This window comes from Telmatherina bonti, assembly GCF_933228915.1.
Source record: "Telmatherina bonti genome assembly, chromosome: 7".
Lineage (NCBI taxonomy): Eukaryota > Metazoa > Chordata > Actinopteri > Atheriniformes > Telmatherinidae > Telmatherina > Telmatherina bonti.
Genome location: NC_136625.1, coordinates 16,561,442 through 16,631,511, shown reverse-complemented (window position 1 = coordinate 16,631,511; position 70,070 = coordinate 16,561,442). Strand labels below are relative to the sequence as shown.

At 38.2% G+C, this 70,070-nt stretch overlaps 4 protein-coding genes across 8 annotated transcripts; 2 read left to right on the top strand and 2 right to left on the bottom strand.

The window, feature by feature from the left end:
- Nucleotides 1–9,566: 9,566 nt before the first annotated feature.
- On the top strand, nt 9,567–12,923 carry LOC306758437 (serine/threonine-protein kinase NIM1-like; the record flags this gene model as incomplete). The annotated part of the gene is made up of 4 exons (XM_079243765.1): nt 9,567–9,636; nt 10,054–10,329; nt 11,431–11,699; nt 12,168–12,923. The coding sequence occupies 4 exons, from the start codon at nt 9,567–9,569 to the stop codon at nt 12,921–12,923; spliced, it is 1,371 nt and encodes a 456-aa protein (XP_079099891.1).
- Nucleotides 12,924–20,097: 7,174 nt separating this feature from the next.
- On the bottom strand, nt 20,098–21,015 carry ccl25a (chemokine (C-C motif) ligand 25a). The gene is made up of 4 exons (XM_079243601.1): nt 20,934–21,015; nt 20,585–20,702; nt 20,330–20,426; nt 20,098–20,231 (listed from the first exon to the last, which is right to left on the bottom strand). The coding sequence occupies exons 1-4, from the start codon at nt 20,995–20,997 to the stop codon at nt 20,202–20,204; spliced, it is 309 nt and encodes a 102-aa protein (XP_079099727.1). The 5' UTR covers nt 20,998–21,015; the 3' UTR covers nt 20,098–20,201.
- An 11,900-nt stretch (nt 21,016–32,915) lies between these two features.
- ranbp3b (RAN binding protein 3b) lies at nt 32,916–48,478 on the top strand (the record flags this gene model as incomplete). 5 transcript variants are annotated; one of them, XM_079243481.1, is made up of 17 exons in its annotated part: nt 32,928–32,991; nt 34,893–34,948; nt 35,225–35,261; nt 35,408–35,485; nt 35,607–35,678; nt 38,754–38,819; nt 39,023–39,115; nt 40,491–40,600; nt 41,937–42,056; nt 43,273–43,373; nt 43,464–43,539; nt 43,620–43,716; nt 44,151–44,275; nt 44,368–44,488; nt 44,899–45,041; nt 45,462–45,657; nt 47,352–48,478. In XM_079243481.1, the coding sequence occupies 17 exons, from the start codon at nt 32,970–32,972 to the stop codon at nt 47,393–47,395; spliced, it is 1,557 nt and encodes a 518-aa protein (XP_079099607.1). In that variant the 3' UTR covers nt 47,396–48,478. The 5 variants fall into 5 exon arrangements, with proteins under 5 accessions (XP_079099608.1, XP_079099607.1, XP_079099609.1 ...); XM_079243483.1 differs by having other exon boundaries at nt 32,938–32,991; nt 44,148–44,275; XM_079243482.1 differs by lacking the exon at nt 41,937–42,056 and having other exon boundaries at nt 32,916–32,991; nt 44,148–44,275.
- Nucleotides 48,479–68,349: 19,871 nt separating this feature from the next.
- Nucleotides 68,350–69,620, bottom strand: LOC306758436 (uncharacterized protein; the record flags this gene model as incomplete). The annotated part of the gene is made up of 2 exons (XM_079243764.1): nt 69,320–69,620; nt 68,350–68,783 (listed from the first exon to the last, which is right to left on the bottom strand). The coding sequence occupies exons 1-2, from the start codon at nt 69,591–69,593 to the stop codon at nt 68,350–68,352; spliced, it is 708 nt and encodes a 235-aa protein (XP_079099890.1). The 5' UTR covers nt 69,594–69,620.
- Nucleotides 69,621–70,070: the final 450 nt, after the last annotated feature.

Below are 70,070 nucleotides of genomic sequence, written 5' to 3'. Positions count from 1 at the left end.
CTTCGACAAAGTCTCTGGTGTCACTGTCTGCACCTGGAGAGATTTACATAGCAGCTTATCCAGTTGCAGCTGGATAATCGTCAGAAAAAACAGCTAGATTGGCCACTTGCAAGATATTTTTTTTTCAGTTAAAGTTACAGTCATATTCACCAGAATTATTTTTTTAAGCTTAGTGTCGTTTTGCTGAAGAATTTTAATTTAAAGTTTGCCCACGACCACTTCTCAGCCAAATTATTCGTGATTACTTCTTCCAAATCCTCCTCTTGCATGGACTTTATGTCTTAAATTCGCTTATTTTTATGCACACCTCAAAGTCAGTTATGCTGCTTTTAAGGGAAACGGTGCCATTTGTTTTGCGGTGTCTTTGATCTTTACGCACAATTACGCACAAATAAAAGGAAAACACAAGAGTGGAAAAGGTTCCTTCAGAGTATTTAACATTTAAGAGATCAAAGTTTCTTTTTTGCACATGACACCTTACAGGCAAACCATAAAACGTTTCCTTTTAGACGACACAGACAAGTGACAGAAAAGTGTTGTTTCACATGTCGACATGAAAATAAGTTTGTTTTCTCAAAGCAGCCATTATCTCGTGTAATCTGCTCCCAGGTTTTTCTAAAAGTTCCATTTGACTTTTTCCAAGTGTTGTGTTTTGGTTTTTGTATATGGTGTATACAAAATATACGGTGGTCAAAAATGTTTTAATGATGCTGCATGCAGAACTTGTGGATTTAGGATTGCTTTGGCATTGTTTGAGGCTGTTATTTATGTTTTAAACCCATACTCTCTCACACACACACACACACACACACACACAGAAACACACAAAGCAAAACAAAATGTAAATGTAATATGCAAATATTAACAGAGAAAGTAAAAAGACACACTTTCCATCGGCTGTCAAAAACATCATAAATCTTCAATTTGTTGCATTAAATTTATTTACAAACGTATCATTTCTACATATATTACATATTATACAATAATACTTTAAGTTAGCAAATTGTTTACAGCATTTTCTTCATCTGCTGGGGGGTGGGGGGTGTCATAGTCTGAACTGTGTGCCAGCATTCGGGACCCGCTGGGGATTTTTGGGTCAGTTGTTCTCCAGTAAAGCAGCTGTGTTTAATTTTGGCAGAGGCAGGAGGTGATGGAGAGGACGGTGCGAATCTGTCCATGCTGGTTGAGGAAGCTGTGGCTCTCATAGCCTTGAGGAACGCAGGAGCTGGACTGCCTTTCAGACCACAGGTGGCAGTTTTCAGGATCAGTAGGACTCCTAAAAGACATGATTATAATAACTTTTTCCTCAATAAAAAAAAACAAAAAAAACTTCCCTTGACATTTACAACGTAAGTTTCCCCAACAGGGAGATTTTGGGAACAGATGGTGCCAAAATGACCCTTTTAGAGACCGTGCCTGAACTGTCTTAACTAAAACTTCAGCACTGCTTTATTTTTATCAGTTTGCCTGTACAAAGATAATGATCATCTATTTTAATATTTGATAGAAGTTTAGAGCTACGATACATTCATATTCATATTCATCTTGATCCTGAAAGTGTTTTTGAATAAACATTTTTCATTGGTGCTATTTTATTTTAGTTTATTCTTGACCAGCAACACACATACTGATATTTACAGATCTTTTTACTGTGACTCCTTCAACTCGTTTGAAGTATCGAGCCAGACTTCTGTAAAACCTCTTTCTTCTCCTCCCAGGATTGTCCAAAATTAGACCCACATTTATATAAAATGAGGGTAAAGTGAGCTTTAAATTAAGTAATTCAAAATCAATACACATATATGTGGAAATTCTGATGTGTCCAACTTCAGCTGTGGATTTCCTGCCCATCATATGAAGGGACTTTGTTTTCATCATGGAGACACAAAGCAGTGTATAAAATGTGTTGCATCTTGTTTAGATGAAATATTTTTTGCAGTGTTTAAAAGGACTTTGTTGTGCCCGTCATTAAAAACATATAATTATGGGGTAAATACAAAACACATATCAAAAAGTGATTTGATTAATTATAGGTTTTGATCGCAGATATAAACTATTTTTGAGCAGAAGCTTAAAAGGTAGGTATTATACAATCCCCCCTAAAACTCAAATTTATGCTCAAAACCAGTAGTGTATACAGAGTATACCCACTTCTTTTTCAGTCAGCATCGAGTATACCCACTTCTAAAGCATCTATGATGCTGCTTTTACAATTACAAACATTACCATGAATGTACGTCTACCAGCATCTCAGCTAATGACACCAAATCCACAATGGTGCAGTTAGCCAGCAGCTGCATTCATTTTAGCCTGAACATAGACATAATAAAGACGTTTATATGTCTCACAGCCAGATGCCCACTGCCACTCTTTTTTTAAGGCCAAAAAATTGAGAGTATACCCACTTCTTGAAGGACCACTACACCACTGCTCAAAACTATTAAAAAACATTAAATTTACTATGTTTGATGAAGTTTATTATACTGCCAATACTGAAGTTATTATACTATGCTATACTATGCTATGCTATACTATGCTATGCTATACTATACTATACTGAAGTTTATTACACTGGACATCCAATGTGAAAATTATTTTTGTTCTGTATTATGGGGAATACGAACGTTTATCTTCATGTCTCTGTAATAACATTATTATTCTAAAGATAAGCAAACCAATAAATTGACCAAGTTCATTCAATACAGCATAAATGATCTGATTTATTTAACAAAAGTAAAGGAAATTGCAGAGAAACAACCAAAAAATGGAATTTAGGAATTTTTCATTTCTTTGTGCATCATTTTTCGTTGTTGGATTTAATGTCCTCATATATTAAATCTGATACACCAATGATGACAAATAAAGGTAATTTTAAAAATTCAAATCTCTTCCTCTTTTCATGCTCTTAAACTGATAACTCTTGTTTCTTGGCTGCAATCAGACTGAAGGTATGAAAAGGACATTTGGTGCAGGAATTCAAACGAAGCCAGCATTCTGAGTGCAGAAGGTGTCAGAGCTCACAGGTACTTGTTATGAGAGGAGGCAGAGGAGGTGTGTACGAGGGTGTGTGTCGCAGCTGTGTTCATACTTACCTGAGAAGGCATCGGTTTCCTGTAGTGCAACCTCCCAAACATCTGCCCACATCTATTTCCTGGAGAAAATTAGCAACACAGAGGGAAGGAAATCAGCTCACAGCTGCTCACAAATATTGACCCAGTTGAGTCGGAAGTGGGAGGGATGGTCTGAGTGGGGGGGAGCTGCTGTTTAGCATGTTAACTGCTTTGATTTAACACCTGCAGTGACCATTTGTGTTTGTGTTCCAGTCACACTTTTAGTGCTAAAACACAGAAGGCAACCCTGACAAAAGCACACGACTTTAACTTAAATTCATTCCATCAGTGTAATGGTTTTTAATATAGTCTTGTACTAACAATCGAAGGCTGGATAAAAGCTGGTTTTGCAGCTCTGAATATTATTTAAAAGGAAAGTTTTGTTAGATTGAACCCCCTTTATGCCTTAGATATGGCCAACAAGCTGTTTAGGTCTGTGTTTGATGTTTTCTGGATAAAAGTGAGACAGCTGGGAATCAGACGATAAAAAGGAAAAGTGATCTCGTTGTGATCAAATTCTATGTTGTACCACAAGTGTTGCAGAAGTATGAACCTGCCAGTCTGTGCTTCTGTTTGAACAAGAACGCAATGCTTCCTGAAGTCTTTCACATCCAGGATGTGCGGTGCCAGCTGAAGGATTAATACGATTAAGGGCTGTCTTCCACATGTGTGTCTGATGAATAAAAACACTTCATTATGGTCTGGCACTCAGCTAAAGCCCCATTTCCTCCGTGCTTGATTACAAAAGAGAGTGTGAAGTCAAGATCACAAGTGAATCACTTTGACTGGTTGGTATGTCGTGCTAATCAAAGAAAAAAAAAAGTAATATAAAAAAAGCTGGAATCAGTCACACTTACTCTGAGTCTTTCCTCTTTGACTCCATCTGCGTGATGGACTATTTCATAGTAATACTCCACGTATGGGACCCTATAACAACTTTCCTTCAGCTCACAGGCCACCACTGTCTGAATCAGTTCCACTTTGTTGGGGGTTTCCACCAAAGCTGAGTCAAAATGAGTGGGGACGCATGAGAATCCCTCTGTGAAGCATCAAACAGCAGCTTAGTTCAAATACAGGATCCAGTTTTAAACATTTCAACCAGCACCACATAAAAGTTTCAGTCTCTCTGAACAAGTTGAACAAGTCTTAATTTAAGTTTTCCTTAAACTGGTCAAATCTGAAAATGAGTGCAAGCACATTGTTGCTGATATGAAGGTGAATTTGATCAAATTATTATTATTATTATTATTTTTAAAAAGATCTTCTCCTGTTTGACTACTTTCTTGCTGTCAAACAGCAAAATGTGCATAATTTGATGTATAACAAAACCAATAATGTGCATTAACACATTTATGGAAGCTTAAAAAGACATTTTCCTTTAAATCAAAATTTTCCACACATACTGCAGTCTAACTTCCCACTTTGTTCTACATGTGCTGGATTGCCTCTATCACTTATCAGAATATGTTTTAGGCATGTAGCTGCTTCTCTCACACACCACACACACCTGGGGATCCTTTGGACCGTGAACATCCTCCCACGTCTATGACAGTCTCATAGGGAGTTTCAGAATAGTAAGTCCTCAACGCGGGCACGCGGATGCACTGGCTCAGCGTTATCTCGCAGTGACACTCCTCTATGATCTCCACCTCTCGGGGTCCTTCGAACAGAAGAACACGGTCCACGCGCATCCCAGTGGGCTCACACACCTGGTTCATCCCGCAAGACGGCAGCTGGTTGAGGGGCTCCGGGCTCCCAGAGGCAGGGGCCACGCGCGTCTTCATCTGTTGTAGTCCGAGAGAAATTGGTTGTTGTTGTACAGAAAACAACGGTAATGTTTTATTCTTTTATAATTTGGACAATGATTCAAATTATTTCCGGTGCATCAATGGTTGAAACGCTTTTATTTACACTTTTATATATATATTTATTTAAGTTGATTTAAAATGAAAACAAACGTTGTTAATTTTTTCCACAAATTTTCATGTTTTGTTTGTATGTTTTCATAATTATAATTGAAACCAAACTTAAATCTCGAGCAAAATGTTGTCAATGACAACTCCTGATATCACACCGGAAAAGCCTTGGGGTGTCATTGCCGACTTTCAGCGCCATCTGGTGGCAATTGATGAAACTGCAACAGCTTTTTTTCTCTACCTTTTTGCTCCTGAGAAATTCCAGCATCGAGGAATATTTAGAATATTCATGCTGGGCTGCTTCATGTGCTGATCTTGTCACTCCACAGTGTGACCTGCAAAGGCCCACATCTACACTGACAGGACTCCCAGAAATATCTGAGGTGGGAGAGACAGAGTAAAGTAAGTAAAACAAATATTTTATTTAATTCATATGAGTTAGAAATGAGTAAGGGAATTCTTCAAAACAAATGACCTTACCTTGGCCAATGTACACAAAGTGGCTTTGTCTTCTGCAGCACACTCGTTGTGTGAACAGCTTTCTGTGATCAATGTTTTTGCTCAGCACTCCTCTCACTAGAAAACACAACACACAGACTATCAGCTCATTTACGTCTGAAGAACTTTAACTAGGAAGCATACCACATCAGATAGCAATAGTTTTCCATGAAAAATTAAAATTTGCCTGAATTATTTCATAAATTGTCATGCTCACCTTAATACATTTTTTTCTGGGTTTGCAAAAGAATGTTTGGAAGTGAAAAAAAAGTTCAATTGAAGATTAACAGAACTGTTAACATCACCTTTTGCTAAGCAAATACGAGTTATGTCCAAAGTATTTTTAGATTAGTGACAGTCCACAACATTCATTTGCAGCTACAGTGAATTTGAGTAAGTAAAATACATACTTACAGGTCAGATGGAGTAGACAGAGCAAGACAAGGATATGTTGGGATACACCCATGGCCTTTGCAGAATCTATTCTTCAGCCGTCAGCTCCTGAGTGACCCTCTCCCTGCTCCTCAGATATTTATATAGGATCAAGCTTTCGCCACAAATATCACCCAAAAGCTATTTTTCAGACTGGTGTGGTATCAAAAAAGGGAGAGCTAATCAAATCTCCATGCTGACTTCCTTCCAAGCAGGGACTACTTGTCTAATGTCCCCAGCGTCTCTGTGTTTCTGCAGCAAAGGGACCCAGTGGCTCAAATGCACTGAGCGGGCCTGAGCTCATACTAATGAAGAGCTTAAGTAGCCCTGGGCCATTAAAGTGTCGCTCACTCAAAGGCATTAATCATCTTTTATCTCAGGGGGAAGGTGTTTAGCACCTCCAACTTAAAACAAAACCTGGCCCAAACACATAAACAGGATCAGCATGGGGGCCTGGAGCCTTCCCTTCACAAAACTCCAGCACCTTTGTGTTTATTCAACATGACACCAAATGGTCAGACCCCCTCGGACATGCCTTTCAAATCTCTTCTCCTTCTTTTCTTTGCAGGAAAATAAAAGAAAACACAGTATATTACACAAGTTCCCATGGTTTCCAAGATTATTGAGGCTATCAGAAGTAAACTGACAAAAACATCAAAGCCCCAGCTTTCTGAGAAGGTAATGCGTCATGGTTAGTATCTCTTTTCAGCCCCGAGGTCTAAAAAAATTTACTACACAGAAGGAAAGACAGGCGTTTTTCATGTCAAGCTGCTCTACTTTGATATGCCGACGCAATCGCCTCATTTTCCCAGGGACTAAAGGATCATCGTTCGGACAGCCATCAGACACTTTGATTAAAGTGACGCTCTTAACCCTAAATTTAATTGTTGATTCCTTAAGTAACAACAGATTACTCTGAAATCTAGAGTGATCCTAAAACCCACTGTCAGCCACAGTAATTTAATTAAAAGTCTTAGTCTTAAACTTTTTTTGGACTTTACTTTATTGTAGTTGATAAAAACGGAAGATGTTTTACTTTTTTGTCTCATTTTTGCATTGGAAGTCATCATCACTTTCTATATTGGTTATGCATTGTTTGTTAAGAAATCCATGAATCTCTGTGTTATTTTTCTGCTTGCAGGAGTATGAATGAGTTTAGTCAAGAGCACTGATACAACCACATACCAATGCAGAAGAGGCATTTTTACTGGGAACAGTTTGGACGGTCCATTTCTTCTTTCATCTGGAGTACACACTGTGCATTTCTTAAAAAAAAACAAACAAAAAAAAACAAAACATCATCAGTGCTGACTGGTCAGTCACAGTATTCACCTCTGCTGTGTGATGCCTCCATCCCAGATGGCCCCAAGCCCAGACAACGGAATGCCACCTCTGCATAAGGTTAACATAGCTACTCTTTTTCACAGGGACGTTTTATGTACCATTTATCAATGTAACTGTATTTTAGAGTTAAACAAAGCTTTCCTGCAATAATCACTTGTTCATGCGTTGTCTATTGATAGATATTATATAATGAGCTGATGTTAGAGGGGTCAGAGATAAAAGTTGTCCAGATAGGCTTGTGTCCTTGCCCTTTGGAACTGGAATTTCTTCATATTGCTTAATTGGTTTAATACTAAAATGCGGCATGGAGGAAGAAACGTGTAAATCTCATTGGGATTTTTATTTAGTAACAATGTTTGTAAACAATGTAACAATAAAAAAGAAATTTCTTTTTTTTAATTTTTTATAACCATTATTTATTTATTTTGAATGAACTGGAGAGCCTGTTTGCCCATAATAGGATTAATTTTAATTTTAATTTTAATTTTAATTTTAATTTTAATTTTAATTTTAATTTTAATTTTAATTTTAATTTTATCACATATTAATATTTAAATCTTCCTTAGATCTGAAGTTTAGTTATTTATTTATTTATTTACTTAATTATTTGTTTATTTATTTATTTAGTTTCTTATGGAATACAGTCTCATTGAAAGGTCTTACATATAATGAGCAAGTTTTTTCTAATCTTTACCAGTTTGCTTCAGTTTTTCCAGTTGCTATTTCCAAGTCCAAGAATCTCTCTCATTGTTGCATATTTTATGTATTCAAGCACCTTCCATGTTTACATGGCCTGTATTTATACAGTACTTTTCTTGTCACATGTTGACCACTCAAAATACTAAGTCACAATCATATAAGACTTTTATTGTTATTCACTAAGTGCTTTTAAATAACACACACATTTATTCCCCCAAAAGACACATCAGGAGGCAACATAGGGTTTGGTGTCTTGCACATGTCAGTGTATAGTCTGGGGAAGCTGGGAAATTAACCCACTTACTTTCCAGTTAGTGGACAACTGCTTTTCCCCTTGAGCTACAACCACTCTTTTTATAGACATAAATACACAGCAGTATTCCTTTTCCCTTTATTAGTGGACTTGCTGAGTGTTAAATGACTTGCTCATAGAGTGTTATGCTCATTATACTGTCATAACTCTCTGATAAGACCATTATGGTAATTGTTCATCTTTGATAAGAAATGCTTGTGCATGAACCAATAATGCACCGAGTTTTCAAGAAGTGACTCTTTAAGATCTGTAAAATGGCAAGTCTAATGTCACATTTACAGCTACTTGTTGTCAGCGGTGCACGTGTTGATGTGTACATTAAGGAATACATAATGAGTCACTTGTGACAGAAACAAGCAGCTTATGCCTGGTGACTGCTAGACAATCCCTTTGTCCAGTCTGAGTAAATCAGGGTGGCGAGACTGATGGGAAACAGACGTCAGTGTATTTGTGCTGCCTGTCTGGTGTCATGGTCAGAGTCTGGGTCACTGTGCTGCTGTGTCATCCAGTCACAACAAGGCACTTTGTAACCTCCTCATCCCTCCTCAGCGTTTACTTCCTATAGCTTGTAAAACTACAGTAAGGTGACTATAAAGTAACATTTTTAAATACGACAATTTAATTGCCACTTTTTATCAGCACAGATCCTGGCAACATTTTAAATCTGAAATGTAAAAAAAATAATTAGCTGTGATTAGTAAAATAGTATAAAAATCTTTTTGCGTCAATCACATATAACTTTCCTTCTGCTTGCTGAACACAAACAAAAATGGTCGCTGTGTCCATGGCATTGAATAGGTAATCTCATCAATGTCTTGTTCAAGGACCTGAATCAGGTGCTATGTTCATGTCTAGGGGTTAAACAAGCCTCTAATGCCCGTCTATTGTCTGTCTGCATGGGAGGAGTCCAGCACTTAGGGATTACATGGTATTATGTAGTAGTTCTGGATTACACACCATGAGACATCTCTGCTGCACAGGAAGAGAGCTGATGAGAAGGAGCAGCTGCACACCAGCAGCATCTGGACAGGCAGTTTATTTAGTATTTAAAAAAAGTCTTTTGAGGATCTTTCCTGATGCATGCAGACAGTTTTGGATTTTTATCATGCTGCTCACAGTTTTTTAGACAGCCTTTTTCCTTGAGCTTTTTCTTTGTGAAAATTAAACTTGTCGGTAACTTGGTACCCTTGTATCTTCCGAAATCTGCAAGAGGACATAAAAACAAAGTGACTTTTTGTGTGCTGGATAGAAATCATGTATTTGAACAGCAGAAAAACTACAATCAACACAGAGAGAAACAAGAAGAACATAAGGGGAAAATCAAGTAAGTATGGACACAGTTTATTTTAAGTAGCTCTATTATAATGTAGGACTGCATGGTGGAGTAGTGGTTAGCACTGTGGCCTCACAACAAGAAGGTTACTGGATCAAGCCTAGGGGGTGTTTGCATGTTCTCCCTGTGTATGCATGGCTACTTCCTTCCACCATCCAAAGACAAGCATGTGAGGTTAATTGGTTACTCTAAGTTGTGCCTAAGAGTAAGTGTGAGTGTGAATGGGTGTTTGTCTCTCTGTGTGTGATATCCAGGGTGTACCCTGCTTCTTGCCCAATGATTGTTGGGATAGGCTCCAGCTTCCTGTGACCCTTAATTGGACTAAGTGGTTCAGAAAATGAATGAAATGATATAATGTAGAAACATCATTCCAAATTTCCTAACTGGATTTTCTTTTGTCCTTTTCAGGTTCTCACTTAAAGACAAATTCCCACCAGGAAGAAACTGCTGTCCAGGCATACCTACAGGAGAACATAAAGGTGGACACAAAAGAGAAGATGACAGAGGATGAGGAGGCGATGCAGCGCACAGCATTCGGGAAGGCCCTGTATGATCTGAGTCATTCAGAGAGGGTGATGAATGATCTGATATTTGGGCGGCGAGTTGGGTTTTATGAGCTGAGGGGGGAGATCGGCTCTGGCAACTTCTCCCAGGTTAGATTGGGAATACATGACCTGACCAAAGGTGAGATTTTGGATGCTTTGCCTTTTTTTATCCTCTTCATATTTACGTCATCAAAGATCAGGTAGGACGCACGAATGCAGATTTTACATCATGGCCTTTTGGTTTCTGTGTTTTTTTGATATTCTAAAGTTAAAATCGAAAAATATAGATCATTTCTGTAAATGTTTTATATCACCTTAGGTAGTTAAAGGGGAAGGTGAAATGAATCATTAGATTTACTGATGTAAATATATAATGATAAATTGCTATGATAAAATTGTAAACATTTCCTGTTAAAGCAAGTTGCTAAACCAAAATTTATTAAACATCTTTCATATAACGTAGTTTTCATTTTTTGTCACATTTTATTGTCGACACTGAAGAATATGAAGAAAAAGTTGTAGTTGCCTGGAATACAGCAGACCTGTAATGCTGTGTATTAGTATGGCATCTTAATTCATTTTTATCATCTTCAAATGAAAAAAAGAGATTTTGTTTGAAAACTTATGTTATATAGAAAAATATTTCACATAATCATCTTCAGCAACCTGCTATAATTGAACGTATTTGCAATAATAATTATACATTTTTGGTCAATAATTCTAAAATTCCCCTTTAAGCGCCCCTTTAATCATCTGATCATCATATTGATAAAAATATAAAACATTTTTGCGACATAGAATTAAAAGGACATTTGGAAGGTTTAATTCTATGGTATATGCAGACATGGCTGAAATATTCCTGTGAGGCTTGTGCTGCGGAGGATATGTCTGATTGTCTGCTGAATGACCTGAGTCTCGTGTTCAGAGGGAACTCTCAGCTTTAAGATGAATGTGCAGACATCAGATTCAGCTCACAGGACATACCCTAGTCGGTCTGGGTCATTCCAGATGTCAGGAGACATGTCTAATCTCATCAGCCGGCCGTCCACTAATCCAAATTTTCAGCCTCTGTGTAACATGGCAACGATGCTGATAAGCAAGGAAATAATGCAGGCCTAGATCAACACACAGAGGAAGGCCAAGACATAGTATTCGTGATAACAAAATTAAGCTTTAGTGAAAGTAAATGCTTAGTTATTTGTTGCCTCACTGCCTTTCTTCATCTGTTTTCACCTGACAGAAAGAGTGGCAGTAAAAGTCCTGGATAAGGAGCGCCTGGGCAAACACTCAAATTTGCTTTTTGCCTCTGAAATCACATGCATGGAGAGGCTTGCCCACCCCAACATAGTGCGCCTGTATGAAGTGGTGGAAACGTTCAAGCGGCTCTACCTGGTGATGGAGTATGCCAGTGGAGGGGAACTGTTCTCCCATATCAGCACCAGGGGACGCCTGTCTGATCTGGAGAGCAAACTTGTGTTTTCACAGGTCCTGTCTGCAGTCAAGCATATGGTGAGTCAGAAGCAGCTTTTGTATGGATATCTTTAAAATGGTTAAGGAATGTTATTTGGTTGTTCAAAAGGTTATATTGGGCGAGCCTTGAACCTGTGTTGTTTCTTGTCCCTGGATCAGCATTTATAGCTTTTCTTGTGGCCAGGTCAAAACTAGCAGGATGTAGAAACTGAATATTATCATGTAGGAATGTGTAAGGAGATGAGATAAGATCTTGACATGGGGATGAGCTGAAACTTATGCTTTATCTGCATTGGGAAAAGAGTAAGAAAAATATATTTTTACAGTTTTAGAGTTTGTTAATGTGCAATATGGCACAGTGGAGCAATTATTTCATTATCTGTTATGATACTGAGTTAATTGAACTTTTATTAGATTATATTTTCATTCAAAACTGTTGAATAAGAGACAAATCTGTGTGACCTACATACACAATTCTAATACCTTCTTTGTTTCCTCCTTTTCCAGCATGATAATAATATTGTCCACAGGGACCTGAAGGCTGAGAATGTGTTTTATACTAACACATACTGCATTAAAGTGGGTGATTTTGGTTTTAGCACACTTTGCTGCTCCAGTGACATACTTCACACATTCTGTGGCTCTCCACCTTATGCAGCCCCTGAACTCTTCAAAGATAAAGGCTACATCGGACAATATGCTGATATCTGGGCACTGGGTATTTTACTTTACTTCATGGTAACTGCCACAATGCCATTCAAAGCTATGACCACAAGCAGGCTGAAGTGTTGTATCCTCCAAGGCTCTTTTGCCATTCCTTCTTACGTACCCCAGTCCTGCCAGGAGATTATTAAGGGCCTCCTGAGGCCAGTTCCTGTAGACCGCCTCTCCATGGCACAGATCATGACAAGTGACTGGATGAGAGGCATTGAATATCCCCAGGCCTACCCATCTCATAGGGCGACACCCTCCCACCTGGTCGATCCCAGCCTCATCCTTACCGCAGATGAGCTAAATGTGAAGGCCATCCTAGAAGATCTTGGTGTCACCGAGGGCCATATTCTCAACAACAGCCTAGACCTGAGAAGCCCTATCACTGGGGCGTATCGGATCTCACTCCATCGAATCCAGAGGAGGAGGTCTGTGGAAGGTGTGGGTTTCAGTCAAACATACACCAGAGACTTCCAGAACAGACCCAGACGTAGAATAGCATCAGACGGCTTGCTGCAGAAGCGTCACTCTGTGGTTTGTATCATAATGTAGCTTCATATCTCACAAGTATGATTCAACAGTTTAAAAAGTGTTGGTACCTTCTTACTGATAGTTTGGACAAGAAGATTCTTTCATGCAAGCTTGACTCCTTATGGCACAGTTGCTAGTATCATACCATTATTCACTTTATACACAGAGTTTTAAAAACAAAAGTTATGGCTTCAGTGGGAAGCGTCCTGTCATAACTGACCTAGTTTCATTGTTTGACAAGGTTTCTAAAAAAGCACAACATGGTTTCATTTTTCATGAAGGTTTCTTTGAATGCAAATGCACAGAGTGGCAAACTCCGTGAACATATTTGGCTCTTTTTTTGGCAACTATAATACCATTCAAAGTCTCTGCAATGTAAGTTGTATTTAAATCCACTGAGCATGACAGAAACATATCAAAGGCTCTCAGTGACAAATGGATTCCTCCTTCAGTAAAGCAGTGGGAATGTGGGAATATTAAAACCACTCTGTTGAGCTTTTTTTTTTAAGTCCATAAATCACTGTTGGAACAGTTGTGGAAAGTGTAAACCTGACTTTTAAGTTTCCTCATGACTGAGTCATGTGGTAAATGATACTTTCGCTGCATAAGAAGTCACTGACTGTTTCTAGTTTCTTTTTCACAATGGACAAGCTTGGACTTATCTGGAGTGGTGGTGGTGTAATCTATAACCTATACCATGCACTTCGACCAAGCAGGTAGTAATAGTAATAAGTGAAAGCCAAGAAGTATACAATACTGAAAGAGGAGCACAAAAAAGGCACAAGTCGGAAAACTAAGGAGAGGCTTCGGATCAGGAAGACAACCTGAGAACACATCCAACTGTACAAAGAAAGATCTGAAAAAACTCCAAGCTGTCAAGTGGCTGATAAACTTTATTTCTATTAAAAATCTGCAGAAAAAGATGATATATAAAGAAAATGAAAGCATATTAATGGAAGTGTGGGAGAAACTATGAACTGAGCGATGAAATAAAACCTTTAGATAGCTACAATAAGTACTTTTACTGTTGTTAACTGCATTTTCATTCACTTGTCAAAGAAATCTCAAAGTACTTTTTGAATTTCTTTTTGTAAATGTTCTTTTCTTTTAAACCATTTTCTGGTTTAGGGACAATAAACGGAGCTTTTTAGTGTTGTAACAAGGTGGTGTTACTGGCTACACTTTGAATAGCTGTAATAAAGGTTCTAATAAAACCAGACTTCAAGGACAACAAGTATAGTTGCTTTGCTGCACAGAAGAGGAGGCATCTGTCGGTAAATTTTTTCATGCTAATATTCATTTTTATTCAAACCAAAAAAAAAAAAGCTGATTAGTAATGTGAGTAACTTGTTTGATTTGTCAGGATGGATTCACCTCTATTTGAATATTGTAATTCTTCAAAAAGCACTTTAAAAGATGACTGCATTTGGCAAAATGAAAAATATGCCAAATGCTCCGCAAAAAAACAGGAAGCATAAGCAAGTTTTATTTTGCATAAACCTATAGGTGTGATAAGAGTGTATGAGGATCATACGCGGTTTAAAACAAAAGGTGACAGAGCCTTTGCAGCAGTGGCCCCTGCTTTATGGAGCTCCCATCCTCTCAGTATGAGATCGACTGAGACGGTGATCTATTTTAAAAAGCAGCTCAAGACATATATTTTTAATCCTGTTTTACCTTGGTTTTATTTGTTTTTTCTTGATGTTTTTAAGTTGTTTTAATGTTTTGCATTTTGTTGCAAAGTGATTTGTGATTTTTATCTTGAAAGGCGCTATGTAAATAAATGTACTTTACAAAACTGGTTTAATTTAATTCATCCATCCATCTTCTGCCGCTTATCCGGGGTCGGGTCGCGGGGGCAGCAGCCTAAGCAGGGAAGCCCAGACTTCCCTCTCCCCAGCTACATTTGCCAACTCTGCGGGGGGGATCCCGAGGCGTTCCCAGGCCAGCCGAGAGATATAATCCCTCCAGCGTGTCCTGGGTCTTCCCTGGGGTTTCCTCCCAGAGGGACGTGCCTGGAACACCTCACCAGGGAGGCGTCCAGGAGGCATCCTGATCAGATGCCCGAGCCACCTCAACTGGTTCCTCTCGATGCGAAGGAGCAGCGGCTCTACTCTGAGCCCCTCCCGGATGACCGAGCTCCTCACCCCATCTCTAAGGGTGAGCCCGGCCACCCTGCGGAGGAAACCCATTTCAGCCGCCTGTATACGAGATCTTGTTCTTTCGGTCACAACCCACAGCTCATGACCATAGGTGAGGGTAGGAACGTAGATCGACTGATAAATCGAGAGCTTCGCCTTCTGGCTCAGCTCCTTCTTCACCACGACAGACCGGCGCAGAGTCCGCATTACTGCAGACGCCGCACCGATCCGTCTGTAGATCTCGCGCTCCATCCTTCCCTCACTCGTGAACAAGATATTTAAACTCCTCCACTTGAGGCAGGACCTGACTCCCGACCCGGAGAGGGCAATCCACCCTATTCCGGCTGAGGACCATGGTCTCAGATTTGGAGGTGCTGATTCTCATCCCAGCCGCTTCACACTCGGCCGCGAATCGCTCAAGCGAGAGCTGGAGATCACGACCAGATGAAGCCAACAGGACCACGTCATCCGCAAAAAGCAGGGACCCAATCCTGAGGCCACCAAGTCGGATCCCCTCAACACCTCGGCTGCGCCTAGAAATTCTGTTCATATAAGTTATGAACAGAATCGGTGATAAAGGGCAGCGTTGGCGGAGTCCAACCCTCACCGGAAACGAATCCGACTTACTACCGGCAATGCGGACCAAGCTCTGACACCTGTCATACAGGGACCGGACAGCCCTTACAAGGGGGTCCGGTACCCCATACTCCCGGAGTACCCCCCACAGGAGCCCCCGGGGGACACGGTCGAATGCCTTCTCCAGGTCCACAAAACACATGTAGACTGGTTGGGCAAACTCCCATGCCCCCTCCAGGACCCCAAAGAGGGTATAGAGCTGGTCCACTGTTCCGCGACCAGGACGAAAACCATACTGCTCCTCCTCAATCCGGGATTCGACTATCCGGCGGACCCTTCTCTCCAGGACCCCTGAATAGACCTTACCAGGGAGGCTGAGGAGTGTGATTCCCCTGTAATTGGAACACACCCTCCGGTCCCCCTTCTTAAAAAGGGGGACCACCACCCCAGTCTGCCAATCCAGCGGTACTGCCCCTGATGTCCACGCAATGCTGCAGAGGCGTGTCAGCCAGGACAGCCCCACAGCATCCAGAGCCTTAAGGAACTCCGGGCGGATCTCATCCACCCCCGGGGCCTTGCCGCCAAAGAGCTTTTTGACCACCTCAGCGACTTCAGCCCCAGAGATAGGAGAGTCCACCCCTGAGTCCGCCAGCTCTGCTTCCTCATCGGAAGACGTGTTGGTGGGATTGAGGAAGTCTTCGAAGTATTCCCTCCACCGACCCACTACATCCTGAGTTGAGGTCAGCAGCTCCCCACCTCCACTGTACACAGTATTGATGAAGCACTGCTTCCCCCTCCTGAGCCGCCAGCTCTGCTGAAGGTGGAAGTTGAAGCTCGCTCTGACGGGGGACTCAGCCAGACGTTCCCAGCAGACCCTCACAACACGTTTGGGTCTGCCAGATCTGACCGGCCTCCTCCCCCACCACCTGAGCCAACTCACCACCAGGTGGTGATCAGTTGACAGCTCCGCCCCCCTCTTCACCCGAGTGTCCAAGGCATGTGGCCGCAGGTCTGACGATACGACTACAAAATCGATCATCGAACTGCGGCCCAGGGAATCCTGATGCCAGGTGTACATATGGACACTCTTATGTTGGAACATGGTGTTCGTTATAGACAATCCATGACGAGCACAGAAGTCCAATAACAAAACACCATTTGGGTTCAGAGGGGGGGGACCATGCCTCCCAATCACTCCCCTCCAGGTCTCACTGTCATTGCCCATGTGAGCATTGAAGTCCCCCAGCAGAACAATGGAGTCCCCAGAAGGAGCACCCTCCAGCACTCCACCCAAGGACTCCAGAAAGGGTGGGTACTCTGAACTGCTGTTCGGTGCATAAGCACAGACAACAGTCAGGACCCGTCCCCCCACCCGGAGGCGGAGGGAAACTACCCTTTCATCCACCGGGGTAAACTCAAAGGATGGAGGAAAGAATGAATGATGTTTTATTTTGAAACACAGATTTGGCTTGGTCATGGGCCAGAAAAACTTTCTAGGATTACCAAGTAATCCAATGGTGAAGAGGGGTCGCTGAGGAGAGATCTCCAACTGAGGTAACAAAATTCTGGTAGGAGGCAGGATGAACAGGCAGGCATACACAGCAGGTGTAGTGGGTAGAGGAAAAGGTTCCTGATTCAGAATGATTCCACAAATTGTCCAGAAGCACTGAGGTGGTAAGGAAAAAGCAAGGTGAGATCACTGGAAAGGAGTCACAAAAAGTCACTAGAACTAGCCTGATTACCACGCAGCAAAGTGAGACAATTTGGAAAGGACTGGAGCTCCTGCTTGTCCTTAAATAGCAGGATGTAGCACAGGATCATCAAGCAGGATAATGAGCTGCAGGTGGTGGCAATTGAAGCTCAAGACTCTGCCCTGAGTTCCCACGGCAACCTGCTCATCCCTACCCAAAACTCGGACACACACACACACACACACACACACACACACACACCATGACAGAGACCACCTTTCAGCACAATATATTTGATTTACTGTAACTATGGCTCAGGATGAAAGAATGTTCGTGTTTTGACAGTTTAGCATTCACACAAAATATTATTCAAGTGGATATAATGTCACATTCAAATAAGTTTGTGTAATGTTTATAGCTGTTTTCATCTTTCTTTTTATTCATTTCCCTTTCTCAACCTTTATGAATCAGAGGTGTTGATGCTTGGCACCGAGCTAACACATCGTTTTGTATAATAAAGGTGTGAAAGTGACTTCATTGTTTTTGTTTTTTGAGCCTCTTGTAACACGTCGTGTCGTAATTTTAAAAGCCTTCCGTGTTTTCAGTATGTGTTCAAACATCTTAATTCATGTAAGTCGTCACATCTTTTTCTGAGTAAAATGATATTTCCAGCTTTTTGTTTGCATACCTTGGTTTTTTCCACTTCATAAAAAAAAAAGGGAAATTTCTGCTCACGCTGCCAAACAGGCAAGTCTTTGTGCCCCAGCATGCAAAAACAAAGAATGGAAGATTTTTTTTTTTTCAGCTTTCTTGTGATATAAACATGAAGAAACAAAGCCTCTGCATCCATCATCTTCAAGTTGCAGCACAATTTTTTGACCTGTGAGGGTATTTATTTGTCTTAATCAAGACAAATAAATGCAATTTTAGGTGTCCATCAGTATTTTATAAGCAATTAATGTGTTGGTAATTATCTTGTATTTATCAGGTTATCCATCACCTTTCCCCACTTAGCTAAGTTGGCAGTGTATTCAAAGAAACATCTCAACAGCTTGAAGAGGATTCATTGCCTTCAAGTCTTGATTGCAGGCCTTTAAATCTGTTATAGCAGCTCCTCACGTGTTTGACACAGGAATTTAAGTACAGAAAATCTGTAAGAGGCTGGAAAGTCTTTATATCTTTATTTTATTCAACAAACACGACACACTGAATGCATTAGAGCAGAGGCCTTCAGGGTCTTACAGCGTTTCTTTTGAGACACACTTTATCTTTGCTTCATCTTGCAAGCTGCCTCTGCAGGGCACATGTGTGTGGAAGTCATCAATCTCCACAGACAGCATAGTCAAACAATGCATCACACAGTGAGATCTTTATCATTTGCAAGCCCCAGCAATTCCTATAAATGCCCATGGAGAAGAAAGAGAAGCATATGAATCAATGAGTAAATCCAGTTCCATGGCAGATCAGATAGTGATGTTAATTATCAGGTGATTTTCCTCACTGTAGCTGCCTGTGCCTGCTCTGTTTCTGCACACCTTCTGTACTGCTCTGAAATATGGGCTGCATTGGTTGTGCAAGCATCCTGCACAACATGAAGAAAAAAAATTCACTTTGCAATTTTTTTTTTCAACGAAAAACAAAAAGAAAATGAAGCAAAAATCGCATTTGTAACTTTGAACTATTTAAGGTTGAAACAGGGGGTAGGACTGATGCTTTGGTACAGATGCATAAAAACGAATCATAACAAGCTGCCATTGCATTCTTGAAACCATCAGCAAACATAACTATTATTACCGTAAAGCAATGGGCATGTTACCTCAACAAATACTTTAAGAAAACCGAGAAAAAAAACATGCTGGCCCCTTTCATTGCAGTTATCTGCACTGTAGTTTCATTTCAGAAGTCATTTAAGGTGAGATTAGTGATAATCAGTATTTGCTGTGTACTCTGTGTTATGTTGTATTGTGTGCTTTGTTAAAGCCTATTTAGCCTAGTTATGGTATATGTTTGGTTTGATAAGGAAGTTTTTTAAATCAAGAATTGTATTAGTGTTAGGTAACAAAGGATACCAAACCTTTTGCAAATGTAAATATTTGATCTGTTGCTGTGTGCTGCTTGTTACGCTTTTCATCATGTCAAATTTTAACTAGAAGATTATTTTCTCAATTAAGTCTAAGGTCAAACTCATTAAATAATAGAACAAAAGACTTTTATGCTCATGTCTTTTTCACACTTTGTCCTTTTTATGGTCTTATAACCAACAGTAAGTGAGACTTAACAGGAAAGTTTATGTTGTAATGATTTTATTGGAACACATTTACTCTCATAAAACATAGAAAAAAATGTATGACAAGACACATACATAAAACTTGGAAAAAAAAAAAGTGGAAATGAAGAAAAGGCATAAAGTTTTCAATGACACAAATTTCAAAAAACGTTATTTACAACTTGACAGTTTACTTATACAACTGACTTGAAAGATCAGTGTAAACATTATAGATGCAATAGAAACAGTAATATCACAAGATTAATTTATTCTCCATCACCATATATATCATCACACAGCTTATTTCATATCTGGTATCTGAAAAGACACAATAAGTATATCCTCTGAAGCAGCCATGCATTTAAAAGGCGTTGATATATTGTGTGGGTATCAGTCAGCTTCAAGAGTCCCAACCTCAAGAACAAAGTGGTGCTGCAACTCTAGACCAGCCTTTGACCTTTATCTTAGTGCTGAGTGAAAGCAAAAGTAGTACTACAGTATTTCCTTGGCCAGCTTTTTAAGTGCCTTCCATGCTATAAAACCACCATAAAACCACTTGTTGCTCAATAACAAGACTGCAGAAGGCGGAAAGATGAGCGGAGTCAATTGTTGCAAACAGCTACCCTCAGCCTCTGTATGAAGGTTGTGCATGGATCTACGAAGAACAAAAATATACATTACATTATCACTTCATTCTTTAGACTTCTTTTTGCTTTATGCAAAATAACAGCCCAAAATTACTTTTGTATTTACCTTTCGGCTTCGCTTTCTATCAATCCTGTCCATTAGGTCCTGGACCCACTTCTCACTGGGGTTTGCACAAAGCTTGCGCCCTTTCCTCATGGTGAAGCTAAAGGAAAAATTATGCAAACAATTATTCCATTTTAGAAACAATAATAATGATAATAATAAAAACTTTCTGCTACAACAAGAAAGGTTCAAAATTCAAAATGTCAATCAATCCACTTTAAAATGGGTATTGTTTTTTATTTTTATCTGGGTGCTTACATTACAGCAGGGATGTTGCAGCCTCCATCTGTCCTCTGATAGTTGTAGTTCACTGCATGTTTTTGATTGTTTGGTTTGATTTCCTTCACATACTTCAGACAGCAGTCATCATAGAACCCTAAAAGTTCAGAAACACAGTCAAATTTATGAATCTATGAACACCAATACATGTGTAATGGGGCAGAAATTTGATACAGACTAATACATCCACCGGTGCAGGTCCTAACGCAATAAGTCAAACTCATTGACCCTCCTTTTATCTTTATTGTTTGCTCTTTCTTTTTTCATTATTTGTATGCTGAGTGTGATACTATATAGAGATAGCCCCTGATTTTCCATAAAGCCTTACCTTGTGTCAGTGCAAGACAGAGACAAGAAAGGACGACCACAAAGAACAGCGTGTTGAACCGCATTGTGAAGTCTGTGATGGCAGATCTGGAAAAAAAAAAGCCAGAAAATTTTTTTACCTTCAGTCAGCATTATCACTGTGTCAGTCGTACCTCAGCTCATCACACTGTGACAATTTACACATTAAGCCTTGAAGCCTAAATAAATATTCCACGTCGGCAATGTTTGTGTCACCATACAATATTTTCCCTCATTGCTAATATGGGGAAAAACAAAATACTCAACACTTACAAGATTTTGCTTTTTCAATGAAATAATCTAGGTATAAAATAGTACACATTGTGCACACACACACACACTCACACACACACACACACACACACACACACACACACACATATATATATATAAATATATATATATATATATATATATATATATATATATATATATATATATATATATATATATATATAATATATATATGTGTGTGTGTGTGTGTGTGTGTGTGTGTGTGTGTGTGTGTGTGTGTGTGTATAATAAAACCCAATGTTTGTGTTCATGAAAAAAATAAATGAAATAAAAGAAAAAAAGAGAGAAAGATTACTCACCTCTGATACTACAGCTCTTGCAAATCTGTCAACCTGCACAGGCAACCCTCTCTTATAAAGCTCTCAGCTAAGGGGCATGCCTCAGCAGGTATCATATTTCCATAAAGTAACTCACCTTTGTACTTCTTGGCTTTCATCTTCTTGGTCTGTCCATTTTGAAAGTTCACTTAAGAATCAACACCGATATGCTGTTTTAAGCATCTCTCAACAAGCTGATGACTTACAAACAAAAATGTTTTATGTTGCTGAATCCCATATAGGCATAGCAGGAAGACAGCTGGATGTGCTTGGAGAAGAAGAAAATATAAATTACAGGCTTTTGTCGTTGGTGTCAATGTGAGTAGAAATAAATGGTTGAAGGTTTGAAGTGTAGACGAATGCACAAAGCATTTGTGATTGTGGAGAAAAGACCACATGTGTTTTTTGGAGAGTATTTACTTAGTTTGATTGGGTAGGGAATTTGAATTATTCATAACTTTATTTGGGTTGATTTGCTATGAGGATGCGTTTTCCTCAAACAGACCAAACTGCCTGAACATTACCCAGTTGTAGCATCTCACAAGGAGCAACAGTCCCATTTCAGGTGGAGCAACTACAGGAAGTGGACTACAAAAAAAGTCACTTCCTGCATTTGGGGTAGTGTTGCATTGTGGGTAGCGATGGCGTTAAGGTCCCTCTGCCTCATCAGTTTTTCATACTGCGCCCATTGCAGTGGTGTATTTCTGCAGTGTACTTGTTTCAGATAAGTTAAAAAACAACAAAACAGGGATAATTTTGTCTCCATGTTTAGCTCACAAGTGGAGGAAATGGAAAAGGAAATTTTCTTCTTCACGCGGGTCTTGTCCTCTCTTTTGCTAAATACTAGTGACCAAAGTGCAACATGGATGCAATCTCGTTCTGCATGGATACACCCCCCTACAACTGAGCCGAGTCCCCAATCGGACCGAGTCTAGCGGACTATCCAAATGTGAATGGACCCTAAGAGGACCAGAATTTGTTTCTTTGGTCTGCATCAGAGTGCAAATGCACTTTCCCCCAAATGAACTGTACTATCCATGGAAGTGGACCAGTGTTTATGTAAACTGGACAAATACCATGGGAGGGAGTGCTCTCATGATCAATTTTCTTTTATTTAGAAATTAGACATTTACAGAATTAACTTCATTGCTGTACTTGTAAGATTTTACCATCCCTTGTTGTACACACAGATAAAGGTAGCCTGAAGCAACTTTTTTTTAAAAGAAATCCAAACTGAACACTATTCCATTAACAGGCTTAATGTGAAATCTTTATTTTTGCTAAAACGTACAGATGAAAGATTTAGAGTTTTGTGTCAATAGCATCAATCAGTTCCCTTTGAGTCACTGGCCCAGAACGGCAGCAGAGGTGTGATAACAGGGGTATTTTCTTGTCACACATTGGGTCTCTCTGGGAAACGACCTTTGTAAAAACCCTTGGAGCTATAATTTCCAATGATCTAATAATCATTTACATCCCAATAGTGTGACAGGCATAGTATAAAAAATGATGAAAAAGTTCCTTCTCTCTTCCAATTGAAAACTGTCCATTCTTGAAAACTAGGATATTCTTTAAAAGAAAAAAAAAAAAACAGCTTAAAAACCAAAGCATTTTGACTGTGACAATGCTGTTGTGACTGCCATTTTCCTCGAGATTACATAGTATCCAGGATACTCTTTATGAAGGTTTGGATAAAATAAACCAGCTAGGTTACTGCTGTTTGTGGCTCAAATAGTTTCTTAAGTTAAATAATTTTGATTTTTAGGTAACCAAATAATTTATTGTCTGCAAGTAAGGAACAAGTTAAAAACTCATTAGCTCAGACAGAACCTAACAGTAAAAACTGGTGGTCTCTTCACTGAGAGGGGGCTATAAAACAATATTGTAGATATAGTTTATCTGTTTTTGTTCATTATTCCCACACAACTACTGAAGTGCAAACCGAAGTATGTATCAAATATTTAATGAGCTTTACATTAAACAACAGGTTGGGCAGTCTGCTTAGACTTGTTCTTGACCACATGATCTTCCCTCTTAACTTACAGGTAGAATCCCACCTTTCACAGTGAAAGCACCAGTTCAGAACTGTCTGTCAAAACTAAAAACGGGGATTTGGCAAAAGACCTTGAGGGAGCCCCTCAAGCTTCTTTCAAGTCTGTAAGTGGTAGTTGAGATGCGGTCGGTCCGGGCACGTCCTTTGTTTGATAAATGTTTGGTTGATAAACACTGAATTAGAATATTTGAAATAAATAAATAAATAAATAAACTAGAGCTATATAAGCTTGATTTGGTGAAGTCTAAAATCATTTCACATTTCAGTTCTTGTTTTTCTCAAGGCTTAAAGACAAAGCAGGAAAATATTGCACAATGACTTCAAGATTATCTTTTTAGTACAGAGTATTTCACCATTTCAGTTACTTATAAAAATAAAAAACAATGAAACGCCGACTTTGCAACACAATGTTCTGAGAGTATATTAATAGTATTTGGAAAGTTGTCAACTATAACTCCTGTAACTCTGTTTTTTCTGTTTTTCTTCCTTTTTTCCTTAAAAAAAAGTTATTGTTGACAGATTTCTCATGAATGAATATGTCACAAACAAATAACCAACGCACCCACATATAATGTGAGTTAATATTTCCAGAGAAATAGGTTTGAAAGATTTAACAGACTGAATCACACCTTAACTGTAGAAACTTGCTGCAAAGTCATTTCTGAGCATCTTCTGGTAATATGATCACCAAGCCACTAAATACTATACTAAATGTAAGACATTTGTCTTTTAGTTCCACTTTTTGACTTACCTTAACAATCAAACACAAATAAAAGTGGTCCCTTACTTAGTTTTCAAATTGGGAACTTTTTGATGTGCACATAGTAAATGTAAAAAAGTATAAAAGGGAAACTTAAGCCACAGCTCATTTACAAGAAATTGTTTGAAAATCCCCAATGGCTTGTATACAAAAGTTTATGAGATCATAAATACTGTGGGCTGTCTCAGCAATGATAGCATTCATCTCTCCTGATAGCATGAGACATCCATTTTGACCCTTAGGACTGATTGGAAGAAGAAAATAAAAGTTAATAAGTAATAAGTCACTGCACTTTGTAGTCACAAAAAAATGTAGACTGATCAGCCGTAAGATTATAACCACTGTGAACAGGCGAAGAGAGAAACACAAAGCCACGTTCTGCTGGGAAAACCCACATCGTGGTATTCACACTACCTTTCACTTGCATCCTATGTGAACCCCCCCACCTCTCATACAGCAACTGCACTCCCCAGCTTTGGCAACCAAGCCTGCAAACTCCTCAGACATAAATCAAATGGGCTCTACAAACCCAGTCTACAAAGAACCCACCCCACAATAACCCAGAGACTCTGTTGTTACCAACCTGATATTCCAGGACACCCTCAGATGTTTCTTCATCTTTACCCTGACTCGTCAGGGGTCTTTTGGGGGTGTTTGGAGGAGCCACTTAGTATATGTGGGGGTCGGATGGCAAATCAGTGTAAACTGCAGAGAGTAATGATACTACATGCTCCTAATTTTAGCTAATAAATAATTAATTTTCCCATAGTCTAAACACTGACAGCATAGTAAAAATCATTCTCCATTATTTTTAGAGAAATATGTCATTTAAATCAAACATGCATACAACAGAGCAGTGCATGGATGTCTGTCAGCAGTTAAACTTTAGAAACCCCTACAGCTGATGAGATCTCCTCAAACAAAACTTCCTGTTCAATGTTCAACAAGTCAGTCTAACTGTGATGACATTAAAGACACTACTAAAGCAATAAAAAGAGACTACACCTTCATAAGGCAGAGAAGGTACATACATATGAGTTTTAACACCACAGCAGCTATGTTGGTCCACACTGCAAAGTGGCACAGTTACTCTATAAAGGCTTAAAAATGACTCTGCTTTTCTAGATTTTCTATTTTCTCTTTCTTAATACAGACACACAGCTTGACATGTCTCGACATCACAACAAAAATTCTACATGTCACAAAACCCTTTAAGATATCAACATTTCCCCTAATGATATCATAAACATATTGCAGAATTACTATAGCTTACTAGGTTTTAAGTCTTCCGGATGGTAATGCATTATATACTTTAACCAAATAACTAGTGATAGCTGTTGTGTCAGCATTGCCATGTTGCGCATCCACTCAGATTGTTTCCTGTGACTTCTGTAGGTAGTGAATGAGTCACTTTCGGCAGGATTTTTGTTGGACTTTATGTGACAACCGTTAATGAGCCTTCAGCGTCTGAGTGGATATCTGATAGGACTGCTGCCTGTTTATGCTTCTTGCCTGGGCTAATATTATCTCCTTGCACTCACTGAACCATCACTTTGGCATTTTCTTTTCACTTTATTTGACTGCAGGATATGGGTATTATCTTCAGTTGCTTACTACTCTAAAACAAACTTGAATGCAATGTTTTTAAAGAATTAAAGAATTATCTATTTCTCTCAAGAGGCCACCCTGATTCTTAAGTATGTGATTTGTTTATGGCTTGCAGTGATTTATTCACAAGTTGCTTCAGTGTTGGGCAATCCCGATCTTGCTGTAAAAGAGTTTCCTGCTGTATTTGTGGGTTTCATCACAGTCACAATGAACTGAACGTTCATTGGCAAGACAACCTGTAACTTCTGAAGAAAAAAACAAATTGGCAGTGCACGTCTCGGTTCCTGGCTTGTGTTTTTGAAGAATCCCGATGGATTAATGGCTCTGACTATTTGACAGAATATGATGGTCCACTGCCAGGGAGACTTGGACTCAGTTCATGTAATGATACACCATGTTGTCCTCAGCATTCCTTGCAGACAACTTGATATGTTGTTTTATCCCTTCATTGTTGCTGTCATTTAACATGCATTTAAAAGAAGACATGTCTGAGAAGCTATTTATCAATGCCTGACTCTCTTTACTTTGGCACACCATATGAAAAAACTACAGCATTGATGAACGCGGGGCTGTCTCACGTGTTATAAACTGGGTAATGGCATTGAATGAACACTTACTGTTGTTACAACACCCATTTGCAAACTGCAATGTACCAGAAAAGAAAAATCTGATTAAACATTGAGGAAAGTTATCATAAGGAGTATAGTTTCAACTCCCTGCCTGAAGCCAGAAGTGTTTTTTTTTTTCTTCTTGTATTTTTTTTTTAGATTCTAGTAACTGAACGGGAACAAACTCATATTTTCTGGCTTCGAAGGTGACTGAAAGACAATGTGGATGCACTACTCATGGCAAGACAAGAAAAAAAGATGGGTGAAGAGCAATACAGTCCAGGGTCTACCCCATCAAGCAAGACCCCAAAGACAGTCCAGCAAATAGCCATGGGGTGTTAGTAGCAACCAGGTAAAGAATATGGAACACCATAACCAAGTTGCTGAAAAAGTAGACACGAGCATCTTAACTGAATAAAGTAGGAGATACACAAAACAATGGTGCATACAAAGCTGGGAAGCCGTAAGACTTTCAGATCAAGACTTATAAACTGGAGAACCAGCTGAACACTGTGACGATTGCACAAAACTGTAGAGAATGATGTACCAATCCTAAATTGTGGCGGCTGTTGTCGCAGCCACTTGTAAGTTATAACCTCATGTATCAATGCACATCTAGATCAGACTTCATCTAATTATAATTACAGTGTTGAATAAATATATTACAGGTGCATTGTTGTCACATTTTAGTCAGTCTTAGCCTTTTTTCAGACACAACCCTTCAACAACCTTTTGACCCTTTTGCTATCCCTGTCTCAGCTTTTGAGATATGTTGCTCCCAGTTTCAAAATAAGCAAATATTTTCCATGAAATGGTAATAAAAGAATGTCTGTTTCTGCATCTGTTGTGTTGTTTATGTCCTATTATGTATCAATCTTCATTTTACACATAGCTCCAATTTTTATTTTTTTATGTCTCTCATGATGCTAGACAACCACAACTATTCAGATAAAAATTGGCCTTCTTGGTGTCTACACCAATGCCCCCACCTCCTATTTGTCCTTTTCTCCAAAAACAGATTATGCAGGAAATGATCCTTTACATGAAATGATCCCTTACATAACATGTTCTGAAGCAAGTCTGGTATCCACCTGTCATAGTGATAACATCCTGGTTAAGAGGTTAACTCCTTTTGTGTGACTTAAAACCCAGAGTTTAACCAAAGGTTTCATACATGCCTGTACCAAAATGAACATCTACTCATTTTTAGGATGTTCAGTTATTTAGACGTTGTGAAATTTTCGTCTTCCAAAGGCATCAGATAAGATAAAATGTCCAAGATTACCACAAACAAATGATGTGGTTTAGAATTTCATGATTATCTAATTATGATTACTCTTGCTTTTCAGAGAAATTCCCATGGAATATATTTGATGTTATCAGTTACAATTATATTGGGAGGGGTGGGGGTGGGGGGGCTGTTATGTAAGAAAGTAAAAAGAAGAAATGACATTTTGGTTAACCTCAAAATATATAATTATACTGATCCATAGGGCATGAAGTCTGGTTTTTCCCATCTCTCATGCATTCATAGATTAGATGAAACACCTTTCTCATATAATGTTCCAGAACCTGCCACAGGCAGCTTTGTCAGGAATGTCAAAAAATGTGCAAATACTGGAGTAATGTTAAAGGTTGAGAAGAGCAGAGATCCTTGTTCTGCCACCAATTAAATGTTAAAAAATGAAATGTTGACTCTGGTGTTAAAAAAAACATGAGTTTTACATTTGGATACAAAATAAAAAAGCAAAACGGTTACGGCCAAAGCACAAGCAGAGCTTTTGCAGGCAAATGAGGCCACATCTGTGACAGACAGCTTAAACTCATGCAACGGCTTGTTTGAGTTTGGCCTTGAGGGAAATCTGCAGGATGATTCATTCTACAAAAAAAAAAAAACACTTTGCAGATATTGGGCTTTATTCACTGTGTCTTAACCATACTATAAGTAAGAGAGCAAATAGCAGGCATATATTTATTAGCAACTTCTTCCATTCATTTTTCAAAATCATGTTTCTGATGTTGGTTTATCTGGAATTTCACCACTTGGTAACATTAACATTGAACATGCGTTTGGCATGGTGTTTTTGCTTCAACTTCTTTTTTAGAAATTTTATGAGAAAAATATGAGAAAGCTTTTAAAGTAGTTGAGAGAAAAACAAATGTTTTTAATTCAGCAGTAAAAATCAGCTTCAATGTTAATTACTTTTAATGTCATTACCCAAAAATAATAAAGCATTTTTTAAAAAGTATTTTTTAACTTTTTCTAATAACATCAGTTTGGTCCATTTATGGAGATTTGTAACCTTTTTTTTTTTTTTTTTTTTTTTTTTAAATTTATTTGTGTGTTTGGAGGATTATTTATCTGTGTTTACTGTTGGGAAGCTAGTTTGTTTCACCTCTTAAATCGTCCGTCATTTGAGAAAAAAAAAATTTTGTGCCAAATTTCCTTTCCCACTGCCGACAAGGGAAACAGCTTATGGTGGAGTACTGTAAAGGTAAGCTTGTCATCACTGAGGGCAAGTTTTGTGCAGAAAGATAATGAGATGTAATTCTTCAGTAAATGGCAATTCTATTTCCCCCCAATCTGTGACCAAACTGCATCATGTGAAACGACAATGTTGACCCTTTACAGTGTAGTATTCGTCATAAACCATTCTCAGAATTATGATATAAAACTAAGAAAAGCATGAGGATAGGGTGCCAGCCTGTTGTGGCTGTATATGGGTTTTACTGCATTTCTGCAACTGAGGTTCCTGTTCTAATAAATTACTGCATATAAGTATCAATAGCAGAATAAGATGTTTGGCACTGGCACAAATGATTTGGCAAAGATTTAACTCAATTCAAATGTGAAATAAACAGGCTTTTTTAGCTGCATAGGATTCATTGCCAAGTTACACCAAAGAACTATCTATCAGACACAGACTTCCTTACTTTTTGTGCATAATTTGTGTGAAAGAGGCATCAACAATAAGTTTGATGTATGAGTTTAAGCATGAAAAACATAGCACATTGTTTTGAATGTTTCCTGAGCATCCCTGCAGTCTGATACTGAACATCTGACATCTTTAGTTCTATTAGTTCTCCTCTGTGTAATGACAGTGTGCCACCTAGTGGCAGATTATGCTCATTGCAATTGATAAAAAGATCGCACGATCGTGTGCTGTACATGACACTGTACAAATATGCACATGAAACAGTTTATATGTCTGCCAAACAGACTTAAAAGGGTTAAATTTGTGTGCAAAGGTATCTTGGTTACAATGCTGGGGACTGATCATGATTAAATCACAGTACAGTGAATGTGGTCTCCATAAAAACTATTAGTTTACCAATTAAGGAGAGAAAGGTGCTACAAGCTATTGTAAATAGCTCAGGTTTTAAAACTTCCACACATGCCTTTAAAATGTATAATGAGGCTGGCAATGTGTGCACTGTGTTTGATAGACTTCCTTAATTAAAACAGTGTAGTTACACAGCTAATTCCTAAATGCAAGCATGTACAAGACAACATGTTTTTTTTCCCTAATTTCTTGATTTGCAAGTGATCTTACACCCTTTAAAAGTTGTCGTATTAAGTTCCACCATCATCTGAAACCAACTGAGATTTTGAAGTAGAGCAGCTGTCTGAGAGGTCAAAAGGGAAATTACTCACAACCTGCTATGTGAAGGTTCACAGTAGAATTATTGTAATTATAGCAATTTATTAAACACTACATGATGAGAAAGTTTGTGAAGTTTAAAACTTTAGATTAGTTAGAGGATTTGAAAATATTGTCCTGCTCAGGGCAAACTTTCAGCTGGACAATTAATTTTAAATCTGTGATGTCACATAGAGTGTGTAACTTCTTGTGCAAGGTAAAGCTATTCAAACTGGCAGGTTAAAATGTGTAAATTTAGCACAAAAAGTAAGGAAACTTGTGCTTGTCCAATTATTTCTCAATAATAATAATACTAAGTGGTATTGTATTAGACCTCATTGATACATAACCTTTACAACAAGGTGTAACTTATTAGGACTGTGCTTCTGTGAAATGAGCACCATAATTGAACATTTGCATAGCGCAAGTTAAATCACACATTTAGCTTTGGGATGGCATCTCATTCCTTGGTTAGGAGCTATTGAAGATAAACTTGCATGGTTGTGTTGGTCACTCTATAGTACGTACCTCATGTCTAAGCTGATGCCGTAAGGGTTCAGTTGGGTTGAGGTCTGGACTCCCAGCAGGTCAGTGCAACCTCTGTACTCACAAATTCTGGAGATAATCTGTAATGAGGCTGACTCTGTGGGGGAGTGTTGTCATCCTGGAATTTGAAGTAGGATCCCACTTTCCTGAATCGCCACTGACTCCAGAATCTCCTAAATATTTGCCTATCAAATGTTTCTACCTGTGACGATTAGGTGCCAGTCCTACAACTGTGACACACCTGAATCTCAAAACAAAAGTCACTATCAAGAGAAAAACATGGCAAGGGATTTTTATATCAATTTTAGGGCCACTACCCACATATTTGGATGAGTTGTTCGTTCAAAAGCACAAACCTTACATGTTCAAGCTTGTTGTGAAGGTGGCTAATCAGACTTTTGAACTATGTATAATGCAACACCAATTGTTATTATTAAAGGAGAAAAGTAATTGATTTTTTGTGGCCTAACAGACATTTGAGAAAACTAAAAGGGCTGCTTGCTGCAGTAGAAAACACATCCCCATAGGAGTGTTAGAGCTTCCTGCACCAAGCACAAACTATACAGACACAACTAGCAGTCGTTGCACGTCTCCTACAATGCATGTTGTGTGTTGCATCATTATCACTGGTTTTCTGTTGTATTATGGTAACCTGGTATTATGCCACTGTATAACTCTGGAGTCAGTTTGTTTTGTGCCTCTGTTTGTGTTCACTTTTGGTTGTTTTTTGGCATCACTGTTATAGTTTAGTTTCTCTTTATTTTTATGTGTTTATAATGTTACAGTTGTTGGTATTTAATTTTGTTTATTTGTGTTGTGTTTTGATATTTAAACATTTTCCCATGAATTTTATTGCCACTCTGTTTTTGGAAACTTTGCATTCCTTAATGGTTGTTTATTCACTGCTTGGGTTGTTTTTGCATCTATTTCCTAAGGTATCGTGTTCATTTTTGCACCTCTTTGCATTTTTTTTTATACATTAACTTGTTCAAACTTGAAGCCCCTGATTGGGGTAACTTTGAGAGCATTGTGTCAAACTCTGCCAAAATGGTTATTTTGAACGACTCACCTGAACTGTACTAAAGCAACCCTAAATTTGTTCTGTTTCACTTCATCAGAGTTGGTCTGTGAAACAACAAGGTTATATTGCACTATGATTTGATAAAGGTTTAGAGCTACAGTTGCATCATTATAACAAGATATTCTTACTAATCCCAAAAGGTTTTAAGTGAACCTAAAGCAGTTCTCTTTACAATTACTCCTAAAGTATTCAGAAAATCTTTGTGCTTGCATTTCATTACAGGTATCCACTTTCCAAGAAGAGGCCTAAAAAAAACCTGCAGAGGACTCAAAGAGTTAATGAATGAATGAATGAATGAATGAATGAATGAATAAAAAATACAAAAATACAAAAAATACAAAAAGTTGATAATTATGAATAAGAGGAGGTCTTGCTCCGGAGACAATATGCAGACAATCTTCTGTGCAGCAAACCCTCAGAACTGGTGTGAAATCCAGTTGGTTTTGTGTCACATTTAAGCTGCAGGGCATTTCTTTGCAGACACTTTGAGTTCACATCTAGGTTGTTTTGGATGCCTTTACGCATTAACAGATTGCTAATAGGGCCTATTTATGTAATTAAAACCCAGGGTTCGAAATATTCAGAGTTCTTACATGTGTTAAAATACATACAATATCCCAGCGTGTGACAAAAATGACCAAAAGAAGCCACAGAGGACATTGAAATGACCAAAACATTTCCAGCATTGGACACATTGCCCCAGTGCTCCGATAACTATGGGTACTAGGCTAGACATTTTGCATTGCAGTTTGTTTGTTTGTTTGCAGTTGTTGTGAATTGTAGATCCTCTTGCTTCTTTTTTCAGCTTTGGTTGTTTTACATCCATTTGACTGCACTCTGTATCTGTGTGCTAAGTTACATTAGGTACATGTCCTTTACATGTAAATACATGTACATGAAACTCATGTTGCCTGTGTGATAACTTTATTTTTTTTATTACAAGTCTGGAATAAATTACAGATGTGGCCTTAACAGGCCCTTGACCTGGCATGTTAGTTTAGTGGCCTGTCCATGTGTAAACGGTGGCAGTGTACAGTCTGCCACTAAAAACATTGTGCCTCGCGCTTGTTATTTGCGCGGTGGGTTGTGGGTGTGTGAGCGTCGAAGTAAAATGGCGGACTTGGCAAACGAAGGTGAGTAAGTAGCAGTGTGAGAAAAACAATACAACTCATCCTGCAATGTAAAGGCTACCCATATATTGTCTGAGTATTTGACAACTAAAAAGAAGCACGTCGGTCGCATGATAACGAGGATTACAGGAGAAATGTAGCTTTGGAGGGTTTGGAAAAACTACAACGTTAGCAAACTGGCTAACAAGGCTAATGGTTGGGCTATGGGTAATACCTGGAATGCCTCGGAACGCCCTCGATTGCCGCTTGTATATAGCCGGCTTACCTCCTAATGCTAACACTCGGCTATTTATAGCAAATATTGTCTTGCCATTTGTGGTAGGTTAGCGAATTTCCTGTGCACTGGAACTCAAGCTTGCAGGTTTCATGGCGAAAAGCACATCTTACGGCTTAACAGATATACGCTTCCAACGCCGGATTTTCTGTTTATAAGCTATTGTAGTTGATCATGCTTCTGTTTCCATGCAGTTAGCACTGTTGCAGAGTAGCACAGCGCTCTTTTCGGCGCGTACGGTGAAAAATGGCAGTCAACACAATGCTCTAATTTACTTAATGTTTTAATTGAATCGTGTGTGGATTACGCCCAGATCCGCTTGTCTTTGTGTTCATTTGTAACACTGAGTTAATGTAGACGTCTGGTATGTTTTAAAATGTTGAGAGATGACTCATGTAGGTTGGAGCGCATTAGCATGCTAACGATAGCCCGCAAGCTAAACTACGCACGGCTTTATGGAACCACCGGTGGCTGCGACTATTTGCTGGAAGGGGTCAGCTAGTCAAAGTAGTAGCTGGTTAACATAAGCCGGGAATATCTTTGGAGCACTTGGATGCCTGGGGAAAAAATATCAACACAGAATTCTCTCATTTATTAGCCAAATTACTTTAGCACAATTGGCCACAAAGGTGGTTGGTGAAAATAGGTCACAATATTTTCATGCGTTCATGCACCAAACGTGCTTCATACACAACCAAACAGTATGAGCCACGAGGGCTTCTGTCAGGACTGATTGTTCAACAATCTCGGCTCTGTGTTGCTGATTATTCGGCTCTTATTGCATACTTGTATATCCCGGCCAGGCTCGTAACGACAGCGATGCTACACCTGCTGTAATAGGCCCCACTCGGACACAGGAAAACCTTTGTCTGATAACGTTATTGGATTACACATCTTATAGAGGTAACGGCGTGAAGCTGGTTGCTGTAAATGACCTGAGGGACAACAAAATTGTTACCTGGCTAGTCGATTGATTATCTTGCTGTTACGAAAGCAACGTATAGATTTAGCCAGATTTATAAAATCCTTTGCTGTTTTCTTAAACGGGTAAATTTAGGTCCTGCTTTTCTAGATAGATTGATTAGACTCTTGTTCCCTAATGATTGATACTAATTTCTTTTACAATAGGAAATATTGTTTATCAAATTTACATCCAAACCATTTAATTTAATTGATCCATGGACTATTAATAGGACAACATGGTTAAATGTTGTATGTTTTGGAGTTAACTTACCTCAAGCCAATGCTTATAGTTATGAAACATATTTAAAATGTATTTTGTCATTTGTTTACACACTTCAATTTTCTGTTGATCTGTTTTTTCACTGGAAGCTTTGACATAATGAATATTCTAATGGCTGTCTTTTCAGTCTGAAATGTATGATAATGAAGTCTTATTGTTTTAATTATTTTCAGCTTCACTTTCCATTCAGCTTTGAACTTTAATTTCAATTAAAATTGTAACTACTAAATGGCTGTGTTGACTGTACTCCGGTCTGTAACAGAACTCAAATTATTAGTTTTATGTAGAACTTGTTTTTACCTACAAATAATGAAGAATCAAATGGACAGGTTTACTGCAAGTTTTAAGCTTGTGCCAGGATGACCAGCCTACATTTTTTCTTAACAGACAAGCCTGCCATAGCGCCCCCTGTGTTTGTTTTCCAAAAAGATAAAGCACAGAAGGTAAGTTTTTTGCTTGTTCATGGCTAAAACTGACATATTTACAGACATGTACACATTCAATATCCATTGGTCAAATCTTCAGCCATTAACTGGTTAACGTGTTATTGTGAATAGCCAGAGCATGTCCTGCTTAATCCTATTTATGAGTTATAACAACTTGGAACTGAATGGTACTGTGTTTAAGTAAACCTGTTTTTGTTGCTGTTCATTTTAATGACTTATACAGCTCTTTTTGGGTCCATTGCAAGTAAAAGATGAATTTTTATTATTTTGCAGCGATCTGCTGAGGGCTCGAGTGCTGAAGATGGTGAAGGTAAAGAACCTATCCTAACCTGCTTGTAATGTTGTGGTTGTTATTGTATTATTATTATTATTATTGTTACTTTATTTTCACAATAAATTTCTTTTTAAATTAAAAACTTGGGTGTTATTTATTTATATTTTTCATATCAACTTCAGATTCTGATAAAGATGAGGGAAGCTATTCTCCCCCAGTGAAAAGGGAACGGACCTCATCATTCCCACCCCCACATTCTGGTAAGAACATGTGGTGACTAAACAGAGCTTTTTTTTTTTTTTCTTTCTTTTCTTGATTCATCCTTTTGGTGCACACATGGATTTGTATGCTGAGAGTAATGTCTGTTTGCTACTTTTGCAGTTCCCAAGAACAATGTATTCATGCCCTCAAGTTTCTGCCAGTCTCCGACTGGGAACTCTGACTCTGAGCCAGGTGAGGCAACTAAACCTTGTTTAGTTCCACAGCTTTAAGCTTTCTGCAGTCAGTGTTCATTTTTAGCTTAAAAGGTCAACATAGAATTTTACATCAGTTTAAGGCAACAAATTTCAATAAGTTTCTTCAGATTGACTTACAATTGTTTCTCCTATCCTGGGTTTAAATGCCTGAGAGATCTTTGAAAATGTTTGCGCTCTCAAATTATGGTTGCCAGTCAGTGTAAAGTTTCTGCATTCCCACATCCTGACTAGTGAACCCATTTCCTTGCGGTCAATATACCTCTGAGTTTGTAAGTGGTGGAATAGACCATTAGGCAACATCTGTAGGGATTAGTCATGTGCAGTTGAACATGCACAAATTGAAGCATTTTATGCCTGAGCTACTGTAACCATCCCTTCAAACATTGCTGCTAAATATGAATGCAGGTGTTTCTTGAAACAGTGAGTTCACCCAATTTATAATCCCTTTTGTATTTTCTGTATTACCTATGCTTTTATAAATGACAGAGCCAAGTCAGAATAACCTCTGATCCAGATTTGTGTATTAGTCAGGGTTTAGCAGTTTTTAAGTAATGGATGAATTCTGTCATTTATTGTTAACAAATCACACAATATTAAAAGCAGGAAAAAAAGTGGAACTTTTTTTGTTTTGCATTATCCTGGCATGCTAAAGCTGATTTGCAGAACTTGCCAGATAGGGGTTTTTTTTTTTTCCTTTAATTTAGTAGTTCACACATGCCTTTCATGGTTGGGACATCATGACTTTTAGTAACCTGTGAAAATATCCAACAGCTTACCTCTTAATTATAAATATTCCAAATGACAAGTTCAACTAGCAGACAAATTTCTGAAGCTGGTATATTATTATTATTATTATTATTATTATTATTATTATTATTATTATATTAATGTTTGGGTGCTGTAAGGGCGCATTTATATTGGCATAGTTTGGTCCACTTTAAAAAAAAACCCCTAGTCTTCCATAGATGGTATAATTTGTTCGGAATAGTGTGAACACTCATTCAGACTTTGGTGCAAACCAGAGAAGTGAACTTTTTTCAAAACCGGGGGTCTTGGTTCATTAGCAAGGTAAACCTGGTAACGTACTCTTACAGTGAAACCAAGCCTACCGTCCTGTGAACCAATGAGAAGAAGTGTCATAGTATGTGTCATAGAGCAACATGTCAGGCAATTTGCTGCTTTTCCTGGTACTTGTAGAGATTCTGATAAAGTGCGCTACATTTAAATACCACATTAAAAACAAAAACTCAGTGACTGCACAAAGTTCGCGTTGCTCAATATTTTATATGCAATGAGTAGTTTTCTGTCTTGGCCAATTTATCAGCTAGATTTTCCTCTTGTTGGTTTGAGGCTGTTCCAGGCAATATTGCCACCAGGTGAACTGTTGTTGTAACTACTTCATTGTCAAGGCGGTTGGGTTCTCGTGAGTAAAGTGCAGTCTGAGGGGTTATTCACATCAGCCTTTTTGATTCGAATCCGAGTCTGTTTGCTTCGAAAGTCCGCTTCATTTGGGGAGCTGTGAATGCACCAAACGAATTCTGATTCGGACCAAAGAAGCTGACTTAGTCCGCCTATAAACGCAGATCTCGGCCCGGTTCAAGTGGACTAGGAAGTGGAATACAAAGACAGTCCCTTTCTGCATTTGGCGTAGCATTGCATTGTGGGTAAATGCGTAGCGATTGTGTTAAGAGTCCTCTGCCTCGCTTGTTGTTCCGACTGTGCCCATTGTTGCAGTGTATTTCTGCAGTATACTTGCATAAGACAACAAAAAAAACAGAAACAGTGATAGTTTTGCGCTCTGTTTAACTTGCAAGAGGAGGAAACAGAGTTTTCTTCTTTATGCGGGTCGTGTTCTCTCGTTTGCTAAATACCAGTGCAGCGCCCCCTTTGGTGGGAATGGGATATATTATTGTAAAAGTTTGACTCGTTTGACCAAAGTGCAGCGTGTACACAATCTCGGGCCGCATGGATACATCCCCCTACAACTGAGCCAAGTCTCCAATCAGACTGAGTCTAGCGAACTGTCCTGATGTGAATGGACCCTCAAAGCAAATCAAATGAAGGTGTGAAATTCACCACTCAATAGAACCAAGTCCTCTAGACAGTCGTTGTCTGAATGCATTCTGATGCAAGGTAGCATCAGAATGCATTTTTTTACCTACTTGCACTTGCTCCATTCTGCTTTTGAAACCCTGCTTGGCTAAAGTTCAGGCATGAACCCAGTTGTATTTCACAACATATTCTTTAGTATAATAAGACTGCACAGCAAAGAGTGGCACTATTTAGAAGTGTAAACAAGGCTGGATAGCTTAAACTTGTAGGAAATTTAACAGTCATGAGTATGCAGAAAGCTAGACTATTATGTCAAGCTACTAGCATGAACAGCCAGTCTTGCAAACAATCCTCTTGTGCAAGCTGCACATCTCACCTCTGCAGCAGCTTTGCTTATTCATTAATCATCCTTAATTCTTTTCTGTGGTAGAAATTTAACTTAAGTCATATTTTCTAATTTGCATATCTTTTGTAGTAAGTTTGATGTAATTTAAATGTAACAACTGTGCTTTTGACAGTATATGAAGTGTAACATGCTCTTGCTGCTGTGATCTTAAAAGCACTATGGTGGTTTGCTAGTAAGGGCAGACCACACAAAATCCATTATCAGTGTTAAATGGCAGGCTGACTTCACACACACTCTGTGTAAATTGCTGGATAGACCTGGTTAGTATCTATTAGACTCTAGGGTGATCTTTCAAATCCTGAGGTCAAAGTGGAAATAGTTTTCAAAAGTACTGCTACACTTTCTTTTTTAGCACTGATTAAGGCCAGGTCATGCCAAGCTAATAAAGCCAGCGAGTGGGAGAGACAGAGGTAGAACTGGATCAGAGGCCAAAGAGTCTGCCATGTTACTTTATAAGAATTGGTTTGCAACACAACTCTTGATGCTGTATGAGGGTTGCTGTGGTAACTGGCACTGTGATTAGAGAAGTGTAAGACAGTAACACATCTATTTTAAGGCAAAATCTTTGTTACCTCTTGTGCTCCATCTCACCAGAAGAGAAACCTGTGGGATTCCGTTTAAAGCCACCAACTCTTATACACGGACAAGCACCGAGTTCAGGTTGGTGGTTAAGTTACATTTTTGTTATGTTGATAATAAATTTAAAAAAAAAAGTTGTACAGATAAAAAAAAAAAAAAAAAAAAGTGTATCCCCTGTTTTGCACACTTTATATAACACCTGCAGAATATTATACATCTGTACTTTAAGACTGAGAACAATCGATTGCATTTAAAAGACATGAGACGAATTGTCTCTGTTGCAGGTGTCCCAAGTCAAAAACCCAAGGAGCAGCAACGCAGTGTCCTGCGCCCTGCAGTACTCCAGGCACCACCTTCTAAATCACATATAGAGTCCAGTGAGTACAGCTTATACTATGGCTAAATTAAACGCAACACATTCAGGTTGTTTTTAGAAAGTCTGAACTGCTGGTGTCAAAGTTATATTGCCAAAAAAAGCTAATGAGTGATAACGCAAGTGAATGTTCACACTTCCAGATACACAGTTCATTCCCAAATGGATAATGTACCACTGAGATGTAGTTTGTGTGTGTTAAGAAGAATAAATGTCTCCATACTAAATTGAGTTAACAGCAAAGTTGATACAGCCAACAACATTGCACATAACAATAATCAAAAACTTCAGGGGAGACCACTGCAGAATCTCTTTTCATTTGGTTTAACATATTTGTCTGAAACTGTTGACTTTGAATGGCTGTTTTCAAGTGTACTCTGAAGTCCAAACGTCTGCATTACTGCAACTACAAATCAACCAGTGTTTTCAAGTCTGATGATCTTACTCCCAGGAAGTGATCAAGTAGAGACAAAACCCTCTTAATGAGATATTTCTCAGTTGTGGAAGCACTTGTTCTACTAGAAAAAAATCCATAGTGAGCACCTTCATTGCAAAATGCATTAGTTTACTGGTCAGTTATGATGTTTGCATAATTCTAAATCATTCATAATTCCCAGTAAACTATAGACATGGGCCCTGCTGCATACTCAGCATGTGTGACACCAGTGCTGTTAATTGTGTAAAGTTTTAGCACTTCATTCTCATATTTCAGAAATTATTGTTCATTTCTATAATGGAAAAAAATTATGTATGATTTAATAATGTCATGTGACTAAAAATATATGAGTAGATCTACACCAAGACAAACACTTGACTGGCAGCAAGCCAACATACAGGGCAATAATACGCTTTACACTTACATTTAATATTAAAATTGTGTTTCCCACATCATAATTAGACTGTTGATAAATCACTGTGAGTTTCATATGTGTAACATATACATAGGCTTAATAAACAGGGGATGCTAATTATAGCAACCTTAAAATCGGCATTGCAGAATTTTGTATTTACAAGGAACTCTAACTCTGTAACAAGTAGACCACTAATGACAGAATTACAGTATGAATATGATGCAACATGACTAAATAATTTAAATATTTATCAGGTCATTCAGCTGCAAAATCATGTTGCAGTTTCAATATAACTATTTACTCAACCTCTTCAATAAAAAGACTTATAATCTCATCTTAAACATAATCACTATCTATGAAAGAGATGGAAAAATAAAGAAATAAATTCAGGTGAAGTTAGCGTAATTATAGTGAAATGTGTTGATGTTTCCATGCTGAACAGTCTGCTTATGATATGTGTCTTATTACAATGACTGTTTTACAGATAACAACTCTATAAAGTATTTCCTTTTCTGTCTGCAATTATAGATTCCAGTTGTGGAACCAATGGTGTGAAAAAGTCATCAGATGGAGAATCTGTGACCCAGTCCCTATTCCTAAACAACAAAGAGCACTCAGCTATAGTGGCCAAGTCACTGGTGAGGAGAGCCTGAATATCAACTCAAGCTTGGGGGTTTAGAAAAATTATTTGGTCCAGAATATGTTTTCTCTTAAGCATACCTTATGGTTCAAGACAATATATGGGAGATGCTGCAGCTGAATTCAAAAGACCAAGATGGAAAATTAACTTGTCTGTGTAGCAAATTGTAAAAAATGGGGATCATTTGTGTTGACTTTAAACACACACAGACACACAGAAATGCTTTATTGTTAAAGTCCTGTCCTTTTATTCTCAGGCAGTCTGTTTTGAGAGCACAGATATGACTTAACACTATCAGTCTACAGGACAAAGATGCACAGTTCTGGTTTTACCTCAAATTCCTCATTTTTAACTGAAGTAAAGTCAATTTTTTCAAGACGAAGCAAAAAAACAAAACAAGTACATCCACTGTTTTTGATAAATATATTTAAACATTGCTCTCAGCACCCCACTAAATAACTAAAGTAGTGGCTCATTTTCTTGCATCATTAATTTGTACACTTATACACATGTCAGTTAAATAGAGATAATTTAAGAAATAATGACGCACAGCTGTATTTTTTTTTGCAAAAACAGATTTAGTAAAAACCAACACATGAATGAGATCACTGCAGAGTTAATTAGCTGTTGGCAAGAGGTGGATAGATATAATTATACTGTTTATTTTAATAAATTGGTTAGCAAGTAATGTTTATTTTGAGTGAATAGAAATTTAATTAATGATTGGAAATAGCTTTATTCATATGTTGAACACATGAGCTGTCAACCTTATCAAGATGCACTGCACAAGGTTCTTTTATTTTTCCTTCAAACAGGAAGAATTTGATTTGACATGGCATCATAGTATGTGCTGGAAAAAATGTAAAACTTCTTTGACTTGCAGCAGTCATGTCAAACTGTGAGATCATTCCCAGTTTTAAATTATAAAAAAACGAGAAAGTTTCTCCTTTACAAGATTTGGTAGTCTCACTTGCTCTAAGTCAAGTTGCCATGAGATTAATTCATTTTCTGTTAATAAGATTTTTTTGTTGGCAAGCTTAGCTGTGGTGTGTGCACGTGTTTTGTTTTGAATGTGTCATATCTCTTTGTTTCATAGTAGCTTCATTGTTAAAAACATCACTTTGAGATATTATGACTTGCTATAAAAATGAATGAATTGTGGTTTTGAAAAAAGAAAAAACGTTAATATGCAGCTACTGCATTTTAATTCAGTTAGTCATAAAAGTGTCTATAAATTTCATTAATGCACCACAAATTGTATTGTTGCACGTAGTAAAAAGTGGCAGCCCATAGAAGTTGACTCTGGTGTATTTTTTTATGTTTCTTGTTTTTAGAAACATGAAAATGAGGAAGATGGAGCAAGTGGTGACAAAGATGGGGGCAGACAAGAGAAGAAAGAGGCAGATGTAGCATTATCTTTTGTGTTTGGTCAGAATATCAAAGACAGAGCAAAGGTGGGTGAGCCTTTTAGTGAAGTTGTTATTTTAGTGTAAATTTCAGACATGAGTATGGCTGAGTGAGATGACCAACATCTCATATCCTGATATAGCTCATCTTATATCCCATAGCGATATACATAACTATAAAATTGTTGGTGTAATTTTGTGTCAGTAATCAGTTATGTGTCAGATGTGCTTGGCAACGGCAGCAGTGATCTCTTTCCATCTGCAGGAACTATGGCCGTATCCTAATTTTTGCGCAGGTGATAAAATGAGTTGTGTCGGAGTCCGTTGTTGGGACTGTGAGCTAGTCTGTTGTCAGTTCCACGTCGGTCTTTTTATATCCAAATCGCATCCACGAGACAGAAATATCCCCTCTTTTATTAACAAGCTCATCAGTTTTGGTTGGCTGGTCATCTTTTAGTGAATTATCCTGCTCTGAAACACTTCTGCTACCGTCTTTCTCCATGTTTGTTTTCATATTGCAGTGTGCATGTAGTAAAGCGCATCTTGACGGAAAATACTGCAGTAAAGCACCTTATTGTGGCGTCAACTATATGAAACGATAGACATTTTCCATCGTCCAAACAATATATATCGTCATCAGAGGTGGCAATTGCTGGTCCAGAAAGTAAAAGTCCTCTCCGGCAGCTGTTCCGACCAGTCACCAAATGAGATGAATTCAATGAGCAGAGTTTATTTACCAGGTAAAAGACCCTATTAGTGAAAACACCTGTTCTAAATGTACAGATAGATCCAAAAACATGGCAGGATTTTACTTTCTGGACCAGGAATTGCCACTTCTGATTGTCATATCGTCCAGCCCAAGACATGAGATATGAATATATGTTTGTGCTGGGTTGAAAGTTAAAAAAAAAAAAATATTAAGAAAAAGATTTGACTTAGTTATTTTTTGGGGAAAAATGGTAAAGGAAGGCACAGAGGGGAGATAATTGACACATTCAGTGCTAACACATTAGTGAAAAGCGGTGTATGACTTAAAGGATTTTATGCAACATGTAGAAGTCAGATAAACAGCGGAAAGATGTCCATCATTGCTCACATTGTCAAACTGTTATGCATGTCTGTGTTTTATTTTTAGAACGGAAAGGAAAGGTTTTGGGTTGGCTTCTTAATTGAAGATTGCCTGTAGTGGGTTGTGACCTCATTTCCTGACGTTAGATGTCTTCCCATGTCTTTGTTTTTTTGGGGTTTTTTTTTTGTCCTCTAGTTGGATGAGAACAGTACAGAAAACAATTCAAAAGATGGAGTGCAACTGGACTCTCAATCAGAAGGCACTAATTATTTCTTACAGTACATCTCTACCCCAAGGTAATGAAACTGTGTCATCCTTTACATATTTTTAGCTGTCCAATTTAATTCATTATTAACATCCATGTACTCACTGATTCATACTTTTAGTTCAAAAAATGCCACAAACAGTGCGGACAGTGGAGCGAAATTTGTTTTTGGGCAGAATATGTCCGAACGAGTTCTGGTAAGTTAAAACAGATCAAAGTATGTTTGGTCAACATTTTGCAGTTGTTGAACATCCACTGATCAGCTTTGTTGTTTCAGAGTCCTCCAAAGGGTGAAACCTCAATCGAGGAAAATAAAGAGGTTTCAGCTGCTCCCGCCTCAGAACCTTCATCACAGGAAACCACACCGGAAAAGGGTAAAAACACATTCCAACTGACTATGGGAAAATGGTTGCTATTTGGCTTGACTGCTCATTAATGTGTGCAAGAGACTTGGCTAAACTTTACTGACGACCACAAACAACAAAAACAAGATCTAAGGATTGGAGAAGCTGTTCACTAAAAAAAAACATGCAGTTGTCACAGAAAAGGCCATTGTAGTACATCTATATATTTCAAATGAGAATTTCATGAATAATAAACATCTTAACACAAGTAAGGCTATGACTGTAAACTGATTTTAGGTTGCTGTAAAGACGCCTCAGCTCGGGAAATATTTAATTACCAGCTCTCACTTCAGTCAGTAAACGATCTTCCTTCAGTCTATTTTACTCTATAACTTCAGTCAGTAAGACGGAGTAAACCCTCAGAACAAGGTTCAGATTATTCACCCTGTGTTTTATCTTAGCAGTGAACAGCGTGTCAGAGTCTTTGGAGGAGTCTGCAGCAGCGTACACCAAAGCCACAGCCAAGAAGTGCATCTTAGAGAAAGTCGATGTGAAAACTGGAGAGGAATCAGAAAGCAACGTTTTACAGGTGGAAGAACCGCCTGGTTTTCTGGATTTAACCCCTGAAGTAAATAAAAACATGAATGTAAAGCAAACCTGATTTTTGGTATTTTACTACAGATGCAGTGCAAGTTGTATGTATTTGAGAAGACGGCTCAGTCGTGGATAGAGAGAGGTCGAGGATTGCTGAGACTCAATGACATGGCTTCGACAGATGATGGCACACTACAGTCCCGTCTAGGTAAACGCACCTATAGAAACTTGGACAGGGTGAAAACATAAAGGAAGGTTGGTGTTAAGAATCGGTGTTCCTTGATTTTTATTTTTATGGTTGAAAACTCTCTTGGCTGTGTTTGGGTTTTGCAGAGTTTATATAAGTGTTATCTCAGTAAATAATAAAATAAACATTAATAAAATAAAAAAATATTTTAAATAAAATAAATAATCATCCTCTTGTGTATGATCCCTATTCTTATGATGCCTAATATTAAACACAAGGGGGAGCCATACCTTGCACTACACGGCACTATGTCCACTGTATACTGTTACTGACAGTACTCTTATATCCTGTACTATGAAGGCCTGGAGAATTGACTAACTAGAAATGGTTTACTTTAAGCTCTTATTTAATGCTGCTGTGTGTCTTTTCAGTGATGAGGACCCAGGGCAGCCTGCGGTTGATCCTCAACACAAAACTTTGGCCCCAGATGCAGGTGGACAAGGCCAGCGAGAAGAGTGTGCGAATCACTGCCATGGACACAGAAGACCAGGGGTTCAAGGTCTTTTTAATATCGGTATGTGTTACTAAACAGCAGATCTGTTTTATTTATTTATTTGTTTTGCAAAAGACACAAACGTGCATCAGCTCTTAAAAGCAGAGCATAAGCATCTATTTTAATTTAGCAGTTTCTCAGGAGAAAAAAAACAAAAAAAAAACTCCCATCCAATTAATTTTTTCTGTCTGAAAGAGTGTCCAGGTAATTTTGTTTTTAAGCACAGAAACTGAGGAACATAGCTTACTTTCCTTTGTTTTTCCGTCTTTTTGCTGAGCTACTGTTATTAAACTGCATTATTCAGATGTTTGACATTAAAACATCTGCGGGAGCTTAAAGGGTAGAATCTTTTCAGGCAAACATCTGCAAATAGAGGTGTAATGTGTGTGTTTAATGTCTATGTGGCTGAAGCACATCTACCTTTTGTCTTCTTCTCTTCAGGGTAGTTCTAAAGACATAGGTCAGCTGGCTGCTGCGTTACATCATCGTATCTTAGCCCTGAAGAGCCGGGCGGAGCAGGAAACAGAGACCCCAACAGCAACCATCCCTGAAGCAGAGGTACCGCAATCCAACGAGGATGACAGCGACGAAGAAGATAAAGCCTCTGCCTCGGCTGCAGTCTCTGCTCCTGCTACAAGTCAGTAATGTTTCTTTGTGTGTATGTTTACGTGCTGCACGGCAATGTTGTGGTTAGCAGTGCAGCCTCTTAGAAAGAAGGTTTCTGGTTTAAATTATTGCTGGGGCCCTTTCTGAAGTTTGCATAGTTTCCCATGCTTGCATAGGTCCTCTCTGGGAACTCTGGAACCAGTGATTGTAAACTGACTTTAGAGAGTGTGAGCATCCATGCTTGTTTGTCCTGTTTGTTTGTTGACCAAAGGATGGCAACCCATCCAGTGCACAACCTACCTACCACCAGGGCAGCTCACCTCACCCTCCCAGTGACCCTGAACTGGATTAGGAGGTTGTAGAAGATGGACTGGTTCATGTTTATACATTACATAATGTAGTGAATGATTTAGGAATTGGTCTTTATTGGTATAACATGAAGAAAAACGAAACAATTTTTGTTTTCTTTTTAACCAAAGGACTGAAGAGTTGTTTATCTCCATTTTATCTTGAAAGCACCAGGTCGATGTCAACCATGAAGCAAACGCCGTTAATATATGCAGAAGAGAAAATATGTTCTCTTGCACAAACACATAAAAGATGAATGTGACTCAAGTTGACGGTCTCTTGTTATTACAGAAGGGAAATGAAAGGTTCCCAGTGAGTCTTAATCCTTCTTCCAATTATGCACTGACATTGACCCCAAATATCTCTTAAACTATCTGTGTTTTATAAAAACCTGTCAGTCAACAGAGGTGTAGATCACAGCAGCTCTCCTGCTTATAGAAGTTAAGCTAGTCCTAGAAACCATTTCAACAAGGAGGGGGATTCTTCAGCTCCACCAAAAACTGAAACACCAGCTGACAGGGAAACCTATTGCCTTTGTTGTCTTCTCATTTTCCAGTTAGTTTGATTTCAAATGATCTGAACTCTCTTTTGTTTTTTTTTGTTTTTTTTTTGTTTTTTTTAAACCATTTTAAAAGCTGTATTAGGCTCTTAGATTTCAGCTTTCAGAAATATCACACTGTTGTCTGTAGTTTTTCCATCAGCAATCTGACAGCTGTGTGAAAATAATGACAAATGACAAACCAAACTGCCTTTATTGAAATGTTAGTCCAACTTTTGCTCCAACTTTAGAGCTGGAGTAAAGGAAAAATGTTGGCTTTTGTTGCACATTACAAAGAGCACATATCTCTTGGATGTATTACACAGTATTTAAATTAACTTCTAATAGTGACGGGAGCGGTTTTCAGGCTATTTGTCACATTTCTCACACTCACTCCTGAACCAGCAACCTTCTTGCTGTGAGGCCACAGTGCTAACCTCTATGCCACTGTGCAGCCCCATCCTCCTTGTACATTCCCAGTAAAATGGTTGCCAAGTTTTGATAAGATTCAGCTGAATCTGAAATGACTAGGTCACTGAATGTAATGTGAGATTTTGCCGGAGCACAAGTCGGTTTGTTAGTATTGTCATGTTTGTTTGGCCACCACAACTGATTGATTGCAAAGCGAGGGAAAGAAACATGTGATCATGTGATGTGACCCACACATGGAAACACATTGAGATGCGGGGTGTAAACAAACTGTCATTTGTGATCGGATGACCTGAAACACACCAGGAGCAAACACTTAAACAGCAACAGATTTTCTGCGTACATTGATTATTAAAGCCACACTCCTACATTGCCATTGTCAACTTTTGTTTCTGCTACTGTTTCTGCAGGTAATTCAGAGGGAGGGGAGAGCCAGGCAACAGGAAGCACATAGCGTCACTCTTGGACAGCCTGCTAAGATGCTGCTATTGAGGCATTTTGCTGTAGGCATCTCATGGACACCCGTTGACCAATATGGGTCCTCCAGACCAGTACTTTTTGGATATTAGAAGTCTAGCTCCAGGAAATAACCCCCTGTGCCAGAGTGTCTCACCCAACTCGTGCAGTTCATCTTCTCTGCATTCAGCGTAATATCTGGAGTTGTTTCTTCCCTCCCTCTCCCGTTTTGTGTTTTATTTTTGTTTTCGAGTATTTTTTTTTTTCCTCTCCCGATAGCAAAAATAAAGACTTCAAAGCTTTGGTTTGGGACTTTTCTGCTCATCATATTGATGAGTGTATGGGTGTTTTCCTCTACATTTTAAGTATGGCACATGTTAAGACTGCAGTTTCTACTTTGGGACCTTTATACTCACTCTACAGCTGTATCTCTGGACTCCACACACCCAGAGGAGCTTCATTCACACTGTGTTTGACTAGTCATCCAGCCGGTTGGTCCTACATCAAGACCAACCCCCCCCCAACCAGTCTGTGCGTTAGATTTTGGCAAATGTAATTTATTTTTTGGCAGTGGTTTTCATGAGGCATCTCAACACATACGTGCTGTTTGTAATGGCTAGCTAAGACCACTCAACTTGTCATTACTAGCAATTTCTTATATTTCCTATTGATCTATATTATAGTGAATAAAAGACTCAAACAATACAGTTTCTGCTAATGTGAGTTAATGATGTAAGAACATAAGGGCAGAAGGATTCACCTCAAAATTTTCTCTGAAATTAACGAGATGTTAGTCATTCACCTTTTTTTTTTTTTTTTTTTTTGAATGAACTCATCAGTCTGCATACTGCATGTAACTTTTTAATTCTTTTCAACATCCCAAGGTTTTTCTTTTGTGTTGATACATATTTTTATGTTGAGAATTATATGAACTTTTTATCCATTTACATTTGGAAAACATGTTGGAATGAAGACTTTGTGTGTGGAAAATATGAGTGATAACTGTAATACCCTTTGAATGTCATGTACATTTGAATATATCATTTAGTAGCGCACCATGTTTTTCTCATTTCCTCCAACTTCCCCCTTTACAAAATAAATCATTTTGGACTGACTGATTTGCTTCCTTACGAAACTGGCCTTCTGTGCTATATTTTAAAGCTAGCCATTAGTCCTGTTTCATACCGCGGCTTCATCTTTAGTTATGTTTTGTAGTACCTGTAAAAGAACAGTGGAAGAGAACAAATTTCAACCTTGGGTGTGACTGAATACACGGAAGGAGGGTGGTTCATCTGTTTAGTATTCATGCGTTGGATCTGGCCCACAGGTTGATGTATGCTGTGGTCTGACTGCACTGAACAGGAGTCTGACTAAATCTTGCTTATATACAGTATTCGTCAGGCGCAAGGTCATGAATATTTGATGCATGTACCCATCACCAGAGCCTAACGCTATCATATTCATCCAAACCTGAAACAGAACTGCCATGGTTTGAGAACTCTTAGTCTTATCAGCCTTTCTAGGGTGACTGGGCCAGGAAGCATTTGTCTGTTGTGCCTCTTGTAAATCACTGTGATGTGAAAGTCAAAACTAAACCCATTCTCTGACCTCAGATGCTGAAATGATTGCAGCTGAGACGGTGTGTAACTTGTTTAGTAGAAACCCGACATACAGAGTCTCCTTCAGTCACAGCAGCTGGGCTTCATATTTTTATCTGAACCTTATTAAAACGGAACAAGGAGGTCTATGAGTTCATGTAGGTGTAAATTTATAAACACGTTTTGCAAGTGGAAGCCACTTTTATTGCAAAATGGTCTAAACATCTTGGTCTAATTTCAGAAATGTTGTCTTCATTAAATACCAAAGTGGAATTTTAGGCATTTTTCACAAGTCACAGATAAAAGACAAAGGAATGAGCTGATTTTGAAGTTGCGTTGAGCAGATGGTGTTTAAAAAGAGTCCACAGATTGGGCAAGCGGATGTCAGTGGTCACAGTAATGGGCAATAACCTCTTAGAATCGGCCATTAAACTCATGCAGCACTAAGGATTTATCAGGGTTTTTTTTTTAAAAAAAACTTTATTTTAAGCAGTGTTCTTGTTGAAAATGTTCTTGTTTTAGTCTTGAGGAAACCTTAAAACCTAACATGTGCAACATGTGATTTACATTTACTGAAATGCCTCACTGGCATGGAGCATTTGGTTTTGAGTAACTGCAATGAGATGTGATGCAATAAAAAAGGAGGGTTAGATTTCTACTGAAAGCATCTGCTTTTATGTGTTACACTCCGAGAGAAGAAGACTAAGCAAGTGATTTCATGTTTGAAATTCAAGCGGAAACAAACATTTTGGTTCTTCTGCTATTTTTTTTTTCACATTAGTTGCAAAGTGAAACTGACTGACAGATCACTACTCATGTGTGGAGCCAGTTTAGACTTCAGAAACTAAACAAACTGATGAGATGAAATACAAAGGTTTCTTAGAATTATATAGAAAAGCTAATGTGGATCGGATTTGTCCTTGATGCATTCCCTGCATCAACACTTTAAATATCTTCTTGTAGGCCAGCATTTGAGCTTTGCAGAAAGCTTGCAGACTCGATAGCTACCACAAACCAGATCTGTTTCTGTTCTTCATCCTCTTCATTTGTTAACTCTTGATATGTTAGAAATCCAGGTCTGATATTGCAGGTCTGACACATCTCAACTCAAAGTTCTTGTCTCAGGATTTGTCATTGACTTGCCAGCAGCTGGACAGAGACATAATGATCCTTTCTGTTTGTATTTATTACCTTTTAAGGCCCCAAGAATTCATATAGAAAGGACATAATTTCTTTTGCTTTTAACTGTATTCATCTCATTTGTGATGTTGCAATGATAATTGTGCAGGCAACAAGAGTCTTCCTCACCCACAAGATCTTTTCAGATTTGTTTGTTTTGTTTTGTTTTTTCCCCTCCTGTTTTCTTTTTCCTTTTTTTTTCTTCCTCTGTCCAGCCAGCTGTCCAAAACCACAAGTGGTTCAGTTTACAATAACAAAAACAAAGAAACAAAACACAGTAAATTCAGAGGGACGCATTGGTATTTTTGCTGCACTGAAACAATGAACTAAAACAGAATCAGACATGTTTAAACTAGATTAGACTGACAATCAACTCTGTACATGAGTGCTTGTCATCAGCTGAAGATATGATTTCATTTATTTATTTTCTTTAGTTTTGGGGTCACAACATACTGGAATACAGCCTGTTTATTGTTATCAGTGAGCATGTAAGAAGTTTTATTTAAATAGGCTGAAGCTGTCACAGTAGATGTTTTTGCGTAATTAGTAATGTTCAAAAAATCATAATAAATGTAAAATAGTTTCACTAAAAAAAATTCCTTGATTAATACTATGGAATATAATTACAGACTTAATCATTGCTAATTTTGTCTGTTTTTTTCCCCTCTTTCAAATGAACCACAGAGCCACGACAAAGACAAAAAAAACAAATGAATATAAAAAAATTAAAGAGATTAATTGAATCAAAGATATGCATGGTCTCACAATGATATTAATTCATTCAGTGAAATGTCTCTTGCTGGTTTAAAAACCAACAAGATACGTCTTTTTGGCTACCTGGGAGTGCTGAAACCGTTGCTTTCTAGTTTTATGTATCTGCTAAACCACAACTTTCTCCCCTGTTTTGTGCTCAGAATCTATTAACATTGTATTGCGATCAAATCAATATGCAGATTATGTTTTTTTGCCCATTGAATTCAAGTGACTCATAGCAGAAACACATTACATCAGGCCAGGTGGAAAGCATCGTAATGCGATACCTCTCAGTTGCAGCAGCTCCTGGATTTCACTAGAAATGGACCTCTTTTAAGTCTACACATGCTCTGATGTCAGAATGAGAAGTGACTGATATGCACTGCAAAGGACTTAACCTCTTATGTAATTACTCAAATAACTTCTGTTGCAAATTCCTCTAAGAAAAAGACTTCCACCTGCTTTTGTGCTCCTCTTCACTCAGCCTTGGTTAAAAGCAGCGAAGAAGACATCACGTTTTTAAGACTTGTAATCACCGGTGAGTAGGAGCATGCTTTTTAAAAGGCAGATCTGTAAATGTGTCATGTTTTGGCAGGGTTTTAAGGACACTCATGTCAGAGAGGATTACTGCAGTCGGGGAAGTTGATAAAAGATCTCGATGAATATACTTTTAATGACGATTAAAAGTATGCCGGCTCTAATGGAGACGTGAAGGGAGGCAAATATCTTTTGCTTTCAGCAGCCTAGGTAAACAGCGGGTGCCACATAAAAAGCTGTCTTTAAAACCTCAGTAAAAGTTATACAACCTCTTTAAAACACACCCTGATTATTTATATGTCATTCTTTTCTTTTTTTTTTTTTTATTACAAGAACTCAGTCTTTTCCAAACAGTTAGGAAAAAAAATGCACTTTTTAACATGACCATCTCTTTAATGAGGGATTTAATAGATGCCTTCCCCATCAGGATATTGAATCGAACAACATTCACAATGATGTTAAATATATAAATAAAATAAAATAAGTCAAACAAAATAAAAAAAAGTCAAATAAACTGTGTGTTTACAAGATATTGTTCAGTCTGAGGCTGCACGGTGGAGCAGTGGTTAGCACTGTGGCCTCACAGCAAGAAGGCCACTGGTTCAATCCTTGGCTGGTTTGGTCAGTGGCCTTCCTGTGTGAAGTTTGCATGTTCTCCCCGTGCATGCGTGGGTTCTCTCCGGGTTCTCCGGCCTCCTCCCACCATCCAAAGACATGCATGTTAGGTTAATTGGTCACTCTAAATTGCCCCTAGGAATGAGTGTGAGTGGTTGTTTGTCTCTCTGTGTGGCCCTGCGATGGACTGGCAAGCTGTCCAGGGTGTACCCTGCCTGTTGCCCAAAGCCAGCTGGGATAGGCTCCAGCTTCCCCGCGACCCTGAATTGGAATAAGCGGTTCGGAAAATGAATGTTCAGTCTGAACATCGTTCTGAATCTCCTTTGTTGTTTTTAATTCCCTTTTTTCTTTTTATTATGTGCCAGATGTTTTCAATAGCTATCAATCTTGGAATAGAAATAGGCCAAATAAACACCCAAATGTTTTGTTTCAGTCATGCTGTTGTGATATATGCTTAATGTGAATTTGCACATTGTCTGGCTTGTTCTTTAAATTGCTACAAAATCTGTATCCATAATTTTAACATGGTAACAGCAGTAATCGGCCTACGATGGACTGGCGAGCTGTCCAGGGTGTACCCTGCCTTTTGCCCTAAGACTGCTGGGTTAGGCTCCGACTTCCCCGTGACCCTTCATAAGGGGTGACTAAGTGGTTAGGATAATGAATGATTGAATGAATGAACAGTAGTAATCTGTGCTATTCAAATTTTTCCTGATCCTGTAGGACTTTTTAAATTGATCTTTTCTCTTGCACATACACTCACACACACTCTTAGCATATAGTTTATGCTTATAGAGTCCCTGCATTGTCCTGCAGGTTAAATCACAAATGGCTACAGTCATGATTTCTTTTATATGTTGTTATTATAGTTCATGTTTTTCTAAGTTTGTTTTTCTTTAGGTGCTCCTGATGATTCTTTGCTTTGTTTTCCTTACAGAGGCTGTTGGATGTTTTCTGCCAAGTCTCTTTAAAGCCACTGCTATGGGTGGGGGGATAAGGTTAGGGATCGTACGGTTGTTTCTCTTGCACTTATCTTGTCGTCAAGATGTGACAACAGCTACCTCTCCATATAGAAGACTAAGGAAGTGCTCTTGAATATCAGCAGAGGCAGCAGTGAGCACCCACCCTTTAACATCAATGGCACTACTGTTGAAAGAGTCAACAGCACAAGGTTCCTTGGAGTGCACATTGCTGATGACGCCACCTTTTCCATGAAAACTACTGCTCTCATCAACAACAGCCCACCAATGCCTTTACTTCCTGCAGAGACTGAAAAAGGCCAAATACCCTCCACATATTATGACAGCTTTCTGCATCACTTTATGCTATAGTAGCTATTCTGCTGAAGGCAAAATTCCTATAGCAAGTAGCGAGATGCTTTATTTGCACTGGTATCAAAAAGACAACAAACTTCATGGTGGACCCTTGTTATCAATCTCAATGTTTCTTTGCACTCCTTCCTTTGGTTTACGGGCCAGACCATCCAGACTTCTTCCATCGAGCCATCAGAAAAACTAATTATCTGCATAGATTCCCATCAGTTCCTTTGGTTAGCACCAAGGAATGAAGCCAATGAACCAAATACATACCTTTTAAACCTGAACCTACAATGTTTTCAATCTTTCAGTGTGCTTTAATCAACACTTTTTAAATCTTTTAAAGTGCATTTTTCCCCATGATTTAGTATGCTGTATGCATTTGTATTGAGCACTGATTACAGAGTAAGAGTATGTTGCTTCCTTATATGCAGAAGGTTTTTAATGAAAGTGACAATAAACTGAATTGAACTGAAAAAACAAAACAAAAAGAAAACAACAACAAACAAAAAACAAATGTGGCATGTCATGGTAAGCATGTAATTTGTTTAGCTTGCATGATGCAGGGTCTACAATGTCCATAAAGAATTCAATAGCTCACACTGCACCCAAATATCTTAACCCGGATAAGCGGCTGAAGATGAAGATGAAGATGAAGATTCAATAGCACAGTGTTTTGCTTTCCTTTAGTCCATCTCTGACAAACTCAGTGACTGAAGTGTGCGGTAATTTCCATTCCATGATCATGGTCATTCAGCATTTGTCTTTGGACTTGTCCCATGATGACAGATTTATATTCATAATAATGAAATCTTTTTTGTTTCATGTTGGGAAACTTTTTAATTAAATAGTTTGAACTATTTGATCATACTGTCTTTAACAGAGAGGCAAATTCCTCTTCATAGCCTCCTTCATAGCTGAAATATGATTTTTCCCCAGCATGATCTTTGTACAATCTGTCAAGTACAATCCGACTTGTTTCAGTTTAACATGCTGTGTAAATGCTTTCATATCGTTGCAAATCCAGAAAGGCAACAACTTTTTGATAAAAAGGATTTTTCACTTGCATTATAAAGTTTTTCTTCCTCCCCATTATTTTTCTTGAAACTGAACTGAAATGAAGATGCAAATAATTAAATTTTTCTGAGCAATTTCAAGCACTCTTGGGAAAACTGTCTTAAAAGTTGAGAATCAAATCGAAGACTTAGATCCAGAAACACCCATCAGAATATTAATTTTTAAGTTATTGTGTAAAATAATTAAGTCAATATAGCCTAAAAAGGACACTTTCTGAAAATGGCCATAATTCCAATCTGTAATAGTACATCATGTAAATATGGGGTATATTTCTAATTTTCCCCTAGATCAGTTGTATAATACTTTCTCAAATGGTTTGGCATACAGGTACTTCTTTCATGACCACTACTGTCTTAAGAAAGCTACATTTCTTGAAACACACATAGATATTGACATATATTGTTTTATTCTACTGAACCATGCCCTTACAGTAACCCCAGATAGGACTTTCCCCTCTAAACTGTCATCCCTTCATGTTTCCACATGGTGGAGCTATGAGGTAGAAAAGGTAACAAAACAGGTAACTGCTAATAGTCCAAGATTTGTTCAGGAATTACAGGCCACTTAATGTTCATAAATGTATCAAGCATTAAATAGATACTATCAATAATGTGTGTGTAAGTTTTTGATAATGTTGATGTCACACAGGCATGATCCAGAGCATCAAAGAAGCCAATGAATGAATACATGTACAAATAAAAATCAGGAAGAGAAAAGAAGAGCCTGCAGACTTGATCAGTGTGAGCTTTAAATAATAAAACAGAAATTTTCATCATTATAGATGAACTATTTGAACTTGTTGTATCTTTTCCACATGTCTAGTATGTTACTGGTTTGCTTCACTCTGGACCTTCTTATCAAACACTGACAAATACACATATTTATTTTCATTTGCAAGGTACTGTCTGAGCAGAAACTATGGTTCACACTGGTCCAGCATATGTCCAAAGACATATGCTGAAAAGTGGGTGATTGACCAGAGTAATTCCTTTGAATACAGCATGTAGGCTCATAAAAAGCCAGAGTCCGAACAGAGGCTTTGAGGAGCAGCTGAGGTGAACCATATAGGATCATCACTCCCTGCAGCCTTCTTTCTCTACACCTTGCCCCACTCCTTCCTCCCCTTCTGTTAATCCTCCTATTTCATCAAATCCTGCCACTCCCAAGGATCACCCCACCCCAAAGCCCCTACAAAACACTCACGCTCACTTCAAACACTTGTACACCCACTAGCACACACAGGCTTTTATGCAACTAAAAGCAAAAGCATTTCACGTAAAATACTTCTTTCCTGTACATAATGTTTGAACATGAGTATCTCTGGCATAAAGAGGTACTCTATGCAGTTCAAAGGGTTTCAAGGTGTGGAGCATATTTTGATCCATGTAGAAACCAGTGACCTAATAGCAAAAAAAAAAAAAACCAAAAAAACTACATAAATAAATAAAAGCAAGTCACTCATATAGTATAAAAGGAATATTTTGAGGCAGGGTTAACTGTCAGCTGCAGTATCTCTGAATTCTGTCAAAAACTGCTGTGATAAACAATGTCAACATAATCTGAACAGCTCTCCACAAAGCTTTGTACCAACAGCATGGGTACAGCTTCTCTCTGGTCATGAAGGCAAAACTCAGACTGAAAGACAGCTCCATCAGAAAACACTAGATCCTTCGGTGAAGTACTGTAAACACACAAAGGCCAGCTTACTGAATACCCATCGAGATGGTTTCATCCAAGAGCTATTTAGAGACTGCACTACTAAATTAAGCGCCATGTGCACTTTCAGTGTCACGGCCTCAGCTCTGATAAGCTACTAAAGAAGGTAAGACACCTGGTTACTGTACTCTGCTCCACACTTATAATTAGCAACCTGTACATGCATGATTATCCTTTGAGTAGCTCTTTTGTCGTTTTTCTTTTTTTTCCCCCCAGACATAAGTCTGTGAATTATTGATTGTTTAGGTTTTAAAATATTTATGAATGGAAACAGCAAAGTGAGCATGAATTATGGATTAATACAAGGTGTCATCAACGTCTATGACTTGTGCACATGTATCTGTCTTATCATTGAAATATCCATGATCTAAGATTTCCCTCCAAAAGGAATCCGCTATAAATCGTCTCGTGCAATTAAAGATGTAACACCCACTGTCTCGATGTAGTAATATTTTTATATAAAAGAAGAGATACAGCCAAAATGGACTGTGTTAATTCACCTCTGGAGAATTTAGAGTTGCTCAGGAAGAGAAGAAACACCTGCTTGCTGCAGTTGTTCAGGCTGTTTAGGTTCTCCAGAGTCAGTGCTCCATCCTCCGTCCGTGCATCCTCTAAACTCCCCAACATGCTGCAGCTGGACATGGGAGGGGGCTGTGAAACTTTGGCATGTTTATTGTAGATCTTGTCAGCGCTGTTACCAACAACAGATGTCTTGTATACACTGACACTATTACACATCAATGTGGACATGAATATTGTCGGGGTTTCCTTTACATCTGCAAACACAAGCATCAATTTCACAACCTTAAATTCAGAAAAAAGTCAGAATGACAAATAAAATGTAAATAAAAACAGAATGCAACAATAAGCAAACCTCATAAACCCATATTTTATTCCCAATGAAAGATAGCTAGCATATCAGGTGTTAAAACTTAGACATTTCATAATTTCATGAAAAACCTTTGTTCACTTTGTATTTAATGACAGCAACACCATAGACTGAAAAAGTAATCGGTACAAATGAAAGACTGTTGGTGGAGCTTTTGACAACTAATTTAGTCAACTTGCAACGGGTTGGGAACATAGGTATACAAGGAGCATTTCCAAGAGGTAGAGCCTCTCAGAATAATGAAAATAAATAAAGAAATAAATAAACAAATGGGCAACATTGGCCTATGTGCAACAAATTGTTGTGGAAGAAGTACAGAAAAAAAGTTTGGTTTTTTTTGTCAGATGTGAATGAGTGAAGATACCCCCATAATGTCATTTAAAAAAATTAAAAGAATTGGGAGAAATTTCTGTGCACATGAGACATGGCTACTTGACAGGCATGGTGCTCTACTAGAAATTAAGAAAAATGCAGAAGATTGTCTGTTATTGCTGTTCCCGCTATTAATTGCTTCTTAATCCTGTTGGAATAATTGTTTTATTGCACTTTTAGTAATGTTTAACTTTTCATGAAATGTGCACATTATATAAACCTATGCTATCACTATATGTTTGCACCAATAGCATGTTTTCCATTGCATCTGGTCCAGGTCATTATAGCAAATGATAACTGGTAACTGACCTTCCTGCTTAAATAAAGATGAAATAAAAATAAAAAAAAAAATCAAATGACTGCATGGTCTTAACACTTGCAGGAATCACTGTGACTCTGAGCACAGTTCACTCTGCAGTCCACAGATACAGGTTAAAGCTCATGCAAAGAAGAAGCAACGTGTGAACCCAATCCAGAAACACCACAGCCAAATCTCATTTCAAATAGTCTAAGGCAAAATGGAAAACTTCTGTGGTCAGATTGATCAAAATGGACCATCCAGTTTGTTATCAGCACACGGTTCACAGCCCTGCACCTCTGATGATTTGGGTTTGCGTTAGTGCTTAAACATCTGTAAGCTCCATCAATTCTGAAAAGTACATTGAGGTTTCAGAGCAACATCTGCTTCCATACAGATGACTGGCCTGTCTGCAGTTTTCACCTTTCACCAGTTTAAAGAAGAAAAACATTTGGTACATTGTTCATGAAATATAAAAATCAGTGAAAAAAAAGTACTGTTCAGTACTGTTCAGCAGCTACAATCCTGAATCCGACAATATTCCTTTCCTAAAATTCAATTCCCAAACATTTACAGACAGTTGTTTAAAAGAAGAGAGGATGCTACACACCGTAAACATCACCTGATTCCAACTCTCGAAAGATGTGTTGCTGCCATCAAATTCAATATGAGCTAATATTTTCCACGGAATGCTAAAACGTCTCAGTTTCAACAGCTGACAAGGTGTTTATGTTCTATTAGGAATAAAATATGAGTTTATGAGATTTGCAAATCATTGCAACTGGTTTATATTCATGTAGCATCCAAACTTTTTTGGAATTGAGGTTGTAAATAAAAACGTGTTGTTCTCAAACATCAACATGTGGACAGCTCACGACTGTCATTGTCAGCGCAAGATGCCTAATCTACCAAAGAATATGAGAAAAAATGGCATGAAGGGGTGTGTGATGTTCATTTGAAAGTTTTTCCATGCTTCATTTAAAGTCATCCGTTGGCATGACATTTACCTTATTCTCAGTCTGGATGTCATACAATCTCTACCTTGCTGTTATCACCATCAAAAACACATCAGGAAAAAGAACAGGCTCTAATGATTTTTTTAAAATGTCAAAATACAGTCTAAAAATACAGGTAATTTCTTGAGATAGATCACATTTTGTGATCAGATTGCTACCACGTGTTACAGCGCAATCTGAGCTGCTTTGATTAACCCAGGATCAACATTTCTTTCTGGTAGGCCTTTCAGATCATTGCTGAGCCTCTGCAGACGGTTAGGTTCAAGGCCCGTTGCTGCAGAAATGTATGTTTATGTCAGAGGTAAAGTGGTTTCTTTTTCTGCAGTTATAAATATTTTAAGCATATTTTCACTACTTAGTGTGTGACAAACTAGCAGGGACCTCCATAAAGACAGCTATATAAATAGTGGAAACCTTTTTTCTCCTTTAACAACTGAAGTGAAAGTTATTGTTTTACACAAGAATTCTTGATATTTTCAATTTAATTACATCCAAATGTTTGAGGATTATATGGCTTTGATGTGATGAACACATTCATTCTCGTGTTATTCTTGAAGCTGGCTGCAGAATATGAAATTGCACAAAATATAAACTGCTGAAATCAATTTACCCCCACAGCTGTAGTAAACACAAGTCACAGTCAAGCTGAAACATGTGCAGCACTTGGCCAAATAAAACTCAAGGGGAGAAAAATGACTCTTTTTTACCCACAAATATACAAAGGTTTCCTCTGACCGTACATCAGCGCGCAAGGTTTGTGTGACTGCGCTCTGATCGACTTTAAACTCCAGCTGACTTCTGTGTGCCTGCAGTTATAGTTTACATATGAACTCCAAAAGTTGGTGTTGCCTCATTGGAACTGAGCAGGAAGTTGTATTAGTTGTGATGTCTGGAATTTGTTGCGATTTGTGTCTCCTGAGGACAACAAGCACTCAGTCTTCATGCATGTAAAACTCAGGAAGAGTGTTCCTCGCTTAATTTTACGGGAACTCGGGGGATAAAATACGGTGAAAACATACTTCAAATAACTTCCAGCCAAGGACTAATGTAGAGTAAGCTACAGCTTGTTAGCAAAGCAAGCAAGCGCCACAACTGATATACACCACTATGAGTCCATTGTAAAGTTATCATATCAGCTCTAAGTCAGTGCTTGGTGGCTGCTAGGCGTGCATTCACCTCAAACAAATCTTGCTCTTGGATTTCTTCCACATAAAAAAAAAAACACTGTATATATTGTTCTGTGGGTGCCACATGAACAAAACCCTCTGATTTCCATTCAAAGATAGATTTTTGCTCAGATATTTTCACACCGTTGAGTGGAATTGTCATGAACTACTATCATTAGCATCACAGATTAAACCACATTTCCCCCAAGTGCCGCCATAGATTCCCCTGCTGTTAGTGTTACACTGGAGCCCTTTTCTCAGCAAGACATAAAAATATCCTCACAGGAAAATCACAACTACATCTTATCAATCAAGCTGTCACATGAAAAGACTGTGGCTAAAATTAGTGGCACCTATATTTTAACACTTGTATGTCATGTTAAAATATTTCTAAATGTAACATGAGAAATGCCCTTTAATCAAAATACATGAGGTTAGGAGGAAGCTGGAGCCTATCCTAGCTTTCCAACACCATTCATCATTTTTAATTTCTCCTATAAAATATGAGGACAGTAAATTTAAAATGATGTTGGTTAATTTCACTTGTCCGGTCAGTATAATGCTAATACAGTCATTTTAAGAATAAATTATGTATTATGTACATTTTGGGTGCCAACAAGTTGTTTGAGCCCTTTATTTATTTACAGGCTTTGGAGTCAATGGAATTGACTGACTTGCTAACAACTCTTTAAAGTGGACCTGGCATGATTATTTTACTCATTGACTTCTTAATCTTGGATTCCTCTAGAGTGGATTTTTACCCATTAAAACTCCATATAGGTGGTTGTTATTGAAGGAGGAAGAGCTTTCTGCTGGGGGAAGTCCTCCTGAAAAGAAAAGGATGTGGATACCAGTACTTTAGACAAAAACTCCATTTGTTTGGAAAATTGCTGAGGGTGTAGAAAACGATCCATTTCTATCAAATACTTTGTGACTGAAACAGAAATTACAGGTAAAACACATAAATAAAAAACTTTACTTCTGTCAAATTTGACAAAGGTTGAATTTTCAATAATTGGCTAGCCAATCACGACTTCACATAATTAACAAATACACCATGACTTTAGCCCTCCCCAGCTGTCATATAGTCTATTTTGACCAATGAAATCAGGTGTAACCCAGTGACCGCTTACTTTTAAGCTCAACTTAATCATCTTATCAAATCAAATCAAACTTTATTTCTTGAGCACTTTTCATGCCACGGGTAACAAGATAAAATCAAGTCATAAGGATTAAAACAAACAGTAGATAACAAGACATTTAAAAACAATTAAGACGCAAGCTCTTTCCACACACTCCTACACACACAAGGACAGACAGCAACCCCCTGAAACACCCACATTCCCCAAATGACATCATTCCCTGAATACTGTCTCTTTAACTGAATGCAGGTATAATTAATAAAACAGATAAAACATTAATTAAGTGCTAAAATTCTGACTTGATGCTGATGTGAGGAAACGATATCTAGGGTTCCGCCCACACCAGGAGCCAGTCCCCGCTTGTCTTAAAAACATCAACAGTCTCTGCAGCCCTGAGGCTCTCTGGCAGGCTGTTCCACAGTCAAGGACCATAATAATGGAAAGAGGCCTCACCGTACGTTTTAGTCCTGACTTTAGGAACAACTAAAAGGCCCGTACCAGAGGACATCATGGTTCCACGAAGGCTCACAATTAAAAAAAGGTCAAATAAATAATAATTTATAATAATTTATAAACAAGTTAATAAATCTTAAAATCAATCCTGAAGTGCACAGAAAGCCAATGCAGTGATTTTAAAACTGGTGTAATGCGTTCCTGCCCTCTGGTCCTCGAAAGAAATGGTAATGCATTGGGACTTGAACCCATGAACACAAGCCCATTTCTTTAACAACTACGCCAGCACAGCTCTCCACTGCCCCATGGCAGAATCATCTAAACTTTATAGGGCATGTTTTTTTTTTTTTGTTTTTTTTTTAAACCACTTCCTGTAGTGTGAAAATGGCAAAAGAGGTCAAGATTTAAATGTGTAAAATAGCACACAAGATCTGTTAGATATAGATCAGCATAAGGAGAAGTACAACCATCTAATATGATTTATGAAAGTCCAGCACTTGGATCTGAACTCACAACCTTCTGAATGAAAGGCAATTCATTTTACCACTACAGCCACTACAGCTCTTCTTCACACTCTGGCAGGAGCGCTAATATTTTTTGCCATTTGTATGGGATTGCCTTTGCCACCAGTGTGTAATCAGCAGAATTGCAAAAAGATGTGAAAGGTTGAACTTCTGTCAAGAAGCCAAAGATTATTTTAAAAAGTTTGTAAATACAATTAAAATTTTGTCAGTAGTTAAACTACATTAATCATTGCAGAAAACCATTTAGAACTGCTTGTGTAATCAGTTAAAGACTTTATTGTTCAACGTGTTTCATTTGAAGCATTTTAACAACAAAACTGTAATATTCTACTGACATTTCTGCAGTTTTTTTTTTTTAAAAACCTTGAACTAACCCTTTGTATTAATTGCACACAGGACAGACATTGCACAGGATATATCTTATATATGCAGACAGCCCACACTTTAACTGCACTGTTTGCAGACAAAACTAATGCCAAAGCTCTTTGATCAGATCAGTCCACAATTATGTGTGCATAATTGACATACCATTAGAGTGTACAATGTTCAAGACTGGATTTGAACCATTGCCTTGTTTACCAATGCGTACCTGTGTACCGGTGCAGAAAATGGACCAAGCGCTGAGCTGCATTTTCTGTTTTGTCCAATCATGGGAACGCATTTATAAAATAAAAAAAACTTGAATAACTTGGAAAGTTTAAATGTCCCAAAAAGACCAAAAGTCTTAGCACATATCTCCTGAAGGGGCTGAAAAGTTTGATACTTGAATAGTTAAAGTGAGACAAAAGGTATAGGAGGAGTAGCTTTTCAAACATTTGCAGGAAAGACCACTTTGTTCCATTTGAAGCATTTTAACTACAAAATGTAATATTTACCTGTTGTTTTCCCAAAGCTTTTTTTTTTAAAACTTGAACTAACACTTTGTGTTTATTGTACAACTTTTCAAGACAGACTTTGCACATATATTGACTTGTTTGTGCAGACAATCTACACTTTAACTGCACTTTGATGGACTAGTACACAGCACTCTGTGTAGAACATGCATCATGATGCACAATGTTTGATGCTGGATTTGATCCCTCTCCTTATATACCAATGTGTACCTGTGTACTGGTGCAGAAAATGGACCAATCGTTGTGCTGCATTTTCTGTTTTGTCCAATCACAGGAACAGATTTGAAAAATTGACAAAAACTTGAATACCTTAAAAAGTTTAAATGTTACAAAGACCAAAAGTTATAGCACATATCTCCACATATCTGAATTGAGACACAAGGTATAGGAAGAGTAGTGTTTCAAACATTTTGTTTGTAGGAAAGACCACTTTGTTTCATTTGAAGCATTTTAACAATGTAAAATTGAACTGTTATTTCTGCACAGTTTAATTTTTATAATATATGAACACTTTGTATTAAGTGTTTAACTTTTCAAGACTGGCATTGCATGGACATTATCTTACATGTGCAGACCACCCATACTTTAACTGCACAGTTTGAAACTGTGAAACGGGAACTTGATGAACCGGACACTACAAAATGGTGCAGAGCTCCAAAACCTTGTTGAAGCATTTTTCAGCTCATTATGCAAAAAACTGACCAATCACTGTGCTGAATTTTTGCAAGGCGCAATCAGCATTTGGTTGGAAGGACTTTCATCCAAGCACAAGGCTGAATATATTTTTGCTAAATGTTAAATATCTCAAAAACTACAGAGATTTGAAATGACAAAAGTCATAGCACACTTCTCCTGAAGGAGCTGCAGGGTTTAAGATCTGAATGGTTGAAGTGACTTGAATGGTGCAGGAGCAGTAGCATGCCAAAGTTTGGCGGAATAATAAAAATGGCCGAACAGGAACTCAATAATGTGAATGCCTTATGGGCCCTATGCCCTATGGGCATTCACATTGTTGGGCCTAAGATTGATCCATGGGGAACCTCACATCTTATTTCTTAGGTTTCTGAGGGCATGTATCCATACTTACAAAAACTTGTCGATCCGAAAGGCAGGAACAAAACCACTTCAAAGAAGTACCTGAAAGGCCCACCATCTTTTGGTCCTGAGGGTTCACACTTAGTTTTGTCACAATAACAAGATAAACTAAACTGCTTTCATGAGAAAACAGTTCTTGTTATCTCAAAATAACAAGAAAACTGACTCTTTATTTCAAGATAATTATTTAAAAAGAATAATAGTAGAGCACAGCCGCTCTCAGCTTCCATAGAAAGTTAATGTTTACATGACATTTTGTCTTTTGGTCAACAATAAACTAAATTAATTGTGTGGTTTTTGTATTGGAAAGAAAATAATTCAGCTTATTCTGTGGTGTATTCAGAGTGACTGGACAGCTGGTGCTCGAGAGACAAATTAATGTTAAATTTACCATGATGAAAGAACATTTCTCTCCACCTGGACTGGGTCTGGATGGGAAAAGAGGGCTTCCAAATGTTTCATGCTGCTAAATGCTGCAAAAGATTAATGATAAAATAATGTGTGTGTAGAAAATTTTACAAAGTATGAATAATGATGAGAGCCTTATTTAGCTACTCTGCACGGCAGTGAAACTCAAAGCAAGGTTATTGCTATTTACCTTTGAAAGGTTTACTTGTACGAGTAACAGGGATGTTATCAAGGATGCATTTATGCTTCTAACAAAGGCAAAATAAAAAAAAAGACTGTGACACTCTTAGCCCCTCCATCATGAAGAAAGACTTAAACTATGAGACAAAGCTACAACTTTGTCTGATTCTCTATTACAACTTGTGGGTGCCTGAACTAAAGTGTTTAAAACTGAAATAAGAGACTATTATTTTTCTTTGTTGGAGAACAAATCTCTGTGAGCAGGATGATGAATGTGGAACTGGTTCAGTAAAATAAACCAACTCTCTTATAATGAATAGACATGTCATCCAGTTCAATGGTATGACTTGTCTGTGTGTTTTAATGGTTTTTGGAAAGAAAGAAAAAAAGCTTTTGTGACAAAAATGATTATGTCTAGGTTGATTTAAAAAAAAAATTGAGATAATAATCTGTCTATTGTTGAGCTCTGTTAGCAATATGACATCTGTATTGTTGCGTATGAAGATAAAGACGACAGGCTTGCTTTGAATGATTTCTGCTCTGTCAAAGCTTTAAAATGATAGCAGTCACACTTCCCACTGACTGATGATGTTACACAACCTCTCTGGCCACTTGTTCTGTGCTTTAAACTGCTTTTTGGAACAGCAGATGCTGAGCTACAATAAAACAGATACTTTTGGATGAAAAATCTTACAAAATGATTGAATATCATGAAAATGCTGATTTGCTTTCAACCTGCCACAGGGCTCAGCTCAACTCTCACCACACATATCACCTTTTAATTAAAACCGACGCAATTATTAAACAGCACTTTTTAGTTTATTTATTCATTTTAAACACAATCTGAGTAATCATTATTTGACACTTCAAAACAGCTGACTTTGGAGAAATGATGAGCATCCAAACCTTTGAGCTTATGTTTATTCAGCAGTCAGTATAGAATGTAAGATAAAACATTTTGGCACAGTTGCTTGATGATAATAAGCTGTCCCGTTTCTGTGTTGTAATCTAAATAAATATGCAAATCCATAATTTATTTCCCAAATAAATACAATAAAAGCTACAACAAAGATGCACTGCATCCCTAACCCCCTCTCTTTACTTCCTCCTCAAACAAATAGAAATAAAAAGCTTTGTTTACTGTACTTCAGGCATTTACAGTAAAAAAAAACAAAAAAACTGAAGAAAAATGACTGAGGGTGAATAAGATGCTTAATCATTTTACTTTAATGGCTTTTTTTTTTCTTCTACCAGGCAACACAATGCGGTGGCATGTTAAGGGCCAGTGGAAGGCTGTACTGTGGGTTATGGGTTAAAAAAAAGTTTTAGATGGGTACAAACACAATCTCAGTTCCAAATGTCTACTTCAGTTTTCTGCCACTGTGAAGAAAAAGAAAACATTCCATTTCTTTTTGCTGAAACCATTCTTCAGTTTTCTGCTGGAGTTTTGCAATCAGCTAAAATCAGTGAGAGTGTAAACTTTCACAAATTACACCCAGAGACAAGAATTAAACAGGTTGTTTCACCTGGAACCTGAGATGAGAGATGTTTGTGAATGTGACTTTGTGAAGTCATTGTGTGTTGACTTGACTAGGTGTGTTTTGGCAATTATTTAAGGAAAAATAATTCCAGAGGAATATGGGTGATTACATGTTACAAACAGGGGTTATTTTAGGAAAGTAGTTAAAAAGAAAAAGGGAGGGTTGGTCTATGGAGAGCAGACTGGGACATTTTTATATTGTTCTGTTGCTAAAATGTAGGGTGTTTAGTTTAATCCATCTTAACAATGTCAGTATATATGAAACACTATAATTAAACGTGGAGCTATAGAAATGATTTTCTCTGTTTGTCGAATTCCTTTCAACAACACCTCTTCTGGCAACACATTTTCACTCCCAATTTATCACATGCTGCTGTTTGGTCAGGAGACACACTCATGAGTTTTCAGGCATGGGGAACTACTCCGCAGTTGCATATTGCCAGCTGTCACTCTGCAGTGGTAAGAGGAAAAGGAAACATCTTGCTAGGCTAATGGGTTATTAATAGTTAATAGACAGTTCCAATGTTGCAATGTGAGTCGGGGGAGACTCCCAAGCATGTTTAGACCGGTTTCCATCAAGGGACTTGGGTCAGTAGAGAATTTTTTGGAACAGAGAACTCTGATCTCTGTTGCCTTTACACAATCAACCATGCCCTTATGCCTGAGTCGGCTTAGCAATTCCCTCAACTACTAATCTATTGAGGCTACATGTATGAAACATACATTTAACTGCTTCTTTGAAGCTGTTTTGTTTCTGACAATGGTTGTACATAATAAAACAACAAGCTAATATTCAATATATTGTCACCATGTTGGACCCAAAATATCTGGCAGCTGTGTTTGGTCCGGTTTTGCAAATGGTGGTATCCTTCAGTAAAAACCGTAGTACAAATACAAGTATGTTAACAATTCAAAATGAAGATTATTTGGTAGGTGGCATAGCAGCCGGATAGCAACAAGATGCATCCGCTTCATAAAAGTAATAGCAAGATATCATTGTGACATTTGTCTTCCTTGAATTATAACATCACAGGAAGTGATGATTTTTGCAACCAATCAACGAACAGCAGTGAATTCAACCCTTTTGCGTTGAAACAATAAAATTTGTTTTATTCTGGCAACTGTCCCAGTTATTTTTTGGCCAATTTTCTGGTCATGACATGACAATATCCTTTCACACTTCCTGTTTTGTTTTTACTTTTATCTCAGGTAAGGGCTGTAAAATGTTTGGCATTAAAATATGTGAGGATTTTTAAAATTTAAAAAAAAAAAAAAAAAAAAACGTTACTATTTTCATTATGTGACCTACAACTTGTTATGTTCCTAACTTGGAAAGCCATTTTTCTTATGTTTGCCACTCAAAACTACTGCACTGACTTCTGACCAAGTATCAGCATGTGATCAGTTGGGAGAGAGATGAAGTTGTTTTTTACCTGTGTAATAACACTGCAATTACTAACATCAGCACTTATAAACAAGGAAACCGACCACAAAGAAATGGTCTGTGATTGTAACACTTGACACACCCTTAAATCAACACATAAACTGAAGGTATCACACATCTGCACATTATTGTCAGATCAGTGGGCCAAACTGTCTTGTACAGAGCTTGGAGTGAACCTTATTGGTAATATGTTTTTAATTTATAAATTCTACATTTTTAAAAGCTTAACCATTTTTGGGGGGTTTTTTTTTTCTTTTTTTTTCTTTTTTTTAAAAATCATTGCTCTGTGAACTCTAAGATTTGGACAAATGTTGGTAAGAAGTGCAGTAGCAGCGATGGTCTAGTCCAGCCTGGCACACCATTATTGGTCTAATGCATTTACAACTACTCAAATCCCACTAACACAATCTTGCTACTTTGTTATTACACCACGGTTTACAGTGTTACTACACAGATAGAAAATATGTCTTTGGTATGAGCATGTCTTTCATTTTTTTTATTTTTCTTTTTTTTTTACTTTTTCATTTTCTGTGGAAACCAAACACACCATGCCACTCAGTGTCTATGTGTTTGGTGGAAACAGGCCCAAAAAGTTTCAAAGGAGCAGCTATAAACGTATTGCCATTGTTTCCTCTTGTCTTTGAGCTTTTTGTTTTCCATTGTCTTTAACAGCATCCATCTTGGAGGATTCCTGCAGAGGCTGAGAGCAGTGTGAAGAAATTAGAAGTCCTCTGCTCAGGGTCATACACACTTACATGCCTTTGCTGAGACATTCTGTATCACGTGGTATTGGCTGTCGCTGCCCAGGAAGCGCAAGTCCATTTCATATTCAGTGGGTCTGCAGCAAGGTCCACTGACTTTGTACTTGCGACTCCGCTGTTTGAAGCCTGTCCGAAACATGTGCTCCATGGCCATGTCATAGTTCTTGCGGTGGGCGGTGCATTTGCCACTACAGTAGTGCACCATCACTGTCTCCTCGCTCTCATAGCCGAGACCCAGGTCACTCACTGTCAGCACCAGCTTCCTCAGAGCACAGGGCTTGGTCTTGCCTGCTCTTTTAGTCCTTCTGGGCTGCTTCTTTCCAGCAGACTGACTCTTCCTTCTCTTCCTGTCTAGCAAGGTTTCCACCACATGTTGCAGCTCGCCCTCTGTGAAGCTCTGGAGCATCGTGGAAACTGACAAATAGGAGAAAAATCAACAGAACCATGAGTGACAGATGACAAATACACAAATTGTCAGGTTTGCTGATAATTTTGAGGTAAATATTCACAATAAGTATGAATTTCTACAGAACAGACGGTTCATTGAAATAGCATGCTGTAACAGGAAGGGTAATGAAAGTCAGGTGCCGACAGCTGTACACAAGTTTATTTTATCTAAGACCTTGATGGATACGTACTGTTCTTATCAGCAACAGCGTGAAAGAAAGCCTTATAATTCCATAGAACCAATTACACGGACGAATGTTTATGTATGAGACAATGCGAGGTGAAAAGAAAAAAGGCTATTTATCCTCATTGCATGGGGCTATTATTGCACTTACAGACAACCGGTGACCTATGAGCTGTCAGCCGACTGCAGGTTGTTGTAAGACATTAAAACCTGCTCTATAAACAACACAGTCAGCTTGTAAATGTTCTGCGCGAACTCCGACAACCTTCTCCTGAAACGTTATCTCCAAGTCAACAAGGGAAGTAACCGTTCATCTTACACTCTGACAGGAGCGCGTTCATGTTGTCCTCTGTTGAGCGGATCTTCCGATGAAGACCTTCTGTTTGCTGGGACAGCACTCTTGAATCTGTTGAAGAAGACGTTCTGGATGTTGATTGCGATGGCGAGGACGCTCTTGATGAGGGTGAAGACATGTCTGGATGTTTTGTCTTGAGTTTGAACTGTCCAATAGTGGCCATGTTTCTAATGAGGATGGTGGACAGGGCTGCACCGCAGAGCATAAAGGCAAAAGTAGCACCTTTCCATAACTTCATCTTAGAACGTGGAGGAGCATTGAAACTCTGTAAAAAAAGAAGAAGAAGAAAAGAAGCACAAACATCAGACGTGTTTAAACAGTCACACTTTCAATCATGGAAAGCATCTTCCCAGCTTGACACATTAAAGCAGACAGCACTGTGCTGTAATTGTAAATCTTTCACGCCGCCATAATTCTGTGACCTTTCCTTAACGTGAAGGTGTTTTACTTTACCGCCAGTTTACTTTTTTCTGATTCTGCTGTCAGCTCATTCTCACTCTGAGTGGGTTCATGATCCCAGAGCCTGACATCACTTGCTGACACCAGAGAATGCAGTGTGTTTTTAAAGCTGTGTTGATGCAGCCTGCAGAGGAAAAAATATGACTGCGCTTTCATATTTTGCACCCTCTCACTAGTTGACAGTTGTTAAAGGTGAATTTTTTTTCAAGATCCCTTATGGGAATGATAATATATGACTTTTTTTTTTCTTTTTCCA

Coding starts and splice junctions, on each gene's coding strand:
- ccl25a (XM_079243601.1), bottom strand. CDS start 20,997: ATGCGGTTCAACACGCTGTTCTTTGTGGTCGTCCTTTCTTGTCTCTGT. Junction 20,427..20,584: donor TGCAACATCCCTGCTGTAAT/GTAAGCACCCAG, acceptor TTTTTCCTTTAG/CTTCACCATGAGGAAAGGGC. Junction 20,232..20,329: donor ATAGAAAGCGAAGCCGAAAG/GTAAATACAAAA, acceptor TGTTCTTCGTAG/ATCCATGCACAACCTTCATA.